The sequence below is a fragment of the Bufo gargarizans genome, chromosome 4 (assembly GCF_014858855.1).
Source record: "Bufo gargarizans isolate SCDJY-AF-19 chromosome 4, ASM1485885v1, whole genome shotgun sequence".
NCBI classification, from domain to species: Eukaryota; Metazoa; Chordata; class Amphibia; order Anura; family Bufonidae; genus Bufo; species Bufo gargarizans.
The window spans coordinates 317,784,394-317,856,482 of NC_058083.1; positions in this window are offsets into that span (position 1 = coordinate 317,784,394).

A 72,089-nucleotide genomic window follows, 5' to 3' on the forward strand; every position below is an offset into this window, starting at 1 on the left:
CACACACCCGCTACTGTGTATTTCCAAGTCTAATTCTGTCACTAAACCCATACCTGTCACCCAGCGCCTAAATACTAGGCCTCAAATTTAAATCCCTCTAAATCTCTCGTTACCGCTGTACTGTTGTTGCTGGGCAAGATATTTAGTGTCCGTCAAAGCACATTTTTTGTTCTGGGTTGAAGTACAATTCCCAATTTAGCAATTTCATAATTTAGTGGTTCCTGCTATATCAGAGCTATTTGGAATCTATCCCTAAAAGGGTATATAATATTGAAGGTGCACATTGGGTCATTCAGAATAACTTCACACACACCCGCTACTGTGTATTTCCAAGTCTAATTCTGTCACTAAACCCATACCTGTCACCCAGCGCCTAAATACTAGGCCTCAAATTTAAATCCCTCTAAATCTCTCGTTACCGCTGTACTGTTGTTGCTGGGCAAGATATTTAGTGTCCGTCAAAGCACATTTTTTGTTCTGGGTTGAAGTACAATTCCCAATTTAGCAATTTCATAATTTAGTGGTTCCTGCTATATCAGAGCTATTTGGAATCTATCCCTAAAAGGGTATATAATATTGAAGGTGCACATTGGGTCATTCAGAATAACTTCACACACACCCGCTACTGTGTATTTCCAAGTCTAATTCTGTCACTAAACCCATACCTGTCACCCAGCGCCTAAATACTAGGCCTCAAATTTAAATCCCTCTAAATCTCTCGTTACCGCTGTACTGTTGTTGCTGGGCAAGATATTTAGTGTCCGTCAAAGCACATTTTTTGTTCTGGGTTGAAGTACAATTCCCAATTTAGCAATTTCATAATTTAGTGGTTTCTGCTATATCAGAGCTATTTGAAATCTATCCCTAAAAGGGTATATAATATTGAAGGTGCACATAGGGTCATTCAGAATAACTTCACACACACGCTTCTGTGCATTTCCAAGTCTAATTCTGTCACTAAATCCATACCGGTGACCCAGCGCCTAAATACTAGGCCTCAAATTTATATCCCGCTAAATCTCTCGTTACCCGCTGTACTGTTGTTGCTGGGCAAGATATTTAGTGTCCGTCAAAGCACATTTTTTGTTCTGGGTTGAAGTACAATTCCCAATTTAGCAATTTCATAATTTAGTGGTTCCTGCTATATCAGAGCTATTTGAAATCTATCCCTAAAAGGGTATATAATATTGAAGGTGCACATTGGGTCATTCAGAATAACTTCACACACACCCGCTACTGTGTATTTCCAAGTCTAATTCTGTCACTAAACCCATACCTGTCACCCAGCGCCTAAATACTAGGCCTCAAATTTAAATCCCTCTAAATCTCTCGTTACCGCTGTACTGTTGTTGCTGGGCAAGATATTTAGTGTCCGTCAAAGCACATTTTTTGTTCTGGGTTGAAGTACAATTCCCAATTTAGCAATTTCATAATTTAGTGGTTTCTGCTATATCAGAGCTATTTGAAATCTATCCCTAAAAGGGTATATAATATTGAAGGTGCACATTGGGTCATTCAGAATAACTTCACACACACGCTTCTGTGCATTTCCAAGTCTAATTCTGTCACTAAATCCATACCGGTGACCCAGCGCCTAAATACTAGGCCTCAAATTTAAATCCCTCTAAATCTCTCGTTACCCACCGCTGTACTGTTGTTGCTGGGCAAGATATTTAGTGTCCGTCAAAGCACATTTTTTGTTCTGGGTTGAAGTACAATTCCCAATTTAGCAATTTCATAATTTAGTGGTTTCTGCTATATCAGAGCTATTTGAAATCTATCCCTAAAAGGGTATATAATATTGAAGGTGCACATAGGGTCATTCAGAATAACTTCACACACACGCTTCTGTGCATTTCCAAGTCTAATTCTGTCACTAAATCCATACCGGTGACCCAGCGCCTAAATACTAGGCCTCAAATTTAAATCCCTCTAAATCTCTCGTTACCCACCGCTGTACTGTTGTTGCTGGGCAAGATATTTAGTGTCCGTCAAAGCACATTTTTTGTTCTGGGTTGAAGTACAATTCCCAATTTAGCAATTTCATAATTTAGTGGTTTCTGCTATATCAGAGCTATTTGAAATCTATCCCTAAAAGGGTATATAATATTGAAGGTGCACATAGGGTCATTCAGAATAACTTCACACACACGCTTCTGTGCATTTCCAAGTCTAATTCTGTCACTAAATCCATACCGGTGACCCAGCGCCTAAATACTAGGCCTCAAATTTAAATCCCTCTAAATCTCTCGTTACCCACCGCTGTACTGTTGTTGCTGGGCAAGATATTTAGTGTCCGTCAAAGCACATTTTTTGTTCTGGGTTGAAGTACAATTCCCAATTTAGCAATTTCATAATTTAGTGGTTTCTGCTATATCAGAGCTATTTGAAATCTATCCCTAAAAGGGTATATAATATTGAAGGTGCACATAGGGTCATTCAGAATAACTTCACACACACGCTTCTGTGCATTTCCAAGTCTAATTCTGTCACTAAATCCATACCGGTGACCCAGCGCCTAAATACTAGGCCTCAAATTTATATCCCGCTAAATCTCTCGTTACCGCTGTACTGTTGTTGCTGGGCAAGATATTTAGTGTCCGTCAAAGCACATTTTTTGTTCTGGGTTGAAGTACAATTCCCAATTTAGCAATTTCATAATTTAGTGGTTCCTGCTATATCAGAGCTATTTGAAATCTATCCCAAAAAGGGTATATAATATTGAAGGTGCACATTGGGTCATTCAGAATAACTTCACACACACCCGCTACTGTGTATTTCCAAGTCTAATTCTGTCACTAAACCCATACCTGTCACCCAGCGCCTAAATACTAGGCCTCAAATTTAAATCCCTCTAAATCTCTCGTTACCGCTGTCCTGTTGTAGCTGGGAAAGTTATTTAGTGCCCGTCAAAGCACATTTTTTGTTCTGGGTTGAAGTACAATTCCCAATTTAGCAATTTCATAATTTAGTGGTTCCTGCTATATCAGAGCTATTTGAAATCTATCCCAAAAAGGGTATATAATATTCAAGGTGCACATTGGGTCATTCAGAATAACTTCACACACACGCTTCTGTGCATTTCCAAGTCTAATTCTGTCACTAAATCCATACCGGTCACCCAGCGCCTAAATACTAGGCCTCAAATTTATATCCCGCTGAATTTGAATACAATACATTGGGCCAAATAATATATTTGTTGTTGTGGTGAACCATAACAATGAGAAAAACATCTAGTAAGGGACGCGGACGTGGACATGGTCGTGGTGGTGTTAGTGGACCCTCTGGTGCTGGGAGAGGACGTGGCCGTTCTGCCACATCCACACGTCCTAGTGTACCAACTACCTCAGGTCCCAGTAGCCGCCAGAATTTACAGCGATATATGGTGGGGCCCAATGCCGTTCTAAGGATGGTAAGGCCTGAGCAGGTACAGGCATTAGTCAATTGGGTGGCCGACAGTGGATCCAGCACGTTCACATTATCTCCCACCCAGTCTTCTGCAGAAAGCGCACAGATGGCGCCTGAAAACCAACCCCATCAGTCTGTCACATCACCCCCATGCATACCAGGGAAACTGTCTCAGCCTCAAGTTATGCAGCAGTCTCTTATGCTGTTTGAAGACTCCGCTGGCAGGGTTTCCCAAGGGCATCCACCTAGCCCTTCCCCAGCGGTGAAAGACATAGAATGCACTGACGCACAACCACTTATGTTTCCTGATGATGAGGACATGGGAATACCACCTCAGCATGTCTCTGATGATGACGAAACACAGGTGCCAACTGCTGCGTCTTTCTGCAGTGTGCAGACTGAACAGGAGGTCAGGGATCAAGACTGGGTGGAAGACGATGCAGGGGACGATGAGGTCCTAGACCCCACATGGAATGAAGGTCGTGCCACTGACTTTCACAGTTCGGAGGAAGAGGCAGTGGTGAGACCGAGCCAACAGCGTAGCAAAAGAGGGAGCAGTGGGCAAAAGCAGAACACCCGCCGCCAAGAGACTCCGCCTGCTACTGACCGCCGCCATCTGGGACCGAGCACCCCAAAGGCAGCTTCAAGGAGTTCCCTGGCATGGCACTTCTTCAAACAATGTGCTGACGACAAGACCCGAGTGGTTTGCACGCTGTGCCATCAGAGCCTGAAGCGAGGCATTAACGTTCTGAACCTGAGCACAACCTGCATGACCAGGCACCTGCATGCAAAGCATGAACTGCAGTGGAGTAAACACCTTAAAACCAAGGAAGTCACTCAGGCTCCCCCTGCTACCTCTTCTGCTGCTGCCGCCTCGGCCTATTCTGCTGCTGCCGCCTCGGCCTCTTCCTCCGCCTCTGGAGGAACGTTGGCACCTGCCGCCCAGCAAACAGGGGATGTACCACCAACACCACCACCACCACCTCCGTCACCAAGCGTCTCAACCATGTCACACGCCAGCGTTCAGCTCTCCATCTCACAAACATTTGATAGAAAGCGTAAATTCCCACCTAGCCACCCTCGATCCCTGGCCCTGAATGCCAGCATTTCTAAACTACTGGCCTATGAAATGCTGTCATTTAGGCTGGTGGACACAGACAGCTTCAAACAGCTCATGTCGCTTGCTGTCCCACAGTATGTTGTTCCCAGCCGGCACTACTTCTCCAAGAGAGCCGTGCCTTCCCTGCACAACCAAGTATCCGATAAAATCAAGTGTGCACTGCGCAACGCCATCTGTAGCAAGGTCCACCTAACCACAGATACGTGGACCAGTAAGCACGGCCAGGGACGCTATATCTCCCTAACTGCACACTGGGTAAATGTAGTGGCAGCTGGGCCCCAGGCGGAGAGCTGTTTGGCGCACGTCCTGCCGCCGCCAAGGATCGCAGGGCAACATTCTTTGCCTCCTGTTGCCACCTCCTCCTTCTCGGCTTCCTCCTCCTCTTCTTCCACCTGCTCATCCAGTCAGCCACACACCTTCACCACCAACTTCAGCACAGCCCGGGGTAAACGTCAGCAGGCCATTCTGAAACTCATATGTTTGGGGGACAGGCCCCACACCGCACAGGAGTTGTGGCGGGGTATTGAACAACAGACCGACGAGTGGTTGCTGCCGGTGAGCCTCAAGCCCGGCCTGGTGGTGTGTGATAATGGGCGAAATCTCGTTGCAGCTCTGGGACTAGCCAATTTGACGCACATCCCTTGCTTGGCGCATGTGCTGAATTTGGTGGTGCAGAAGTTCATTCACAACTACCCCGACATGTCAGAGCTGCTGCATAAAGTGCGGGCCGTCTGTTCGCGCTTCCGGCGTTCACATCCTGCCGCTGCTCGCCTGTCTGCGCTACAGCGTAACTTCGGCCTTCCCGCTCACCGCCTCATATGCGACGTGCCCACCAGGTGGAACTCCACCTTGCACATGCTGGACAGACTGTGCGAGCAGCAGCAGGCCATAGTGGAGTTTCAGCTGCAGCACGCACGGGTCAGTCGCACTACAGAACAGCACCACTTCACCACCAATGACTGGGCCTCCATGCGAGACCTGTGTGCCCTGTTGCGCTGTTTCGAGTACTCCACCAACATGGCCAGTGGCGATGACACCGTTATCAGCGTTACAATACCACTTCTATGTCTCCTTGAGAAAACACTTAGGGCGATGATGGAACAGGAGGTGGCCCAGGAGGAGGAGGAGGAGGATGAGGAAGAGGGGTCATTTTTAGCACTTTCAGGCCAGTCTCTTCGAAGTGACTCAGAGGGAGGTTTTTTGCAACAGCAGAGGCCAGGTACAAATGTGGCCAGCCAGGGCCCACTACTGGAGGACGAGGAGGACGAGGATGAGGAGGAGGTGGAGGAGGATGAGGATGAAGCATGGTCACAGCGGGGTGGCACCCAACGCAGCTCGGGTCCATCACTGGTGCGTGGCTGGGGGGAAAGGCAGGACGATGACGATACGCCTCCCACAGAGGACAGCTTGTCCTTACCCCTGGGCAGCCTGGCACACATGAGCGACTACATGCTGCAGTGCCTGCGCAACGACAGCAGAGTTGCCCACATTTTAACCTGTGCGGACTACTGGGTTGCCACCCTGCTGGATCCACGCTACAAAGACAATGTGCCCACCTTACTTCCTGCACTGGAGCGTGATAGGAAGATGCGCGAGTACAAGCGCACGTTGGTAGACGCGCTACTGAGAGCATTCCCAAATGTCACAGGGGAACAAGTGGAAGCCCAAGGCCAAGGCAGAGGAGGAGCAAGAGGTCGCCAAGGCAGCTGTGTCACGGCCAGCTCCTCTGAGGGCAGGGTTAGCATGGCAGAGATGTGGAAAACTTTTGTCAACACGCCACAGCTAACTGCACCACCACCTGATACGCAACGTGTTAGCAGGAGGCAACATTTCACTAACATGGTGGAACAGTACGTGTGCACACCCCTCCACGTACTGACTGATGGTTCGGCCCCATTCAACTTCTGGGTCTCTAAATTGTCCACGTGGCCAGAGCTAGCCTTTTATGCCTTGGAGGTGCTGGCCTGCCCGGCAGCCAGCGTTTTGTCTGAACGTGTATTCAGCACGGCAGGGGGCGTCATTACAGACAAACGCAGCCGCCTGTCTACAGCCAATGTGGACAAGCTGACGTTCATAAAAATGAACCAGGCATGGATCCCACAGGACCTGTCCGTCCCTTGTCCAGATTAGACATTAACTACCTCCCCATAACCATATATTATTGGACTCCAGGGCACTTCCTCATTCAATCCTATTTTTATTTTCATTTTACCATTATATTGCGATGCTACCCAAAGTTGAATGAACCTCTCCTCTGCCTGTGTGCTAGGCCTAAATATATGCCAATGGACTGTTGCAGTGGTGGCTGACATGAAGCCTGATTCTCTGCTATGACATGCAGACTAATTCTCTGCTGACATGAAGCCAGATTGTCTGTTACGGGACCTCTCTCCTCTGCCTGGGTGCTGGGCCTAAATTTATGACAATGGACTGTTGCAGTGGTGGCTGACGTGAAGCCTGATTCTCTGCTATGACATGCAGACTGATTCTCTGCTGACATGAAGCCAGATCCTCTGTTACGGGACCTCTCTCCTCTGCCTGGGTGCTGGGCCTAAATTTATGACAATGGACTGTTGCAGTGGTGGCTGACGTGAAGCCTGATTCTCTGCTATGACATGCAGACTGATTCTCTGCTGACATGAAGCCAGATCCTCTTTTACGGGACCTCTCTCCTCTGCCTGGGTGCTGGGCCTAAATTTATGACAATGGACTGTTGCAGTGGTGGCTGACGTGAAGCCTGATTCTCTGCTATGACATGCAGACTGATTCTCTGCTGTCATGAAGCCAGATTGTCTGTTACGGGACCTTTCTCCTCTACCTGGGTTCTGGGCCTAAATTTATGAAAATTGACTCTTACAGTGGTGGGTGACGTGAAGCCTGATTCTCTGCTATGATATGAAGACTGATTCTCTGCTGACATGAAGCCAGATTGTCTGTTACGGGACCTTTCTCCTCTGCCTGGGTTCTGGGCCTAAATTTATGAAAATTGACTCTTACAGTGGTGGGTGACGTGAAGCCTGATTCTCTGCTATGATATGAAGACTGATTCTCTGCTGACATGAAGCCAGATTGTCTGTTACGGGACCTTTCTCCTCTGCCTGGGTTCTGGGCCTAAATTTATGAAAATTGACTCTTACAGTGGTGGGTGACGTGAAGCCTGATTCTCTGCTATGATATGAAGACTGATTCTCTGCTGACATGAAGCCAGATTGTCTGTTACGGGACCTTTCTCCTCTGCCTGGGTTCTGGGCCTAAATTTATGAAAATTGACTCTTACAGTGGTGGGTGACGTGAAGCCTGATTCTCTGCTATGATATGAAGACTGATTCTCTGCTGACATGAAGCCAGATTGTCTGTTACGGGACCTTTCTCCTCTGCCTGGGTTCTGGGCCTAAATTTATGAAAATTGACTCTTACAGTGGTGGGTGACGTGAAGCCTGATTCTCTGCTATGATATGAAGACTGATTCTCTGCTGACATGAAGCCAGATTGTCTGTTACGGGACCTTTCTCCTCTGCCTGGGTTCTGGGCCTAAATTTATGAAAATTGACTCTTACAGTGGTGGGTGACGTGAAGCCTGATTCTCTGCTATGATATGAAGACTGATTCTCTGCTGACATGAAGCCAGATTCTCTGTTACGGGACCTCTCTCCTCTGCCTGGGTGCTGGGCCTAAATTTATGACAATGGACTGTTGCAGTGGTGGCTGACGTGAAGCCTGATTCTCTGCTATGACATGCAGACTGATTCTCTGCTGACATGAAGCCAGATTCTCTGTTACGGGACCTCTCTCCTCTGCCTGTGTGTGTGCTGGGCCTAAATATATGCCAATGGACTGTTGCAGTGGTGGCTGACGTGAAGCCTCATTCTCTGCTATGACATGCAGACTAATTCTCTGCTGACATGAAGACAGATTCTCTGTTACGGGACCTCTCTCCTCTGCCTGGGTGCCGGGGCCTAAATATCTGAGAATGGACTGTTCCAGTGGTGGGTGACGGGAAGCCAGATTCTCTGCTATGGAACCTCTCTCCAATTGATTTTGGTTAATTTTTATTTATTTAATTTTTATTTTAATTCATTTCCCTATCCACATTTGTTTGCAGGGGATTTACCTACATGTTGCTGCCTTTTGCAGCCCTCTAGCTCTTTCCTGGGCTGTTTTACAGCCTTTTTAGTGCCGAAAAGTTCGGGTCCCCATTGACTTCAATGGGGTTCGGGTTCGGGACGAAGTTCGGATCGGGTTCGGATCCCGAACCCGAACATTTCCGGGATGTTCGGCCGAACTTCTCGAACCCGAACATCCAGGTGTTCGCTCAACTCTAGTTATCACCAATAGATGCGCAGTACTGGGGTATGCAACATCTACGTGGTCCAATATGAGCATTGACATTGTCAATCAATATTTACAGCAGTGGTTTGTGTTTCTATTTGCACTATAGTTCTGACTGGGCTTGCAAATAGACACCTAGAGGATTAGTTCACCTGACTCACACACATGCTAGTGGTGTGCATTAAACTGTGTGACACCCATGTAGTCACATGTGAACAATACACATACATACATACCTCTGGTTGACCTACAGTATGCAATGATTTTGGGTTATATACCCCCTTTTTAAAGAAAATAACCTATTCATTTTTTATTGTTTTCTTAGTTTTTAACGTCTTCGTACAATATTTGCTTTGGGTACTAATAATTTGGACGTATACCCTGATATACCTTTATTCTTCCATTAGTATGTTTAAATTCCTGAGGTCCCCAGAAATGAAAAACCCCAACAAGTGACCCCCATTTCAGAAAGAGCACCTCCGTACAAACATTTTAAATGGTAGAAAGGGTACTTTTTACCAAACAGGTGTCTCACAGAAGGCAGAAATACTAGAGAGAGGATTTCAAAGCACACATTTGTAAAAATGAAAAATTACTAGCAGACCCCAATTTAGCATTTTTACAAGAGGAATTAAAGGAGAAAATGCACCCCAGTATGTGTTCCCCATTTTCTCCCCTTCTTGCAAACACCCCATATGTGCTTGTAGTCTGCTGTATTGGTGCACAGCAGGTCTCTAGAGGCAAAGTGCAAAAACTGTTTTTTGCAGGCCTAAATAAGCAGACATGTATTTTAGGTGCCATGTCACATTAAATACATTTCCTGAGGTCCCCAGTAATGAAAAACCCCAAGAAGTGACCGCATTTTGGAAAGAGCACCCCCGTACGAATATTTTAAGTGGTGGAAAGGGTACTTTTCAGCAAACAAGTGTTTCACAGAAGGCAGAAATACTATAGAAAGGATTTCAAAGCACACATTTGTAAAAATGAAAAATAACTAGCAGACCACAATTTTTCACTTTCACAATGGGTTATAGGAGAAAATTCACCCCAGTATATGTTCCACCCCATATGTGCTTGTAGCTTGCTATATGGGCACACAGAAGAGCTCTAGAGGCAAACTGCAAAAATATGGATTTTGCAGGCCTGAATAACAGACATGAATTTTAGGTGCCATGTCACATAAAAAAAAAAATCCTGAGGTCTTCATAAATTAAAAACCCCAAGAAGTGACCCCATTTTGGAAAGTAGAGCCCCGTCCAAACATTTTAAGGGGTGGAAAGGGCACTTTTGACCTAACTGGTGTTTCACAGAAATGAATATGTAATGGTTGGTGAAAAGTGTATCTGTAAGCTATACGGACTAAATCAGAGGTATAAGGTGGTAAAATTACAGGGTATATCAAGAATGAAATTAATACTCCATGGATGTGTGGTAGATTTTAAAACACTCCTGCATGCACAGGCCAGGTTTTTCAGGGCAGGTTTCGCAGTGGTAAATGGTGTCTTTCCTTATCCCCCTTTTGGAACATACCCTACATATTTTTTAGGTCCTTCTCTTCCTTTCTGTCTAGGGGACTTGACCTGGAAAATGTTGCCCTGGTACAACACAGGCGCCATGACTCCCTGAAGTACTGTATCCTCCCCGGAATGGCTTTGAAAAATTAGGGCCTTGATAACCACCTCTTGGTACTGGAGGAAAGTTCCTGTGTGGCCTGCAGATTGAAATAGCATGTATGCATTGTACATTGCCACATGTACAATGTGTACGGGCAACTTTTTGTACCACACTTTTGTTTTTTGTGTGGCACTATAGGGCTTCAGAACTTGATCTGAAAGAGCAACCCCTCCCATGTGCTTATTGTAGTCCAGGATGCAAATAGGTTTGGGGACAGTGGTAGTGGTACCTCGCACATGAGAAGGGGAGCTAGTATTTGTGTGAATGGTGGTCAGTAAAAGGACATCCCTCTTGTCCTTGTACTTAACCGCCAGCCCTGCTTTCACCCATTCTCAGTGGTTGCCCTACCAGGCCTCTCTGATTTTTGCGCACTGTGCCACAAGCCACAGTACTTCTGGCAGTAAGGGACATAAATAGGAGTATGCTGGTATAATAGTTATCCACATAGAGGCGGTAACCCTTAGCCAGCAGTGGATGCAGCAAGTCACACACAATCTTTCCACTAGCTCCTAGGATGGGGCGGAATTCTGGGGGTACTATGTGGGAATTTTTCCCTTCATAAATTCGGAACTTGTGGGTGTACCAGGAGCTACTCTCACAAAGTTTGTAAATTTTGATGCCATACCTTGCCCGTTTGCTAGGCAGGTACTAGCGGAATCTAATCCTCCCTTTGAAAAGTAACAGGTCCCTATCTACACATACATTTTTATCAGGGGTGTACACCTCAGCAAACGTGGTGTTAAAGTGGTCAAGGACAGGCCTAACCTTGAACAGATGGTCAAATGTCGGGTCATTTTGGGATGGGCACTGTGTATTGTCGTTATAGTGTAGGAATTTCCGAATTGACAAAAAACGCTTCCGGGTCATTGTGTTACTGTAAATTGGAGTCTGGTAGAAAATGTCCGAACTCCAATATTGTTTAACGTTTGGCTTACTGGGGGTCTAGCATATGGCGAGGTAGGGTTCTGAGCTATAAATTGTTGGGCGTACAAATTGGTTTGGCTGCCATTAAATTTACAAAATATTCGGAGAAGAAGGTTTTGAAAAAAATCTAGTTCAGTGAAGCCCACACTGTCTATCTGTATTCTGGAGTTGACCACAAAATCCGGAATTTTGGGCTGATAATTATCAAGGGGTGGGATCCATATGGGGTCACTCTGGGGTGCTGACTCCACTGCTACCCTCGGGCGCCTTCTAGAGGGTCCCTCAACAGCGGATGATGATGATGAGGAGGTGGTAGAGGAAAGTGGCACCCTCTTCTCCCTCACTGGCCGACTCAGTACGTCTATGCCTCTTCAGCTGAGTAAACTCATTGGGACGGACGGGCCATTTTTATTTTATTGGGGTGTTTTCTGTGAAATGTGTAAAACTTTATTTAGTATGGGGTGTGTATTTAGTGTTTTCACACCTTAAGGGACTTGTTAAATATTTGAAATATAGAGAAAAGAGTAGAAAAAAAAAATTGTTGGATGCACGCACAAATTTACACTAACACTACTTAACTAAAATTGATTTCTATATATATGGATATGGATATGGATATATATATATATATATATATATATATATATAGACATAGATATATAGATATATAGATAAAACTAACTACATGGAAAAAAAAAAATGTGCACAGTAAACTGAGCAGACCGGTAAGAAAAATGTTTCAGACGGGCGTTGCGGGAAAATGTGCGGGTGCGTTGCGGGAACACCCGCGATTTTTCCGCGCAAGTGCAAAACATTGTAATGCGTTTTGCACACGCGTGAGAAAAATCGCGCATGTTTGGTACCCAAACCCGTACTTCTTCACAGAAGTTCGGCCTTTGGATCTGTGTTCTGTAGATTGTATTATTTACTATGCATTCTATATTCAGAATGCTATTATTTTCCCTTATAACCATGTTATAAGGGAAAATAATAATGATCGGGTCTCCATCCCGATCGTCTCCTAGCAACCGTGCGTGAAAATCGCACCGCATCCGGACTTGCTTGCGATTTTCACGCAACCCCATTAATTTGTATGGGGCCTGCATTACGTGAAAAACACACAAAATAGAGCATGCTGCGATTTTCACGCAACGCATAAGTGGATGCGTGAAAATCACCTGCACATGTGAACAGCCCCATAGAAATGAATGGGTTGGTATTCAGTGCAGGTGCACTGCGTTCAACTCATGCATCGCATCCGCGCGGAATCCTCGCCCGGGTGAAAGGGGCCATAATCCTCACCAACCCACTCCCTTTTGCGATGCATCTCCCAACCCCTAGAAACAAAAAAAGGGGGTAAAGAGGGAAAGAGGCAGGGAGAAATCAAAACTTCCATTCTCCCCAAATTATAACCCATTTTACCTCAGTATTTCTTTGCTTATGCAAAATATTTTCATATATCTTGATTTTATTGACAAGATTAAGCCAAATATTAATACTTTGAGCATTTTGCACAAACCAAGCCTGTGCTATCAAAAGTAACATAGTAACATAGTATATAAGGCCGAATTTTTTTTTCCATCCAGTTCGGCCTGTTAACCTGCAAGTTGATCCTGAGGAAGGCAAAAAAAAACCTGGTAGGTAGAAGCGAATTTTCCCTACTTAAGGGGGAAAAAATTCCTTTCCGACTCCAATCAGGCAATCAGAATAACTCCCTGATAGGGTTAAGCGAACCCGAACTTTAGGGTTTTTGGACCCCGGACCCGAACCCGAAAATTTCAGTAACAGTTCATGTTTGGGTTCGGTGTATGGCGCTTTCTTGACGCTTTTTGAAAGGCTGCAGAGCAGTCAATCAACAGGCGGTTAACTGTCTGACCTTAGAAGCCATCACAGCCATGCCTACTAAAGGCATGGCTGTGATTGGCCAGAGCAGCATGTGACCCAGGCTCTATAAAAGCTTGAGTCACATAGCGCTGCACGTCACTCTGCTGTTACAAGTGTGGGGAGAGGATGCTGCTGGACTTGTGATTTCAGGGAGAGAATAAGAGAGAATAATTTTTTGTGGTTTTCAAAAAACACTTTTTTGTCAAAAAAATGTATTTTCCTGATCTGAAAGTGTTAAATTCAAGCTTAATATATACAGCTTTCATATTATGTTACCCAAAAAACACGCATTTGAAATACGGCCATTTTTGGCAAAGAAATCTTTAATTTAGGCCTACACTGGTTAAGGCCCTGTTAGATACACCCTCTACATACAGGGGTTTAATTCAGGCATTTGAAATAAAGCCATTTAAAATACAGCCATTTTGGGCAAAGAAATCTTTAATTCAGGCCTACAGTGGTTCAGACCGTGTGAGTTACACCCTCTAGATACAGGGGTTTGATTCAGCTATTTAAAAAACAGCTATTTTGTGCAATGAAATCTTTAATTCAGGCCTACACTGGTTCAGGCCGTGTAAGATACACCCTCTACTTACAGGGGTTTTATTCAGGCATTTGAAATACAGCCATTTAGTGCAAATAAATCTTTTATTCAGGCCTACACTGGTTCAGGCCATGTGAGATACACCCTCTACATACAGAGGTTTGATTCAGGCATTTGAAATACAGGCATTTGAAATACAGCCATTTTGTGCAAATAAATATTTAATTCAGGCCTGCACTAATTCAGAACGTGTGAGATACATCCTCTACATACAGGGGTTTGATTCAGACTTTTGAAATACAGCCATTTTGGGCAAAATAATCTTTTAAATCTATAATTCAGGCCTACACTGGTTCAGGCCATGTGAGATACACCCTCTACATACAGTGGTTTGATTCAGGCATTTGAAATACAGCCATTTGAAATACAGCCATTTTGGGAAAAGAAATATTTAATTCAGGCCTACACTGGTTCAGACCGTGTAAGATACACCCTTTACATACAGGAGTTTGATTCAGGCATTTGAAATACAGCCATTCTGGGCAAAGAAACCTTTAATTCAGGCCTACACTGGTTGAGGCCGTGTGAGATACACCCTCTACATACAGGGGTTTGATTCAGGCATAAAGTCGTAGACAAAAGTTTTGAGAATGACACAAATATTACTTTTCACAAAGTTTCCTGCTAAACTGCTTTTAGATCTTTGTTTCAGTTATTTATGTGATATAGTGAAATATAATTACACGCACTTCATACGTTTCAAAGGCTTTTATCGTGGTGGAAAATGCATTGTTCTTCACCAAACTGTTGTTGGATTGTTGGAAGAAGTTGCTGTTGGAGGGTGTTTTGGTACCATTCTTTATTCATGGCTGTTTTTTGGTGGGCAAAATTGTGAGTGAGCCCACTCCGTTGGATGAAAAGCAACCCCACACATGAATGGTCTCAGGATGCTTTACTGTTGGCATGACAGAGGACTGATGGTAGCGCTCACCTTTTCTTCTCCGGACAAGCCTTTTTCCTGATGCCCCAAACAATCGGAAAGAGGCTTCATCGGAGAATATTACTTTGCCCCAGTCCTCAGCAGTCCATTCACCATATTTTCTGCAGAAGATCAATCTGTCCCTGATGTTTTTTTTTGGAGAGACGTGGCTTCTTTGCTGCCCTTCTTGACACCAGGCCATCTTCCAAAAGTCTTCGCCTCACTGTGCGTGCAGATGCGCTCACACCTGCCTGCTGCAATTCCTGAGCAAGCTCTGCACTGGTGGCACTCCGATCCCACAGCTGAATCCTCTTTAGGAGACGATCCTGGCGCTTGCTGGACTTTCTTGGACGCCCTGAAGCCTTCTTGAATTGAACCTCTTTCCTTGAAGTTCTTGATGATCCTATAAATTGTTGATTGAGGTTCAATCTAAGTAGCCACAATATCCTTGCCTGTGAAGCTATTTTTATGCAACGCAATGATGGCTACACGCGTTTATTTGCAGGTCACCATGGTTAACAATGGAAGAACAATTATTTCAAGCATCACCCTCCTTTTAACAGGTCAAGTCTGCCATTTTAACCCAATTAGCCTGACATAATGATCTCCAGCCTTGTGCTCGTCAACATTCTCACCTCAGTTAACAAGACGATTACTGAAATGATCTCAGCAGGTCCTTTAACGACCTGCTGAAATGCAGTGGGAAGTTTTTTTTGGGATTAAGTTAATTTTCATGGCAAAGAAGGACTATGCAATACATCTGATCAATCTTCATAACATTCTGGAGTATATGCAAATTGTTATTATAAAAACTAAAGCAGCAACTTTTTCAATTTCCAATACTTATGTAATTCTAAAAACTTTTGGCCACGATTGTACACTGGTTCAGACCATGTGAGAAACACCCTCTACATACAGGGGTTTAATTCAGGCATTTGAAATACAGCCATTTTTGGGCAAAGAAATATTTCAATTAGGCCTACACTGATTCAGACCGTGTGAGATACACTCTCTACATACTGGGGTTTTGATTCAGGCATTTGAAATACAGCCATTTTGTTTAAAGAAATCGTTAATTCAGGCCTACACAGGTTCAGACCGTGTGAGATACACCCTCTACATACAGGGGTTTGATTCAGGCATTTGAAATACAGCCATTTTGGGCAAAAAAAATCTGCAATTCAGGCCTACAGTGGTTCAGACCGTGTGAGATACACCCTCTACATGCAGGGGTTTGATTCAGGCATTTGAAATACAGCCATTTTTGGGCAAAGAAATATTTCAATTAGGCATACACTGATTCAGACCGTGTGAGATGCACTCTCTACATACTGGGGTTTTGATTCAGGCATTTGAAATACAGCCATTTTTTTAAAGAAATCGTTAATTCAGGCCTACACAGGTTCAGACCGTGTGAGAAACACCCTCTACATACAGGGGTTTGATTCAGGCATTTGAAATACAGCCATTTTGGGCAAAAAAAATCTGCAATTCAGGCCTACAGTGGTTCAGACCGTGTGAGATACACCCTCTACATGCAGGGGTTTGATTCAGGCATTTGAAATACAGCCATTTTGGGCAAATAAATCTTTAATTCAGGCCTACACTGGTTCAGACCGTGTGAGATACACCCTCTACATACAGAGGTTTGATACAGCCATTTGAAACACAGAAATTTTGTGCAAAGAAATTTTTAATCCAGGCCTACACTGTTTCAGGCCATGTGAGATACACCCTCTACATACATTGGTTTGATTCAGGCATTTGAAATACAGCAATTTGAAACGTAGCCATTTTGGGCAAAGAAATCTTTAATTCAGGCCTACACTGTTTCAGGCCATGTGAGATACACCCTCTACATACATTGGTTTGATTCAGGCATTTGAAATACAGCCATTTGAAACGTAGCCATTTTGGGCAAAGAAATATTTAATTCAGGTCTACACTGGTTCAGAATGTGTGAGATACACTCTCTACATACATGGGTTTGATTCAGCCATTTTTAATACAGCCATTTGAAATACAGCCATTTTGGGGAAATAAATATTTAATTCAGGCCTACACTAATTCAGACCGTGTGAGATACACCCTCTACATGCAAGGGTGTGATTCAGGCATTTGAAATACAGCCATTTGAAATACAGCCATTTTGGGCAAAGAAATCTTTAATTTAGGCCTACACTGGTTCAAACCATGTGAGATACACCCTCTACACACAGGGGTTTGATTTAGTCATTTGAAATACAGCAATTTTGGTCAAATAAATCTTTAATTCAGGCCTACACTGGTTCAGACCGTGGGAGATACACCCTCTACATACAGGGGTTTGATTCAGGCATTTGAAATACATCCATTTTAAGCATAGAAATAATTAATTCAGGCCTACACTGATTCAGACCATGTGAGATACATCCTCTTCATACAGGGGTTTGATTCAGGCATTTGAAATACAGCCATTTAAAATACAGCCAGTTTGGGCAAATAAATCTTTAATTTAGGCCTACACTGGTTCAGGCTATTCTAGATACACACTCTACATACAGGGGTTTGATTCAGGCATTTGAAATACAGCCATTTTGGGCAAAGAAATCTTTAATTTAGGCCTACACTGGTTCAGACCGCGTGAGATACACCGTTAACATATAGGGTTTTTTACTTCAGGCATTTGAAATACAGTTATTTTGAAATAAAGCCATTTTGGGCAAAAAAATCTTTAATTTAGGCCTACACTGATTTAAACCCTGTGATATTCACCCTCTACATACAGGGGTTTGATTCAGGTATTTGAAATACAGCCTTTTGAAATACAGCCATTTTGGGCAAAGCAATATTTAATTCAGACCTACACTGGTTCAGACCGTGTGAGATACACCCTCTAGATACAGGGGTTTGATTCAGGCATTTGAAATACAGCCATTTGAAATACAGCCATTTTGGGCAAAGAAATCTTTAATTCATGCCTACACTGGTTCAGACCGTGTGAGATACACCCTCTACACACAAGGGTTTGATTCAGCCATTTGAAACACAGCCATTTTGTTCAAAGAAATCTTTAATTCAGGCCTACACAGGTTCAGGCCTTGTGAGATACAACCTCTACATACATAGGTTTGATTCAGGCATTTGAAATACAGCCATTTGAAATATAACCATTTTGGGCAAAGAAATCTTTAATTCAGGCCTACACTGGTTCAGACCTTGTGAGATACACCCTCTACATGCAGGGGTTTGATTCAGGCATTTGAAACACAGCCATATTGTTCAAAGAAATCTTTAATTCAGGCCTACACTGGTTCAGACCGTGTGAGATACAACCTCTGCATACAGGGGTTTGATTCAGGTATTTAAAATACAGCCATTTGAAATACAGCCATTTTGGGCAAAGAAATCTTTAATTTTGGTCTACACTGATTCAGACCGCTTGCGATACATCGTCTACATATAGGGGTTTTTACTTCAGGCATTTGAAATACAGCTATTTTGAAATACAGCCATTTTGGGCAAATAAATCTTTAATTTAGGCCTACACTGATTTAAACCCTGTGAGATTCACCCTCTACATACAGGGGTTTGATTCAGGTATTTGAAATACAGCCTTTTGAAATACAGCCATTTTGGGCAAAGCTATATTTAATTCAGACCTACACTGGTTCAGATCATGTGAGATACACCCTCTACATACAGGGGTTTGATTCAGGCATTTTAAATACAGCCATTTGAAATACAGCCATTTTGAGCAAAGAAATCTTTAATTCAGGCCTACACTGGTTTAGACTGTGTGAGTTACACCATCTAAATACAGGGCTTTTGATTTAGTCATTTAAAATACATCTATTTTGTGCAAAGAAATCTTTAATTCTGGCATACACTGGTTTAGGCCTTATGAGATACAGCCTCTACATACAGGGGTTTGATTTAGGCATTTGAAATACAGCCATTTGAAATACAGCCATTTTGGGCAAAGAAATATTTAATTCAAGCCTCCACTGGTTCAGACCGCGTGAGATACACCCTCTACATACAGGGGTTTAAGTCAGGCATTTGAAATACAGCCATTTTGAAGTACAGCCATTTTGGCAATGAAATCTTTAATTTAGACCTACACTGATTCAGGCCCTGTGAGATACTCCCTCTACATACAGTGGTTTGATTCATGCATTTGAAATACAGCCATTTAAAATACAGCCATTTTGGGCAAAGACATCTTTAATTTTGTCCTACCGTGGTTCAGGCCCTGTGAGATACACCCTCTACATACAGGGGTTTGATTCAGGCATTTGAAATACAGCCATTTGAAATACAGCTATTTTGGGCAAAGCAATATTTAATTCTGACCGACACTGGTTCAGATCGTGTGAGATACACCCTCTACATACAGGGATTTGATTCAGGCATTTGAAATACAGCCATTGGAAATACAGCCATTTTAGGCAAAGAAATCTTTAATTCAGGCCTACAATGGTTCAGACTGTGTGAGTTACACCCTCTACATACAGTGGTTTGATGCAGCCATTTAAATTACAGCAATTTTGTGCAAAGAAATCTTTAATTCAGGCCTACACTGGTTTAGGCCGTGTGAGACAGCCTCTACATACAGGGGTTTTATTTAGGCATTTGAAATACAGCCATTTGAAATACAGCCATTTTGGGCAAAGAAATATTTAATTCAAGCCTACACTGGTTCAAACCACGTGAGACACACCCTCTACATACAATGGTTTAATTCAGGCATTTGAAATATAGCCATTTTGAAATGCCGCCATTTTGGGCAAAGAGATCTTTAATTTAGGCCTACACTGATTCAGGCCCTGTGATATACTCCCTCTACATACTGTGGTTTGATTCAGGCATTTAAAATACAGCCATTTAAAATATAGCCATTTCGGACAAAGATATCTTTAATTTCGTCCTACAGTGGTTCAGGCCCTGTGAGATACACCCTCTACATACAGGGGTTTGATTTAGGCATTTGAAATACAGCCATTTGAAATACAGCCATTTTGGGCAAAGAAATCTTTAAATCAGGCCTACACTGGTACAGACTGTGTGAGTTACAGCCTCTACATACAGGGGTTTAATTCAGCCATTTAAAATACAGCTATTTTGTGCGAAGAAATATTTAATTCAAGCCTACACTGGTTCAGACCGCGTGAGATACTCCCTCTACATACAGGGGTTTAATTCCGGCATTTGAAATACAGCAATTTTGAAATACAGCCATTTTGGGCAAATAAATCTTTAATTTAGGCCTACAACGTATTCAGGCTCTGTGAGAAACTCCCTCCACATACAGTGGTTTGATTCAGGCTTTTGAAATACAGCCATTTAAAATGCAGCCATTTTGGGCAAAGATTTCTTTAATTTTGTCCTTCAGTGGTTTAGGCCCTGTGAGATACACCCTCTACATACAGGGGTTTGATTCAGGCATTTGAAATACAGCCATTTAAAATACAGCCATTTTGGGCAAAGAAATCTTTAATTCAGGCCTACACTGGTTCAGACTGTGTGAGTTACACCCTCTACACACAGGGGTTTGATTCAGTCATTTAAAATACAGCTATTTTGTGCAAATAAATCTTTAATTCAGGCCTACACTGGTTTAGGCCGTGTGAGATACAGCCTCTACATACAGTGGTTTGATTCAGGCATTTGAAATACAGCCATTAAAAATACAGCCATTTTGGGCAAAGATATCTTTAATTTCGTCCTACAGTGGTTCATGCCCTGTGAGATACACCCTCTACATACGGGTGTTTGATTGAGGCATTTGAAATACAGTCATTTTGGGCAACGCAATATTTAATTCAGACCGACACTGGTTCAGATCGTGTGAGATACACCCTCTACATACAGGGGTTTGAGTCAGGCATTTTAAATACAGCCATTTGAAATACAGCCATTTTGTCCTGTCCCTGACTCATCTCATGTTACAGGACTCATCTCAGGTTAATTTGCATATGTATCAAATCGTTTTTTTGACACAATAAAAGCACACAGAGCTATGGGGACTGGATATTGCGGATGTGCTAGCGGCCATCTAGCAACCCATGTCCTCAGCTCTATACACAAAATCCCGGTGACAGGTTCCCTTTAATTCAGGCCTACACTGGTTCAGACTGTGTGAGTTACACCCTCTACATTCAGGGGTTTGATTCAGCCATTTAAAATACAGCTATTTTGTGCAAATAAATCTTTAATTCAGGCCTACACTGGTTTGGGCCGTGTGAGATACATCCTCTACATACAGGGGTTTGATTCAGGCATTTGAAATACAGCCATTTGAAATACAGCCATTTTGGGCAAAGAGATATTTATTTCAAGCCCACACTGGTTCAGACCGCGTGAGATACACCCTCTACATACAGGGGTTTAATTCAGGCTTTTGAAATACAGCCATTTTGGGTAAATACATATTTAATTTAGTCCTACAGTTATACAGGCCCTGTGAGATACACCCTCTACATAGAGGGGTTTGATTCAGGCATTTGAAATACAACCATTTTGAGCAAATAAATCTGGTTCAGACCGTGTGAGTTACACCCTCTACAGCAGCCCGAGGGTTCCAGAATCCAAAAGTTTTTTGGCTCGCATTCGACCGTTACAGGGCCTACAGAGATGCTAGATGGCAACCGGGAGAAATCTCCCCGCGGCGGATGGAATTACGAGCCAGCCTTCCTCAGACAGGGAACCCAGGAGTCCGGCATCAAGCGCCGCGGATGGGGACTGGGATATCCTTTCTTATTTGCAAGCGATGCCCACTAAGGATGACCTGGCGCCGTCGGTGCAGAGGTTGGAGCAGACTGACCGATGGAGACCCTCAAGGGGGAAATTAAGCACCTGGGCACCAGAGTGTAGGCCTCGGAGAAGGCACAGGAGGCCTTCCACGACCAGCTGGAGGACCAGCATAAGGTACTGTCAGCTCATTCACAGCAGATTTCAGCAGATCAGACAGGTGGACATATTTGAATTAGGGGGGTCTGCAGTTCAGATTCTACCGGACCTTTCCAGACGCACTCTTCAACTCAGGAGGGCGGTGAGGCCCTTACTCACCTTATTAAAAGAAAAGGAGATCTTATCTAGATGGGGATATCCGTTTCAACTGCATGCCAGGAAAGATGACAGATCGGCGGTGTTTAAAGATCCGGAGGACCTCCCCAAGTTTTTGGAGACTTTTTAGTTCCCGCGAGTCTCACTGCCGGAGTGGCCGACAGTCCCGGGGCCTGCGCCATTACCCCAGAGGGAGAGGTGGTCTGAGGTCTCCCCAAGGGCCTCCAAACAGAGGCGATCGCCTTGACTGCGGACTCGATAGTTTGGGGGTTATATAAATGTTTCAGGGGCCGATCAAATGGCCGCCGGTGAGAGTACCAGTGTTGTCCCATATAAATGTGGTTACATCCGATAGGCTGTCCTGTTATGTTCTCTCATGAATAGTTACTCTATGCCTAGGATTTTGTGGGGAACAAGTGTTATCTTTATTTGGGGGTAAGCTGTTTCCTTTTAAGTACTCGACAGGAGGGTAGTAGGGCCCAAAGGGTTAACTACTGTATATTAGAAGCAGGATGTATTTTTATATTCTTGTTATCTGAATAGCATATTCTTGAGTTTAATTTTAATATTTCACTTGGGGATGGCGGGGAGGGGCCGTCTTTGTCAAATAGGGCTTCCTCTTCTCCCTAAGTTCTGTGGGTAGTGGACAGACGTTATGGTTCACCGCCTAGTGTTACTTATAAGTAATATTGCTGCCTTGTATTACGAGGGCTTATTTGTTCCATGTGTTTGTTGTGTGTTTCCCCATGGTAATGTTCTTACCCTACAATCTATGGTATCCATATTATTATTTGAGTATTTCTACAAAGCGCTATGTCATCCATTAAGGTTTGCTCTTACCATGTCAAAGGCCTGAATGAACCGGTTAAGAGGAACCAGGTATTATATAACCTCCACAAGCAGAGAGTGGGAATAGTCTTCTTACAAGAGACCCACTTTAAAAAGGGCCATGTCCCCACTTGTAAAAATAGATACTTCCCCACATGGGCTCACAGTAATTATGCTGATTCTAAATCCAGGGGGGTGGCTATAGCCATTTTACAAAGATGTGCCATGCTCCATTCTAAATTCTTGCCATGATGACCAAGGCCGCTACCTGTTCTTGAAAGTTAATATTGGCTCTAGATTGCTGGTTCTTGCTAACATTTATTGTCCCAACACAGGTCAGAGGGGTTTTGCGGATGTGGCTTTTGCAGCGTTGGAGGACTTTGTGCACGGCGTGCCGATTATCTTTGGATGGGACATTAATCTCCCTCTGGATGCTAAATTGGACACGTCATCAGGTGGGTCTTCAATCTCCTCTGCGGTGACCCAGGGCTTCCAGAGACACCTACACTTGCTTCGTTCAGTAGATGTTTGGCGGATCCTTCATCCTACGGTGAAAGACTTCACGTTCTTCTCCATCGCTCACAACTCATACCACTGCCTAGACTATGTTTTCATTTCACATGAATTGTTGGATCTGCACTCGACATTGGGGATAGAGCCTATCCTTTTTTCTGACCATTCGCTGACGTGGGTTGTTTTGGGTTTGGGGGACCCCACCCGTACAAAGGGTTCTTGGAAGTTGAATGATAACGTGTTGAGGGATAGTGTGTGTGTGGCTGACATTAAAGCGGCTATTGAGGAGTTTGTGGAAGTTCATGAGGGGGATTCCTTTAGCTCTACAATTAAGTAGGAGGCTCTTAAATGTGTGTCTTTTTTTCACGCTTCCAGGCTAAAGAAGATGCGATCCATGCAGATTGTTGAGCTGTTACAGAAAATGGCCAAGTTAGAAGGGCGCCATAAGAAAAGCCTAGATTCGAAGGTCTATCAGGAACTTTGCGATGTCAGGAATGCCTTGCGGAAACTCACTGACCAGAAATATTTAGGGGCCAGAGACAAACTTAAGCGTTTGTTTTATGGCTTAGGGGACAAAAGTGGTAGGCTTCTGGCGAGGATGTTGCGCCCGCGGATGGCCTCTGGTTACATTCCATTTATCAACTGTAGAGTGGGTGGGAAGGTTCATGCTACCGGGGACATATTGAAGGTGTTTCAGGCCTACTATGAGAAGTTGTATAGCTTGAAAGGTAAATACACAGATCTGGCACCTGAACTTAAAGTTCAAAAGATAGACAATACTTGTCAGGGTAACATTGATGTTAAGATATACGCTAACATTTTGGCTAACAGACTGAAGGTTCATATTCCTTCCCTGGTTTACGCGGATCAAGTGGGGTTTGTACCTGGCAAGGAATCAATAGACAATACTAATAGATCCCTAGCACATATTGCAAGAGCTAATGTCACTAAAATGCCTCTTTGTCTACTCTCAGGAAACGCGGAAAAAGCATTTGACTGTGTAGATTGGGATTTCCTGAGAGAGACCTTAAAGGCATTTGGCCTTGGCCCTAACATGCTGCTTAGGATAATGGCTCTTTACAATAAACCAAGAGCCCAGGTGAGAGTGAATTGCGAGTTATCTTCCCCTTTCGAGATCCACAACGGGACCCGCCAGGGGAGTCCGCTATCTCTGCTTTATATTCTGGTCATGAAGTTTCTTGCAAGGGTACTTAGGGCTAATGCGTCCATATGAGGCCTATATTTTGGCGGTGGTCAGCTTACCGAATATTACAAAAGAGTTTTCTTTATTTGGGGATTTAAGTAACTTCAAAGTGAACTTCCATAAGTCAGAGATCTTGAATGTCACGGTTCCACACACCACTGTGCAATCCTTGAGACAGGCTTTTCCATTCCAATGGAGGACAGATTACATTTCATATCTAGGGGTGTCTATTCCATCCCGCTTAGAGGACCTATATCAGTTGAATTTTGCCACACTATTGTCAGAGATTAGGAAGGATCTTTTCACCTGGAAACATTTGCCTCTGTCGTGGTTTGGAAGGATAGACGCGTTGAAAATGAATGTTCTCCCTAGGACTTTGTACCTTCTTAGGACCACTCCCATCCCACTACCGCGTGTGTTCTTCAAAACTATGTGCTCTTTGTATCTTGATTTCATCTGGGCAGGGGCTTCACCTAGACTGGGGATTAAGTTCCTCATGAGACCTAAGGTTAGGGGTGGGGCGGGTGTCCCTGATATTACCTCATATCACAGAGCGGCAATCCTTGCTTACATATTAGATTGGTTCCATAGTGGGACTACTAAGCGGTGGGTCGGCTTGGAGAGGAACGAGGTTGGGGCACCTCCTCAGAATCTTCTCTGGATACCTAAAGCTTTACGCAGTAGTAGGCTCCCACTTCTCACAGCAGGTGTTCTTCAGGTGTGGGACAGGTGCGCTGTTTCATTGGGGTGTACGTCCTTCCCGGGTCCTATGACGCCCATTTTCGATAATCCAGGTTTCCCGCTGGGACTGGAGAGGGGGGATACATAAGATAGATAGATAAGATAAGATGCCTTTATTGTCACTGTACAATACAATGTAATACAATGTACAATGCAATGAAATGTTGTTTGGAGCAATCCTAGATGCCATGGACAGGGGAACAAGAACTGACATTTAAACTAAAGCATTACATTAGAAAAAAACTAAACATTGCACTAGAAGGCATTACTGTTCACAGTTCACAGCATATATATAGCAAGAGCAAAGTAGGAAGTGCTTGTGAGTATATGTACACACTGATTCAGACACCACTGCAGGGGAAATATTGGGTTTACGCAAGGTGGAAGATGTTAGAGTGCATCAGTTGGTCACAAGGACCTCAATTAGACCATTAGATTCTTTCCCAGGACAAGGCGAGAGGGGGGCGTGGATACTGTATAGTGGGGTGAAGAATTTCATTTTATCCTTGGGCCCGTTAGATGCTCTTTCTAGGGATTTAACACCCTTTGAGGCATTGTGCTTACAATCATCCCCGCCTACTTATTTGGTGTTTTTGGTGTACAGGCTGCTTCAGGAGAGTGTTAGACCTCCCTCTTACTTGCCTTATGTTCGGACATGGGAGAAAGAACTTGGTAAATAATTTTCTACTGAACAATGGGTGAAGGCATTTACGCTGTCTCACAAGTCCTCCATATGTTGTGGGGTGCAGGAAACCTGCTGTAGTATCTATTTCTTTCATTTTCTGTTACTAACCTGGGGCAACGTTTACACTTGTGTATTTATGTATTTAATTACATTTGCTGCTTCCCCTATATGTATTCGCATTTATTGGTCCCCTCCCGCCTGTGTTCCTCTTTTATACCTGTTTTACTCCATCCAATGATGTAAGACTCCATTATATGTGTTTTATTGTGTTGTTCTAATAAAGTATATATTTTTTGCTTACATATGGTGGCTTTTTCTTTGGTGATCTGGGTATGTGCACATAGTGTTATAGGTTGTGTGTTGTTACCTAAAGGGATACATTTTTTTGTGCAATTACTCTATGTGGATTTGAAGCTCTCCCATTTATTCTGAGTATTATTTTGTAACAGTAGCTGCTCCTAGTCTATGCCCTGAAATGCTGCCCTCAACCCAGGGAAATACGCCTTTTTGAAATTCAGTGTCTTTGCTCTGCCTGACAGAGTTTGCTTTTTATAGTTTAGGGGGAATATAATTATATTGTAGTCACTATTACCTAGTGTTTCTCGAACAGTAACATTTCAAACAAGCTCTGTATCATTAGAAATTACCAGATCCAACAGAGCATCACCCCTAGTGGGAGCTGCAACGTGCCAGTCCGCAGGAGTAAAACACGTGCGTTTCATGGTGGGCTGAAAGTGTACAACAGTTCATCGGTTACTCACAGTTTAGCAGATGCCTCCCTGGACCAGCAGTGCAGTGAAGGGGAGAACAGCACAGGATTCTCTGGGGCACACTCTATTACAGGGGACTCCGGCCAGGTGGTGATTGAGGTGCCCTTGATGGTGATTGGGTTTCTGAGTGCTTGTGTGGCAGGGCCCCTGAATTAAGTAATGTTGTGACACCAGCACCTTGATGGTGCAAAATGTTGAGAGTGAGTAGTATGGAGAAAGAAGAATGAGGCAGGTTTGAATCCAACTGAGAACTTTACTATAACCAGGTTCTTGATAACAATTTGCATCCCTGATACACATGCAAGTTGGATGTGATGAATCCCAGTAACAGGCTGTACTTGTAGTTATGTCTCAGGCTACAGTGATTAGTTATGTACTCAATGATATCCAGCTCTTTGCCTTACTTCAATCTCAGTAGAGGTGGTTCAAGTCTTTATCTTCTACACACAAGCAATGCAACAGAAATCTTATCTGTCCTGAAAATAACGGTGAGGCTGCCGGAAGCTAATAAATCCTTCACCTAGATACAAAGGCGCCTACAAATGGCTTTGTCTTTCTTTTATCTTTTCCACAATAACACTTGCTACTCCGGAAGAGTGAATGGTAGAATACAGACTTCACCTCTGCCTGTCTTCCTGGCTTGACTTTTAGATATAAATTGGCTCCTCTGCGCCGTGGAGCTCCATAAAGAGCTGAGAGCAGCGGGGATCTCTCCTTCCGCCTTGCTCCTCACTCCATCTCCTTTTTCGACTCCCAAACTCTGAACAACCCACTAACTTGGCCTGAACTGTGCTATATATACTGTGGTGATAACCCCATCTAGTGGTGGAATGTATGTAGTGCACCTGTCAGCCTGGCAAGGGATTTTAAAGAAGAATAAAATACATGATACAACATATGACTTTTGCAGTGCCCACGTACACTAGTGGGACGCTGCAGAGCTACCTACAAACTGACCCATAAAGTGGTCCTGCAACAAGTTGAGGAATTTTCTTCCCTTTGTGGCTGAGGCAGAACCATGATTCAAGTCAATATCTGGGAAGTTATTATTTGTTTATTCAGTTGCGTTTCTATCTCCTCTGTGATGTTAGGGGATCTATAGATTACACCAAGTATTATTTTTTCTGTGCTTTTATCCCTTTGAACTTCCACCCATCAGGTTTCCACATCCTCACCATCCTCACCCACAATTGCCTCTTTCACACTTGTCTTGAGATCATTCCTCACATACAGGCACACACCACCACCTTTTCTATTGACCCTAGCTTTCCTAAACTATGTAAAACCCTTAATATTTACAACCCAGTCATGTGAAGAATCCAACCATGTCTCAGCCACACCAACTAGATCTATGTGTTCTACTAGTACCATAGCCTCCAGCTCCCCCATTTTTCTAGCTAGACTTCTGGCATTTGTGAAAATAAATTTTAAATTACTATTACCTATAAAGTGAATATCTGGGATTTTTTAGTTACCTTGGTTGATTTTTGTAACAGGTGCTTGTTAATAGCAGTTCTATTTTTCATAAATTCCTAATTCTGCCAAGTCTTCTTCCAATTTTCCTCGCTAACCCCAGCCCACACAAAATCCCCACTGTCCCCTTCTATAACCCACTCTCTATCTACACTATATACCCACTTATTAGTTTGACCTTCCCCCCCAAAAAAAATCCTAGTTTAAAAGCTCCTCCAGCCGTCCAACCATTTTTTCCCTCAGGTCAGTTTTTCCCTCAGGACCCTCCCCATTAAGGTGCAGCCCGCACGTCCCTACTGTAACCGAGAAGTTGGCCCAGTTCTCCATGAACCCTAACCCTTCCTTCCTGCACCAGCTTCTTAGCCACTTATCTAACTCCTTAAGCTCCCGTTGTCTGGACTTGAGCTTCTCACCTAGTTAAAGACCTTCCATCTCCCACTGACTTTGTCATTGGTGCCAATGTGTACCATGACAGTCGGGTCTTCCCCAGCCCCACCCAGCAATCTGTCAATCCGATCTGCAACATGCCAAACCCGAGCACCCGAAAGACAACACACTGTTCGGCATTCACGGTTTCGGCGACAGATGACCCTGTCTGTCTGCCTAATAATATAGTCCCCTACCACCAGCATCTGACTGATCTTTGTGCACTCCTTTTGCCATCCTTCCTGCAGCGGTCGTCCTCCTGGTTGCTAGGAGAAACGCCCTGCTGCAGTGTTGTTGGCCCTGGGCTTTCATCCCTAATATCAGCCTAACAGGCATATTTACTAGGGCGTGCCAGCTCAGGACTAGCCTCCCTGGCACTTTTCCCTCTACCCTTTTTCCTACATTAACCCAACTGCTCACCTGATAATCCTGATCTTATCCTCCTCCTCCCACCTCCATTTCACTGACCCCAGTCAGTGCCTGCACAGTGAGGTCTAAGCCTCTCTCCAGGTCTGCAATGCCCCTAAGTATTTCAAGCTGCTTATTTAGATCCAAGATCCTGGCTTCCAAATATGCAACATGATTGCATCTAGTGCAATTGCATTCACCCTCGAAAAGCTCTTCAAGGCACGCATATATTGCACAGGACACACACTTAGTGGCATTGTCCATGGAGCACATGTTTAAATGGGTTGCGGTTGTAGTGAAAATCAGAGTGGCACGAAACAGAATGGATCCCTTTCGTGTCTTCTACTTGTCACCGGGGTACTTAGCAGGTATACATGCGGTATAAGCGCTGCCGGAGGTGCTCTGTCTAACATGTAACCAGGCAGTTACAGCTTCAATAATATTGCACATATTAGAGACAAAAGGACGGCACTCACCGATACACGCTGAAACTATTTCCTTTTCTGTTAGAGAGTGGACAATATAAATGCGTGCTCCAGCTGAGTTAGGCTACGACGGTTTCGCACCTCAGTGCTTTGTCTGGCCCATAATCAGGTGAAACAGTTCACCTGCTCTTAAGAGGCTCAAGCTGTGACGCGGTTCTCTTTGCGCCCCACAGGCAACACGCTCATGCGGCGCTTACCTGTGTGCGTCAGAGTGGAATGCGTCATAGTGAAAGACAATCCATAAAACACACATTTAAAACAGTACCATAACCTTCTAACTATTTGTGCAACATATTGCTGAGAGGAGAAGGGCACCTATAAGAATATACCCATGTCAATTTTGCTGTTTAGACCTAAAGATCCCATTGCGTCTGCACGTAGGATCCACCTACTTTCTCTCCTAAGGAGATCCTTATGTCTGTCTCCCCCTTGTGGTAGACTTTGTACTATCTCTATACCAGCAAAATTGAGGGTCAGATAGTTGCCTGCATGCTCCTTCCTCACATGTTCAATCAGCCGTAAACAGCCCTTTCCCATGCTAAGTGAATTTATATGTTCCCTGATTCTCTCCTGGAGACTCCTTATCGTTTTACCTATATAAAACCTGCCGCATATGCATTTTATAAGGTACACCACATATTTACTTTTGCAGGTGATGCGGGTATTCACTTTGTGTTGGATCCCTCCAAACCTTAAAAATGTGGATTTAGCCTGCAGCACGAACAATGTCCACACCTGCGGTTACCTTTAGGTCCCCAGTTCTCCAACCAGGTCATAGGTTTCTTCTCCTGAAATCTGCTGCGGACCAATTTATCCCTCAGGGTAAATGAAGGATAAATGAAGGCTATAATTGGTGCCACATTTTTGATCTCCTTTAAAGATTCGTCTCTTTCAAGTATTGACCAGTTATCCTTAATGACCTTTCTAATTTGGGAGGCCATTGGTCCGTACTTGAAAGAGAAGACAAAGGGGTGGGAGGTACTGTCATCCGTTACTTCTTCTATTTGATCACTGCCAGAAGATGTGGAGCACTTTTGGGGTTTTGTTAATGCAGCCTTCTTCATGGCCTGGTTCAGTAATTTTAAGGGGTACCCCCTGGCCAGGAGTCTGTTTTTTAATTCCAAGGCTTGTTGGTTATAATCAACCTCAAACCTGATAATGCGTTTAAGCCTGACGAACTGGCCATAGGGTACCGCCTTTTTGACACTTGGGGTGTGATAACTCGAGCAGTGTAAAAGCGAGTTGGTGGCCGTTGGCTTACGATAACCCTCGGTCACCAGCTCGCCGTCCCTCACTGTTATCTCAACGTCCAGAAAATCCAGACACTCGCCTCCAAACTTATGTGTGTTCATGTCGTTGACTGTATTGAGGTGCTGTGCAAAGTCGGCAAAGTCAGCCTCTGTCCCTATCCATACTATGAACACATCGTCAATATATCTTACATATGTGTGTATGCAGGAAAGATAGGGGTTAGAGAGCGCGTATATGTACAGTACAGACCAATAGTTTGGACACACTTTCTCATTCAAAGAGTTCTCTTTATTTTCATGACTATGAAAATTGTAGATTCACACTGAAGGGATCAAAACTATGAATTAACACATGTGGAATTTTATACATAACAAAAAAGTGTTAAACAACTGAAAATATGTCAAGAGGTAGTCACCTGAAATGGTCTTTCAACAGTCTTGAAGGAGTTCCCAGAGATGCTAGCACTTGTTGGCCCTTTTGCCTTCACTCTGCGGTCCAGCTCACCCCAAACCATCTTAATTGGGTTCAGGTCCAGTGACTGTGGAGGCCAGGTCATCTACTTCATGGTCAAATAGCCCTTACACAGCCTGGAGGTGTGTTTGGGGTCATTGTCCTGTTAAAAAAATAAATGATGGTCCAACTAAACGCAAAACGGATGGAATAGCATGCCGCTGCAAGATGCTGTGGTAGCCATGCTGGTTCAGTATGCCTTCAATTTTGAATAAATCCCCAACAGTGTCACCAGCAAAGCACCTCCACACCATCACACCTCCTCCTCCATGCTTCACAGTGGGAACCAGGCATGTAGAGTCCATCCGTTCACCTTTTCTGCATCGCACAGGGATACAAAAGAAAGCAGGTGTCCTGGAGAAGCTAGCTGACCAAGCACCCCCGAAGCATTCACATAGTCTGGTGATCAACCTGACCGGCTCCGTGCTTCCACCAGACTGTATGAGGGTCCTCAACTGGGGGTCAACTACAGCCTGGTGGAGCAGTTTGAACCGGTCGGGTTTGAGATTGATCTGTGCAAAGCAGTTAGAAAGCTAACATTGAACAAATTATTCAATAGAATCCCATCCACAAAAAAAGGAAGTAAGAGAGGGTGAGTCGCCAGCGCTTATAGGTCCTTTAGGGTTTAGTACCACGGCCAACTTTGACCCTATAGAGATAGCATGTTTGCAATGGATGAATGGGTTCATCACTTTACACCCCCACTCAACAATTGTAGGTAGAGGGGGGGATTTTTGGGGGGGACATCAGGTCCACATTTAACCCCTCCTTGTCTGCTGGCAGTTCGATTGACATTTTCCAACAGAAGGTCCTAGAAGGGGTGAAAGCCTTAGTATACCCCAAGGCCACCAAAAATTGGGATGTTGGAGAAGAAAAGGCCCTAAAGTGGCTGCAAACACGTGACGACATAGTCATAAAGCCAGCGGGCAAGGGGGGCAATGTGATCCTGATGACTAAAGAAAACTATGTGACAGAGGCGCATCAGCAGCTCCATAACAATGAGGTGTATGAAAGATTACAGACAGACCCTACATATCAGGTGCAGAGTCTGTTGCGGAGACTTCTCCATAAGCATTGTGAGCAAAATACCTTGTCACATAAGACGGCAGAGAAACTGCTGCCATCTATTCCCGCAAAACCCTCTTGGTACTTTGTACCCAAGGTCCACAAGTCACTGACCCAGCCTCCGGGCAGACCCATAGTGTCTGGGGTTGGGTCAGTGACTGAACCCTTGTTATGGTACATTGACTGGCTACTTAGACCCATGGTGATCTGTGCACCTTCTTATCTCAATGACACGTCGGATCTCCTCCGGTCGCTAAGGTCTTTACATTGGCAAGAGGGCTTCCAACTTGTGTCTCTAGATGTTGAGAGCCTGTACACGCGCATCCCCCAAGATAAAGGCATTGAGGTAGTCACTGCCATTTTGGCCAGCACTGGCAAAAGTGAGAAGTTCTCCAACTTTGTTCGAGATGCACTGGGGCTCATTCTCAAGAACAATGCCTTTAGATTCAGGGATGCGTGGTACAGGCAGAAGTTTGGCACCGCCATGGGGGTGCCAGTCTCATGCACCTTCGCGAATCAAAATTCGAGGACAGATACATATACGCGCTCTCTAACCCCTATCTTTCCTTCATACACACATATGTAAGATATATTGCCGATGTGTTCATAGTAAGGATAGGGACAGAGGCTGACTTTGCTGACTTTGCACAGCACCTCAATACAGTCAACGACATGAACATGTTGTTCACACACAAGTTTGGAGGCGAGTGTCTGGATTTTCTGGACATTGAGATATCAGTGAGGGACAGCGAGCTGGTGACCGAGGGTTATCGTAAGCCAACAGCCACCAACTCGCTTTTACACTACTCGAGTTATCACGCCCCAAGTGTCAAAAAGGCGGTACCCTTTGGCCAGTTCGTCAGGCTTAAACGCATTAACAGGTTTGAGGTTGATTATAACCAACAAGCCTTGGAATTAAAAAACAGACTCCTGGCCAGGGGGTACCCCTTAAAATTACTGAACCAGGCCATGAAGAAGGCCGCATTAACAAAACCCCAAAAGTGCTCCACATCTTCTGGCAGTGATCAAATAGAAGAAGTAACGGCTGACGGTAGCTCCCACCCCTTTGTCTTCTCTTTCAGGTACGGACCAATGGCCTCTCAAATTAGAAAGGTCATTAAGGATTACTGGTCCATACTTGAAAGAGACGAATCTTTAAAGGAGATCAAAAATGTGGCACCAATTATAGCCTTCAGGAAATTTCATACCCTGAAGGATAAATTGGTCCGCAGCAGATTTCAGGAGAAGAAACCTATGACCTGGTTGGAGAACTGGGGACCTAAAGGTAACCGCAGGTGTAAACATTGTTCGTGCTGCAGGCTCAACCCACAATGGAATATATTAAGGTTTGGAGGGATCCAACACAAAGTGAATACCCTCATCACCTACAAAAGTAAATACGTGGTGTACCTTATAAAATGCATATGCAGCAGGTTTTATATAGGGGCACGCAGGCAACTTTCTGACCCTCAGTTTTGCTGGTATAGAGATAGTACAAAGTCTACCACATGGGGGAGACAGACATAAGGATCTCCTTAGGAGAGAAAGCAGGTGGATCCTACGTGCAGACGCAATGGGACCTTTAGGTCTAAACAACAAAATTGACATGGGTATATTCTTATAGGTTGCCTTCTCCTCTCAGCAATATGTTGCACAAATAGTTAGAAGGTTATGGTTCTGTTTTAAATGTGTGTTTTATTGATTTTCTTTCACTATGATGCGTTCCATTCTGACACACACAGGTAAAGTGCCGCATTAGCGTGTTGCCTGTGGGGCGCAGAGAGAACCGCGTCACAGCTTGAGTCTCTTAAGAGCAGGTGAACTGTTTCACCTGATTATGGGCGAAACTGTTTCACCTGATTGAGGTGCGAAATGGCCGTCGCCTAACTCAGCTGGAGCACGCATATATGTTGTCCGCTCTCTACCAGGAACAAAGGAAATTGTTTCAGCGCATATCGGTAGAGTGACGTCCTTTTGTCTCTAATCTGTGCAACATGTTTAAATGGGGATGAACATTAAAGTAGAAAAACAGTAAATATGAGTTAGAATTAGACCCTGTCTGCTGTAGTTGGAGGACTAACTATAATTAAGCCAACAACACAGAAGGAAATTCTATTAAACCTTAGTTTCTTGCTCCTTCTCTTGAAGAGGACCTTTCACTGGAATAAAACATCTAAACTAACTATACAGACATGGAGAGCGGCGCCCAGGGATCTCCCTGCACTTACTGTTATACCTGGGCGCCACTCCGTTCTCCCGTTATAGCCTCCGGTATCTTCATAGTTAGACTCCACCCAGGGGAACCTGCCGGCGTCTCCTTCTCCCATACTGTAGCGCTGGCCAATTGCAGCGCTCAGCTCATAGCCTGAGAGAAAAAAAAGCCTGCGATTGGCCAGCGCTACAGCATGGGAGAATGAGACGCCGGCAAGTTCCTCTGGGTGGAGCCTAACTATGAACATACCGGAGGCTATAACGGGAGAACGGAGTGGCGCCCAGGTATAACAGTAAGTGCAGGGAGATCCCTGGGCGCCGCTCTCCATGTCTGTATAGTTAGTTTAGATGTTTTATTCTAGTGAAAGGTCCTCTTTAAAGTCTGGTTCTTTAAACTGCACTTAATCAGCAGACACTTGGTACAGAAAGCCTCATGTAGAGCAATTTTTACTCTAGTTCCCTCTGTTCTGTAAGCCCTCAAAGGCTCCAGGGCCTTGGAATGAATACAAGAATTGTTGCAACCCTGTAATCAAGGCTGTGGCAGACTGTAGCCTCTCTTGGTCCCACAGGGCATGGGACCGTTATGCTGTGTAATTCTGCAAACGAACGTAAGCATTTTCCCCAACAAAATATCATTTATAAAATGTGGCAGAGCCTCTTAAACACATATTATATTATCATCACTGATCATCGTCACTTTTTATGCTGATCCTCATTTTTTCTGTTCAGCTCAGACCACCATGATGACTTCTTTCAGCCATATCACATATCTGCAGTTTGTCACACAGACATCTTAGATTCTTCACATTTCCATTATGTTACCTTCTCAACACAAACTGCCCATCATGCTCCTATAGAGCCATACTGCTTTTACTCCCAATACTATACTTGTCATGCTCCCCAATGTCCAAATACTACACTGCAAAAATAATATTGTCAAACTAATAGTCCCCCTGAAAATACTAAAACCATACAAAACAAATGGTGTCAAGCACAGTGCCCTCAATAGCTTTAGTCCTTATTTTTAGTGCCCCAAATAGCACTTACCTCCTTCTTATGCTCCTTATTGCAACATATAAAGAGGGGAGCCATGATGTGACCACTTACTTGGTTTGAGGCTCTTTTCAGCGGCCCTTCAACTCCTGCTAGACTGATTTTGCAATTACACAATAGACTCACTTCCTCACACCCTCTTACCAAACCTGCATTTATTGGATATTGGAAAAAAGACTTATCCTGGGAGTTTACACTTTTGGAGCAAACCTCACTTGTAACGTGTAACGTGTAATTTTTTCATACATCCTCCAGTTGTGTTCGTATTCAAGAAAACAGCTATAAGCTTCTAACATGCTGATACAAAACCCCAGATACTGTAATACAGGTCATTACTCTGCCTCTACCTCGGACACATGCTGGAGGTGCCTATAGGAGCATCCATTTTAGTGGGATTGTCCCCTGCTGAAAACGTGGCGGGAGGAGATATTCCTCAAGTGCAAACAGATCTGTGGCACCAGGGTTCAGATACAGTATCTCCCTATTAAATAACTTTTATGCTACTTTGACTACATACACACCCTATCACATCTGAGATGGCAGGTAACAGACATGCGGCGCAGAGGGGAGGCAAGAGGAGTACCCTTCCACTAGGGAGAGTGAAGAGTGGTGACACCTAGCTCACCTGGCACTGGCACCTGGCTGCCTGACGTCCCTAGATGGGCTGCTAACCCGTAAGCCGATCACATGTCTTGTCCCTGGCTTACCCTGAAATAAGCCCTAGGTAGTGAATAGGGCGGTGGGAGCACTAGTCCTCACCACTGACACCTATGGCAACAACAGGGAAATGACAAACAACACAAATAAAATCAACAATCCCCCAAAGGGAGACAACAACAGGAGTGAACCGGAGATCCAACAGCTCCAGTTCCAATGGCTCCACAGCAACTGTTGTCCACCTGAGGTCAGAATAGAATATCTGCAAGGAAGGTCTATATCTGGCAACAAGGGAAGCCGAAAGGGAGAATATATAGTAGCTGGGAGTGGCTGACAGAGAACAGCTGAAAGGAAAAGCTGCAGATTCCTAAATGGGACAAAAGGATCACAAACCTAAGCAGAAAAACCTGGACTGGAATCCATTCTCACCATTTGGTCATGGTGTGATCCCTTGAGAAAACGAGCGTGTAACCACCCACTTCGACCTTCTGACCCCAGGCACAACAAGGTCAGCGATAGGTTGTGACACCCTCGTGACACACCCATTCACATTTTTATTTAAACAGCAGGTCATAGCAGCTCATCTTCTTATTCCAAAATACTGGCTATCTACAGAATTGCCCACCATGGAGTAGCGGAAGCAAAAGGTAGATCAATTATACCGCTTTGAGGGAATTTCCTCATGCTAATTTCCTTAAGCAATGGGAAGTCATTCCAGGACATAGAGCCTTCTCCATCCAGATAATTGAAATTACCTTCCACCGTCTCTCTACTCTCAAACTATTTCTATACTCCACTCTTCTTGAATTTGCTATACTTGTGTTTATCTTTGACATCTCTCTTGATCTCATTTTCTGTGTATTGTGGGTTATTCCACTTTTTGGAATGATTTAATGTAAATACTTTTAAGTACCATCATTTTCAACCTTTTATTGAGGATTGCATGACCTAGATTAATAATTATTTGTTAATTTGATGATTATTGCAAGGAAGTGGACTGGCTCCTTTCCTTTTCTTTTCTTCTTTTTTTTTTTTTTCCTTTCTGTTAATGCTTTATTTGTATTTGGGTCGGCTCAAGATAAGTATACCTACCTACTATGCTAAGCAGTAGGGGTATGCCAAGACTGCTGTATGGAGGGTAGGCTAAAGGGGCCCACCCCATTGAGTAGTTAGAATAAAAGGGGACTTGGGAGGGTGGGGCAGAAACGAGCCGCCGGTAAGGTGAGGAGGAGGCTGCGGCTTATAAGCAGTGTAGCCCCGCCTCCCCTCACACAAATGCGGCAAATATTCATTTGCCTATAACTTGTATTCGGGTCGGCTCAAGATAAGTACGCCTACCTACCTACTATGCTAAGCAGTAGGGGTATGCTGAGACTGCTGTACTGAAGGTAGGCTAAAGGGGCCAAAAATAACAAACACAGCTCAGGGCAATAGTGTTATTAACAAAATAACAATACCAGATTCCTGAAAGCATTAAACATTTCACACTGCAGATTTGATATACAGTACAGACCAAAAGTTTGGACACCTTCTCATTCAAAGAGTTTTCTTTATTTTCAAGATTATGAAAATTGTAGATTCACACTGAAGGCATCAAAACTATGAATTAACACATGTGGAATTTTATACATAACAAAAAAGTGTGAAACAACTGAAAATATGTCATATTCTAGATTCTTCAAAGTAGCCACCTTTTGCTTTGATTACTGCTTTGTACACTCTTGGCATTCTCTTGATGAGCTTCAAGAGGTAGTCACCTGAAATGGTTTTCACTTCAAAGGTGTGCCCTGTCAGGTTTAATAAGTGGGATTTCTTGCCTTATAAATGGGGTTGGGACCATCAGTTGCGTTGTGGAGAAGTCAGGTGGATACACAGCTGATAGTCCTACTGAATAGACTGTTAGAATTTGTATTATGGCAAGAAAAAAGCAGCTAAGTAAAGAAAAACGAGTGGCCATCATTACTTTAAGAAATTAAGGTCAGTTAGTCCGAAAAATTGGGAAAACTTTGAAAGTGTCCCCAAGTGCAGTCACAAAAACCATCAAACGCTACAAAAAAAACTGGCTCACATGCGGACCGCCCCAGGAAAGGAAGACCAAGAGTCACCTCTGCTGCGGAGGATAAGTTAATCTGAGTCACCAGCCTCAGAAATTGCAGGTTAACAGCAGCTCAGATTAGAGACCAGGTCAATGCCACACAGAGTTCTAGCAGCAGACACATCTCTAGAACAACAGTTAAGAGGAGACTGTGTGAATCAGGCCTTAATTGTAGAATATCTGCTAGGAAACCATTGCTAAGGACAGGCAACAAGCAGAAGAGACTTGTTTGGGCTAAAGAACACAAGGAATGGACATTAGACCAGTGGAAATCTGGGCTTTGGTCTGATGAGTCCAAATTTGAGATCTTTGGTTCCAAACACTGTGTCATTGTGCGATGCAGAAAAGGTGAACGGATGGACTCTACATGCCTGGTTCCCACTGTGAAGCATGGAGGAGGAGGTGTGATGGTGTGGGGGTGCTTTGCTGATGACACCGTTGGGGATTTATTCAAAATTTAAGGCATACTGAACCAGCATGGCTACCACAGCATCTTGCAGCGGCATGCTATTCCATCCGGTTTGCATTTAGTTGGACCATCATTTATTTTTCAACAGGACAATGACCCCAAACACACCTCCAGGCTGTGTAAGGGCTATTTGACCATGAAACAGAGTGATGGGGTGCTGCGCCAGATGACCTGGCCTCCACAGTCACCGGAGCTGAACCCAATTGAAATGGTTTGGGGTGAGCTGGACCGCAGAGTAAAGGCAAAAGGGCCAACAAGTGCTAAGCATCTCTGGGAACTCCTTTAAGACTGTTGGAAGACCATTTCAGATGACTACCTCTTGAAGCTCATCAAGAGAATGCCAAGAGTGTGCAAAGCAGTAATCAAAGCAAAAGGTGGCTACTTTTAACCACTTGGCACCGCGCTAACGCCGAAAGGCGTCATTGCGGCGGCTCTCCCAGGCTACGCTAATGCCAATTGGCGTCATCTCGCGTGAGCCGAGATTTCCTGTGAACGCGCGCACGCAGGCGCGCGCGCTCACAGGAACGGAAGGTAAGCGAATGGATCTCCAGCCTGCCAGCGGCGATCGTTCGCTGGCAGGCTGGAGATGTGATTTTTTTAACCCCCTAACAGGTATATTAGACGCTGTTTTGATAACAGCGTCTAATATACCTGCTACCTGGTCCTCTGGTGGTCCCTTTTGTTAGGATCGACCACCAGAGGACTCAGGTAGGTCAGTACAGTCGCACCAAACACCACACTACACTACACACCCCCCCCCCGTCACTTATTAACCCCTTATAAACCCCTGATCACCCATGATCACCCCATATAAACTCCCTGATCACCCCCCTGTCATTGATCACCGCCCTGTCATTGATCACCCCCCTGTCAGGCTCCGTTCAGACGTCCGTATGATTTTTACGGATCCACGGATACATGGATCGGATCCGCAAAACGCATACGGACGTCTAAATGGAGCCTTACGGGGGGGTGATCAATGACAGGCGGGTGATCACCCATATACACTCCCTGATCACCCCCTGTCATTGATCACCCCCCTGTCATTGATCACCCCCCTGTAAGGCTCCATTCAGACGTCCGCATGATTTTTACGGATCCATGGATACATGGATCGGATCCGCAAAACACATGCGGACGTCTGAATGGAGCCTTACAGGGGGTGATCAATGACAGGGGGTGATCACCCATATACACTCCCTGATCACCCCCCTGTCATTGATCACCCCCCTGTAAGGCTCCATTCAGATGTCCGTATGTGTTTTACGGATCCACGCATCTATGAATCGGATCCGCAAAACGCATACGGACGTCTGAATGGAGCCTTACAGAGGGGTGATCAGTGACAGGGGGGTGATCACCCCATATAGACTTCCTGATCACCATTCTGTCATTGATCACCCCCCTGTCATTGATCACCCCCCTGTAAGGCTCCATTCAGACGTCTGCATGTGTTTTACGGATCCATGCATCCATAGATCGGATCCGTAAAACGCATACGGACGTCTGAATGGAGCCTTACAGGGGGGTGATCAGGGAGTCTATATGGGATGATCACCCCCGTGTAAGGCTCCATTCAGACGTCTGCATGTGTTTTACGGATTCACGCATCCATGGATCGGATCCGAAAAAAACGCATACGGACGTCTGAATGGAGCCTTACAGGGGGGTGATCAGTGACAGGGGGGTGATCACCCCTGATCACCCCCTGTCATTGATCACCCCCCTGTCATTGATCACCCCCCTGTAAGGCTCCATTCAGACGTCTGCATGTGTTTTACGGATCCACAAAACGCATACAGACGTCTGAATGTGTTTTACGGATTCACGCATCCATGGATCGGATCCGCAAAACGCATACGGACGTCTGAATGGAGCCTTACAGGGGGGTGATCAGTGACAGGGGGGTGATCACCTCATATACACTCCCTGATCACCCCCTGTCATTGATCACCCCCATGTAAGGCTCCATTCAGACGTCCGTATGTGTTTTGCGGTCCCGATCTATGTATCCGTGGATCCGTAAAAAACATATGGACGTCTGAATGGAGCCTTACAGGGGGGTGATCAATGACAGAGGGGTGATCAGTGACAGGGGGGTGATCACCCCATATACACTCCCTGATCACCCCCCTGTCATTGATCGCCCCCCTGTAAGGCTCCATTCAGACATTTTTTTGGCCCAAGTTAGCGGAAATATATATATTTTTTTGTTTGTTTCTTCTTACAAAGTCTCATATTCCACTAACTTGTGTCAAAAAATAAAATCTCACATGAACTCGCCATACCCCTCACGGAATCCAAATGCGTAACATTTTTTAGACATTTATATTCCAGACTTCTTCTCACGCTTTAGGGCCCCTAAAAAGCCAGGGCAGTATAAATACCCCACATGTGACCCCATTTCGGAAAGAAGACACCCCAAGGTATTCCGTGAGGGGCATATTGAGTCCATAAAAGATTGACATTTTTGTCCCAAGTTAGCGGAAAGGGAGACTTTGAGAAAAAAAAATATATATATTTCCGCTAACTTGTGCCCAAAAAAAAAATTTAGATGAACTCGCCATGCCCCTCATTGAATACCTTGGGGTGTCTTCTTTCCAAAATGGGGTCACATGTGGGGTATTTATACTGCCCTGGCATTTTAGGGGCCTGAAACCGTGAGAAGAAGTCTGGGATCCAAATGTCTAAAAATGCCCTCCTAAAAGGAATTTGGGCCCCTTTGCGCATCTAGGCTGCAAAAAAGTGTCACACATCTGGTATCGCCGTACTCAGGAGAAGTTGGGGAATGTGTTTTGGGGTGTCATTTTACATATACCCATGCTGGGTGAGAGAAATATCTTGGTCAAATGCCAACTTTGTATAAAAAAATGGGAAAAGTTGTCTTTTGCCAAGATATTTCTCTCACCCAGCATGGGTATATGTAAAATGACCCCCCAAAACACATTCCCCAACTTCTCCTGAGTACGGCGATACCAGATGTGTGACACTTTTTTGCCGCCAAGGTGGGCAAAGGGGCGCATATTCCAAAGAGCACCTTTCGGATTTCACAGGTCATTTTTTACACATTTTGATTTCAAACTACTTTGCACACATTAGGGCCCCTAGAATGCCAGGGCAGTATAACTACGCCACAAGTGACCCCATTTTGGAAAGAAGACACCCCAAGGTATTCCGTGAGGGGCACGGCGAGTTTCTATAATTTTTTATTTTTTGTCACAAGTTAGCGGAAAATGATGATTTTTTTTTTTTGATTTTTTTTTCTTACAAAGTCTCATATTCCACTAACTTGTGACAAAAAATTAAAAATTCCAGGAACTCGCCATGCCTCTCACGGAATACCTTGGGGTGTCTTCTTTCCAAAATGGGGTCACTTGTGGGGTAGTTATACTGCCCTGGCAATTTAGGGGCCCTAATGTGTGCGAAGTAGTTTGAAATCAAAATCTGTAAAAAATGGCCGGTGAAATCCTAAAGGTGCATTTTGGAATATGTGCCCCTTTGCCCACCTAGGCTGCAAAAAAGTGTGACACATCTGGTATCGCCGTACTCAGGAGAAGTTGGGCAATGTGTTTTGGGGTGTCATTTTACATATACCCATGCTGGGTGAGATAAATATCTTGGTCAAATGCCAACTTTGTATAAAAAAATGGGAAAAGTTGTCTTTTGCCAAGATATTTCTCTCACCCAGCATGGTTATATGTAAAATGACACCCCAAAACACATTCCCCAACTTCTCCTGAGTACGGCGATACCAGATGTGTGTCACTTTTTTGCCGCCTAGGTGGGCAAAGGGGCACACATTCCAAAGTGCACCTTTCGGATTTCACAGGCCATTTTTTACACATTTTGATTGCAAAGTACTTCTCACACATTTGGGCCCCTAAATTGCCAGGGCAGTATAACTACCCCACAAGTGACCCCATTTTGGAAAGAAGACACCCCAAGGTATTTCGTGATGGGCATAGTGAGTTCATGGAAGTTTTTATTTTTTGTCACAAGTTAGTGGAATATGAGACTTTGTAAGAAAAAAAAAAAAAAAAAAAAAAATCATCATTTTCCGCTAACTTGTGACAAAAAATAAAAAGTTCTATGAACTCACTATGCCCATCAGTGAATACCTTGGGGTGTCTACTTTCCGAAATGGGGTCATTTGGGGGGGGTTTCTACTGTCTGGGCATTGTAGAACCTCAGGAAACATGACAGGTGCTCAGAAAGTCAGAGCTGCTTCAAAAAGCGGAAATTCACATTTTTGTACCATAGTTTGTAAACGCTATAACTTTTACCCAAACCATTTTTTTTTTTACCCAAACATTTTTTTTAAATCAAAGACATGTAGAACAATAAATTTTGCAAAAAAATTATATATGGATGTCGTTTTTTTTGCAAAATTTTACAACTGAAAGTGAAAAATGACATTTTTTTGCAAAAAAATCGTTAAATTTTGATTAATAACAAAAAAAGTAAAAATGTCAGCAGCAATGAAATACCACCAAATGAAAGCTCTATTAGTGAGAAGAAAAGGAGGTAAAATTAATTTGGGTGGTAAGTTGCATGACCGAGCAATAAACCGCTAAATTTGTGGAGTGCCGATTTGTAAAAAAGGGCCTGGTCACTAGGGGGGTATAAACCTGTGGTCCTTAAGTGGTTAAGAAACTAGAATATGACTTTTCATTTTTTCAGTTGTTTCACACCTTTTTGTTATGTATATAATTCCACATGTGTTAATTCATAGTTCTGATGCCTTCAGTGTTAATCTACAATTTTCATAGTCATGAAAATAAAGAAAACTCTTTGAATGAGAAGGTGTGTCCAAACTTTTGGTCTGTACTGTATATCGTGCATAACAAGCCGATTGCCATCTGCCCAACTTCTTAATAACATGCACTGAGATGTTGTGCTTGGAGGCGGCGAAGCCGCACCAGTGCGAAAGGAATGCCCTGTGATGGAACTGGTGGTGCAGGTGAACTAGCCTGGTCTGAGGAAGCCGTAGAAGGCTAGGTACATGGTTGTCTTGATCAATAAACTAGTGTGCTTACTGAAGGGGTTTTGTGTAGTTTATCTGAAAGCAATCTGAACATTGACCTGTAAATGGCTGTCGTGTAGGGCGGGCAACAGCGGACCCCTTCTGGGTACCCTTCAGTAGCATTCTAACTGGATGGGCTAAAACAAGGAAGGTTGATTAGGATGCCGTAGATACAAATGATGTTGAATCCCAGCCGGGTATAACTAAATAGTGCTAAATGACAGCTTGTGGTGAGATTGGCAAAAATACGGCAAAGACCAGTAGATGTTGCCCACTCCTGTCGAAGAATGGGTTCTCTTAAAATTACAGAACAAGGTCCATGCCTTTTTATAAATCCTCAGGGTGTTACAGGACAGGGCTTTAGTCATAAGGGACCTGGCGGTGGCAAGATGAACCGTTAGTCCATCACTAGCTGGTCAAGCCTGGGCACTGGAGATGGTACGCTGTCTGCTTGTGGAGAGACCTGAAAAAAGAGAAGAGCCAATAGCCCTGTATGGAAACCTGCAGAAAGACCATTGATAACATACTGTACCTAGTCTGCATGTGGATGGGACCCTAACAGGATAAGTTCCCAGGAGAGACCTCCGCGTCGTCAAGCAATAAACAAACAGAAATCAGGTACAGACACAACAGAGTTTATTGCACAAACAGAATCCAAGGAGGGAAACACAGGGAAATAGAGAGCTCTATGTATTGTCCGCACAGTGGGAGAAAAACCCCCACTGCGCCACTGTCAAGTAATACTCCAGAGGGGCGTGACTAAGCAACTCCTGGTATTCACTAGGGCCCCAGATGGTAGGGTTAGGCTTTGCCGCAGGGAGTTGCCAGGGTCCACTCTGGAGCGTGAACTAGACAGTGACAACAGGAGCAAACGGACAACAGGTACCAGAAGGTACCGACGGTACATAGGCAAACATAACAAACAGGCAAACACAAATAGCAACTAAAAACACAAGCAGAAGTTCATAGCAAGGGAACTGGAGTGACAATGAGCAGAGAAGGACTTGCTCCACCAGTAGTAAACTGCATGGCCTTGCCCATGGCACTCTGTTGCAAAGAAAGGTGCAGCAAGGGCTTGCTGAACAGAGACATATAAATACAAACTAGGTGACTAAAACATAACTGGCAGAACAGATAACAAAACACAGGAAAGAGGACGGGAATGAACAAGTAGGAAACCCACAGAGCACAGACGGACATGGATCCCATGGGTCAGCAGCATGGGAGAGTGAGTACAAACTAGGAGCAGGACAAAACAACACACACCAGGAGAGCTGACACAGAACTGAGGAAACCTCAGCCTTAGGCCTCATGCACACGACCGTTTTATTTTAAGGTCCGCAAAAACGGGTTCCGTAGGTCCGTGATCCGTGACCGTTTTTTCATCCGTGGGTCTTCCTTGTTTTTTGGAGGATCCACGGACATGAAAAATGAAAAAAAAATCTAAGTCAAGTTTGCCATTGAAATGATAGGAAAAAACGGACACGGATCACGGACACGGATCACGGACACGGATGTTCTGCTTCGCGTTATTGAACTGTTGTATAACACTAGTCAGACAGCTTACCAATAATTCAGAAGTCAAGAAACGTGAGACATCAGATCTGTATGTATTCTTTTTTCTGAATAACTTTGTAAAACTACAATATAAACATAAAGAAAACATATGTGTCAGCACATTAAACATTATACAGCAGCCTCACTCCATCAGTGAGAGTACTCACAGATAATTCCATCATTAGTTCAGGAATAGATCAAGAGCTCCTCTGCATGCAGTCTGCTAGATCCAGGAGCAGTCATGAAATGGAGGAAATACAGTTCCAGGTTAAAGGATACTGCCTCTGACTCTGAGAAAAATACACTTCCTGTAAAATTCTGGCAAGGTAGTAACTAACTTTGACCACTAGATGGCAGCAACGTCAAACTAACATTTCAGTATAATCATTACAGCACATTACATACATTTACTATGCACAGTATGGGCACAACAAGAAAACAGTGTCTGTACCGCAGATTCCAATAATCTGGGCCTAATATAGTGTTCATATTCTGTGTGTTTCTGTGACATATACTGTCCTTCATCCGAAAACTGATTCTTTAGGGCAAATTCCAATAATCTGGGCCTAATCTAGAGTCCATATTCTGTGTGTTTCTGTGACATATACTGTCCTGAAGACAATCTTAGTCCCTTTTAGAGAACCTCAGGATATAAATAGCAATTTATATACGGTCTGTAGGACCAACAATCCCTTTAGAGGTCCCTAACAAATAATATTAAAATCTTATCTTTAGTTGGTTTGTTTAAAACATACACACAACAAGAAAACCCATTGTTAAAATTTTCAGAGTACAATGAAATATAGAATAGGCTGTTCTTTGTTACTGGTTGCTGCCAGCAACCCTATATTTATTCATTAAAGCCTGTGAGGTGCATTACTTGGGGCATGCTACAGTCAGAGATGTCGTGAGTGTGTGGTTTGTATCACTCTGCGGGGCAACCTTGATCGGTTAATAAATTTGTCCTTTGTTTTGTTCTTTGTTTTTGTTACTCAAAAATAAAAATACAGCCACAAAATGGGATATCTTTAAAAACATCCTAAAATCTCATTGTGAGAGGTACATACCGTATGGTAATAAAAGGTTAAGGAACAAAAAGAAACCAATGTGGATAAATAGAACTGTAAAGAAAGCAATAAATGACAAAAAGAAAGCATATCATTCACTGAAACAGGAGGGGAGCACGGAAGCACTGAAAAACTATAAGGAAAAAAATAGAACATGTAAAAAACAAATAAAAGCGGCCAAACTAGAGACCGAGAGATTAATTGCCAAAGAGAGTAAAACTAACCCTAAAATGTTCTTCAATTATATAAATGTTAAAAAGTATAAATCTGAAGGTGTCGGCCCTTTAAAGAGTAATGAGGGGGAAGTCGCAGAGAGCGATGAGGAGAAAGCAAAGCTGTTAAATATTTTTTTCTCTAATGTATTCACTGAGGAAAATAAATTGTCAGATGACATGCAGAATGCAAAAATAAATTCCCCATTAAAAGTGACCTGTGTGACCCAGGAAGAAGTACATCAGCGACTTAAAAAGATTAAAATAGACAAATCGCCAGGACCGGATGACATACACCCCCGTATCCTAAAGGAATTAAGTAATGTCATAGCCAGACCCTTATTTCTGATATTTGCAGACTCTATACTGACAGGGAATGTCCCACAGGATTGGCGCATGGCATATGTGGTGCCAATATTCAAAAAGGGGCCAAAAACAGAGCCTGGAAACTATAGGCCGGTAAGTTTAACATCTGTTGTGGGTAAACTGTTTGAAGGTTTTCTGAGAGATGCTATATTAGAGCATCTCAACAGAAATAAGCAAATAACGCCATATCAGCATGGCTTCGTGAGGGATCGGTCATGTCAGACTAATTTAATCAGTTTCTATGAGGAGGTAAGTTCTAGACTTGACAGCGGCGAATCAATGGATGTCGTATATCTGGACTTCTCCAAAGCATTTGACACTGTACCACATAAAAGGTTAGTATATAAAATGAGAATGCTCGGACTGGGAGAAAACATCTGTATGTGGGTAAGTAACTGGCTCAGTGATAGAAAACAGAGGGTGGTTATTAACGGTACACACTCAGATTGGGTCACTGTCACTAGTGGGGTACCTCAGGGGTCAGTATTGGGCCCTATTCTCTTCAATATATTTATTAATGATCTTGTAGAAGGCTTGCATAGTAAAGTATCAATTTTCGCAGATGACACTAAACTGTGTAAAGTAATTTACACTGATGAGGACAGTATACTACTACAGAGGGATCTGGATAGATTGGAGGCTTGGGCAGATAAGTGGCAGATGGGGTTTAACACTGATAAATGTAAAGTTATGCACATGGGAAGGAAAAATGCAAGTCACCCGTACATACTAAATGGTAAAACACTCGGTAACACTGACATGGAAAAGGATCTAGGAATTTTAATAAACAGCAAACTAAGCTGCAAAAACCAGTGTCAGGCAGCTGCTGCCAAGGCCAACAAGATAATGGTTTGCATCAGAAGGGGCATAGATTCCCGTGATAAGAACATAGTCCTACCACTTTACAAATCGCTAGTCAGACCACACATGGAGTACTGTGTACAGTTCTGGGCTCCTGTAAACAAGGCAGACATAGCAGAGCTGGAGAAGGTCCAGAGGAGGGCATCTAAAGTAATAACTGGAATGGGGCAACTACAGTACCCTGAAAGATTATCAAAATTAGGGTTATTCCCTTTAGAAAAAAGACGACTGAGGGGAGATCTAATTAATATGTATAAATATATCAGGGGTCAGTACAGAGATCTATCCCATCAGCTATTTATCCCCAGGACTGTGACTGTGACGAGGGGACATCCTCTGCGTCTGGAGGAAAGAAGGTTTGTACACAAACATAGAAAAGGATTCTTTACGGTAAGAGCAGTGAGACTATGGAACTCTCTGCCTGAGGAGGTGGTGATGGTGAGTACAATAAAGGAATTCAAGAGGGGCCGGGACGTATTTCTGGAGCTTAATAATATTACAGGCTATAGCTACTAGAGAGGGGTCGTTGATCCAGGGAGTTATTCTGATTGCCTGATTGGAGTCGGGAAGGAAGTTTATATTCCCCTAAAGTGGAGAAAATTGGCTTCTACCTCACAGGGTTTTTTTTTTTTTTTTGCCTTCCTCTGGATCAACTTGCGGGATAACAGGCCGAACTGGATGGACAAATGTCTTTTTTCAGCCTTATGTACTATGTTACTATGTTACTATGTTACTATCTATCTACTGTGGAGCCCTATCACTAAGGTACCTCCACCATATATATCAGCCTGTGCGAGCATTAACTGTATCAATTTGTATCAATGCCTGGGAGAGGGTCCCTAATGTGGCAACAATTCACTATCTCCTCAGGTTCTAATGCTCTGCAGGCTGATAAATGACTCAGGTGCATACGTTAGTCATCTACTGGTTTCCACTTTTCCTTGGCAAGGATAGATGTGTAAACAATTTGGTATATACCGATCGCTTTGTCCCTCACTGCATTACTACCTATGACTGCTGCTCGTAATGCTCCTGAATTTCGTCACTGGTCTGTTTAAAACTAAAAAGCACTGAACTAATACACCCCTCCCGACATGTTTCGCCACATGCGTGGCTTCGTCAGGGGAAGTGGGGTATAGGCGCGCGCGCGCTCACTGTGACCTCTCTTTGTATGATGCAAAGTCACACCCATCACTCATTGCTCAATAGGTCAGTCACAGGTAGGTCTGTTGTTGTGGTTACCTCCCCTTTGGATGACATGCCATTAACTCGTTGCTGCCGGCTGTATGAGATGAGGCTCTGTAAAGTGGTTCTGTATCCACCTCCATGGGTAATTCTATGTTCACCTCCATACTCTTTTACTTTTTTTCATATAGGATAGATAATGTATCGATCTCCCATCATTGGGTGGCTTTGTATTTCCCAATACAATTGGTATGGGGATCCAGAACAAAATGGATCACATTACGTCAACAAGACCCAAAACAACGTCAGAAATGCCGAACACCCCAGAGATCAGCACCTACACAAGGAAGCACAAATATCACAAATGCCACAGTGCAAAAAATTCTCTTATTGTATACTTGCGTCTATCTGTTGGGTTTTTGAATTTCTTCACTCGGGGTACATATTTACAAAAAGTGCCATTTTTAATTTGTTAATCTCCTGAGACACCAAGTGTCTGAAGGCCTCTATATTTTTAAACTGTGAGAAGGAGGGGGTCCATTTTGATCTAGGCTTGAGGTCTGTCAGTGGAGGTATAATCTCTGAGCTAAAGCCCTCACTTTCCAAATGCAGGCTTTCCAAGGTCTGCAAAGCTTGTTGTTCTCTCTGAATAAGTTTGCTAGTATCTGTCCTCATACTGGCAAATTGTTTGTGCAGTGCTAGCTTACGTGCAAACAAATTAATATTCTTCACCCAATTAAATTTGTCAAAACGTGGTACTGGCGTGAATGTAAGTCCTTTTTTCAATAGTGTGATTTGTGCCTTTGTAAGGGACAGTGCTGACAGATTTATAATCTGGGTGGTCTCCAAATTTCCCATTGTTTGTCAGTTACTTCGTATTATAACCCCACTTGTCCCTATCTCTCAATTGGACATTGCTCTGTCCTAAAAAAAGAGGGGCTATAGGTGGTGTGGCAAAGAGGTTTGATTGTCCTGACATCACTTGGCCCTGATTCTGTTGCACTGTGGCATTTGTGATATTTGTGCTTCCTTGTGTAGGTGCTGATGATGCTGTCTCTGGGGTGTTCGGCATTTCTGACGTTGTTTTGGGTCTTGTTGACGTAATGTGATCCATTTTGTTCTGGATCCCCATACCAATTGTATTGGGAAATACAAAGCCACCCAATGATGGGAGATCGATACATTATCTATCCTATATGAAAAAAAGTAAAAGAGTATGGAGGTGAACATAGAATTACCCATGGAGGTGGATACAGAACCACTTTACAGAGCCTCATCTCATACAGCCGGCAGCAACGAGTTAATGGCATGTCATCCAAAGGGGAGGTAACCACAACACCAGACCTACCTGTGACGGACCTATTGAGCAAGGAGCGCATAACATACACGCAAAAAGACACGCTTCTGCCTGATAGGATCTGCAACATGCCAGTAAGAGGGAGCGGAGCACTCATTGGCTACAATGGAGTGATGGGTGTGACTTTGCATCATACAAAGAGAGGTCTCCGTGAGCGAGCGCACGCCTATACCCCACTTCCCCTGACGAAGCCACGCATGTGGCGAAACATGTTGGGAGGGGTGTATTAGTGTAGCGCTTTTTAGTTTTAGACAGACCAGTGATGAAATTCAGGAGCATTACGAGCAGCAGTCATAGGTAGTAATGCAGTGAGGGACAAAGCGATCGGTATATACCAAATTGTTTACACATCTATCCTTGCCAAAGAAAACAATAGTGGAAGCCAGTAGATGACTAACGTATGCACCTGAGTCATTTATCAGCCTGCAGAGCATTAGAACCTTAGGAGATAGTGAATTGTTGCCACATTAGGAACCCTCTCCCAGGCATTGATACGAATTGATACAGTGAATGCTCGCACAGGCTGATATACACTCGCCTAAAGAATTATTAGGAACATCATACTAATACGATATTGGACCCCCTTTTGCCTTCAGAACTGCCTTAATTCTACGTGGCATTGATTCAACAAGGTGCTGATAGCATTTGTTAGAAATGTTGGCCAATATTTATAGGATAGCATCTTGCAGTTGATGGAGATTTGAGGGATGCACATCCAGGGCACGAAGCTCCCGTTCCACCACATCCCAAAGATGCTCTATTGGGTTGATATCTGGTGACTGTGAGGGCCATTTTAGTACAGTGAACTCATGTCATGTTCAAGAAACCAATTTGAAATGATTCGAGCTTTGTGACATGGTGCATTATCCTGCTGGAAGTAGCCATCAGAGGATGGGTACATGGTGGTCATGAAGGGATGGACATGGTCAGAAACAATGCTCAGGTAGCCCATGGCATTTTTTTTATTTTTTATTTTTTATTTAATAGACTTTATTGGAAATAAAAGGTATTACATATGTCAGAGCGTGACGAAAAACATACTGATGTCTATTTAAATACATATGTATATAAACAATGTTCAAACAGTAGAACAGGTTCCATCTTACACAAATTCCGAGGGTTGTGCCGTACATCGGAAATTACAGATCTTATTAGAAGTTTACATATCAATAAGGGTTCACTCTCCACTATTATTCGCAGATGTAGGTGGGAAATCATTGCATATGACATTAATGTTTCTATATAAAAACCATTCTTTCCATTGAGTCCTATGTGAAAGTATCCTACGACTTTCCCACGCTGCTAACTCCTCAAACCTGCATAACTGATCTATTTTCCCTAGCCATTGAGAAATAGAGGGTAAATCTTCGGAAAGCCAAAATTTTGGTATTAAGAGGCGTGCAGCACTTAACAGTGTATGAAATAGCCTAGTTGAGGATTTGTTTGTCACAGCAGGACCGTAACTGAGTAGAGCAGACTGGGGAGAAGTCGGTAGATTTGTTCCACAAATCTTATTGGCGTAGGTGAAAATATCCTTCCACCATTTCTGAAGAGGGGGGCATTCCCACCATATATGAAAGTATGAACCTCTATCATTTTTGCACCGCCAGCATGTATCCAAATTATCCGCATTATAGAGGCAGGTAACATCTGGGGTCCTATACCACCTCGTCATTATTTTGTACCCATTTTCTTGAATGCGGACGCATCTAGAAATTTTATGAGGAGTAAGTAGAAGTTTTGGTAAGTCCTCTTGTGAAAAGGTAATTCCCATGTCTCTCTCCCACAACCCTATGAATGCTGGTTTGGTCAGAGGGACTGGTGAGAGTATTTTCTTATAGATTTGCGAGACTAGCTTAGTATGTTTGGTTTGGTCTGATAAGAAGGTCTCGAACCAGGTCAGAGGACGTGACAAGTCCTTCAGCCTGATATTTTTTCCTATGAAAGTGCATAAGAAAGACAGCAAATGAGGGATTTTCCTACTGTCTGGAAATATTTCTAACAGAGAATCCTGTTTCAGGACTTCACCCTTCTCATCGAAAAGAGATTTGATAAACAATGCGGAGTTCCTGACTGGGTTTGGGAGACATTCTCTCAGGTTATGCGGGGCATAGGATAGGACATCTTTCACTTGTATCAATGGCGAGGGTAATGGGATTGCGTGTTGAGATTGTTGGAACCATCTCCATGTTTCCAGTGTTGATTTTACAACTGGATTAATAGGCCTGTCTTGGAATGGGAAATTCTTCACCCCTACCAGTAGGCCTGAGGGGAAAGAACCGAGTTCACTCTGTTCCATGGAGACCCAGGGCTTCCGGTTTGGGCGCTTGAACCAGTCTATCAATATTGACATCAAAACTGCTCTCCCATATAACTCTGGGTCAGGCAACCCTATACCTCCATTCATCTTCGTTCTACATAGCATAGAGCGAGCTAACCGAGCTCTTCTCCCGGCCCAAATAAATGAGCTAATTTGACTTTTCACTTTAGCATAAAACGTCTTTGGGACTGGGATCGGTAATACTTGTTGTAGGTAGGTTAGTCTCGGAAGAACTAGTGATGTAGCTATATTTTTTCTGCCGAACCATGATAACATCGGATATTTTAAGCCAACGAGCTGATCAGAAATCGATTGAAGGAGAGGGATGTAATTAAGTCTGAATAGAGAGGATGGGTCAGGGCCAATTTTAACTCCCAAGTATGTAATATATGGGGTATCCCAATTAAAGGGGGAGTTCGCTTTCAGTATATTCCTAGTTGAGGAAGGGAGGTCAATGCTGATAATATGGGATTTGCCCATGTTAACTTTGAAATTAGAGTAGATGCTGAATTGCTCTAGTATCTCATAAATTAATGGAAGGGCTTTGGCTGGGTTAGTAATCATAATTAGTAAATCATCAGCAAAGGCAGCTACTTTGTGTTCTCTTTGGTCTATCTTGATGCCTACTATTCCCTTCTCCAGCCTAATAGCCTGTAGAAGTGTCTCCATTACCAAAACAAATAATAAGGGTGACAATGGGCATCCCTGCCTGGTGCCATTCCTGATGCCGAAGGAGGGGGACAAAGTATCGTTGATAATGATAGATGCTGAAGCACGTGTATATAGGGAAAAGATGGCATTAACGAATGGGTCAGGGAATTTGAGTGTTTTAAGAACTTCTTTCATATAATCCCAATTGACCCTATCGAAGGCTTTTTCAGCGTCCGTGCTAAGGAGGACTAGAGGCCGTCTATATCTTTTTGCAAAATATATGGCATTAAGTACTTTGGCGGTATTATCCCTGCCCTCCCTACCACGGACAAAGCCAACCTGGTCTTCTTTAATCAGGGATGGAAGAAAAGAGGATAAGCGTGTGGCCAGCATTTTGGCTAGAAGCTTCAAGTCTAGATTTAGAAGAGATATTGGACGATAATTGGAGCATTGGGAGCTGTCTTTTCCCTCCTTCGGAATCAGAGTGATATGTGCCCTTGTCATATCTGAGGATAATGGGACACCAGACAGGGAGCAATTAAATAAAGAAAGAAGGTAGGGCCCCAACGTTTTATAAAAGTTGCGATAGTACAGGGCTGGATAGCCATCAGGCCCAGGGCTCTTCCCATTAGGAAGTTGTTTAATCGCACATTCAAGTTCTTCTAACGTAAAAGGGGCTATTAAAGTTTGGGCTTGGAAATCTGTCAGCGCCGGTAACGCTAATGAATTTAAAAAGGAGGCTACTGACTCTTTAGGAGTGCGTATAGGGGAGACATCACTTGATCTATCTTCCTCTTTAAGGTTGTAAAGTGAGTGGTAGAACCTTTGGAATTGTTTGGCGATTTCTGAGGTAGTAGAGACTTCTTCTCCGTTGGAGGTTTTAATCCTATGTATGTAGTTATGGGATTTCCTCTGTTTAATACGCTGCATCATAAATTTAGAAGCCTTATCCGCATGCGCATAATATTTGTATTGCGCATGGAGATAATACTTCGCTGAGGCCGCACCAAGCAGGGTTTTTAAAGCATTTTTTAGTTCTGTAAGCTCTTTCAAATGAGATTCCAGTAAGGAGCTCTTATGAACAGCTTCCAATCTATGAATCTGGGTTAAGAGGTCATCAACTTTTCTTTTCCTCTCCTTTTTGAGTCTTGACCCCCTGCTGATAAATTGCCCTCTCATGTAGGCCTTATGTGTGTCCCACAGGATACTGGGAGATATGTCAGGGGAGGCATTGATAGAGAAGAACTCCTCTATAATTTCTTGAGTATGTTTTTTATTTACTTTAGAGGATATTAATTGTTCGTTAATAGAGTTGAGCGAACACCTGGATGTTCGGGTTCGAGAAGTTCGGCCGAACTTCCCGAAAATGTTCGGGTTCGGGATCCGAACCCGATCCGAACTTCGTCCCGAACCCGAACCCCATTGAAGTCAATGGGGACCCGAACTTTTCGGCACTAAAACGGCTGTAAAACAGCCCAGGAAAGGGCTAGAGGGCTGCAAAAGGCAGCAACATGTAGGTAAATCCCCTGCAAACAAATGTGGATAGGGAAATGAATTAAAATAAAAATTAAATAAATAAAAATTAACCAAAATCAATTGGAGAGAGGTCCCATAGCAGAGAATCTGGCTTCCCGTCACCCACCACTGGAACAGTCCATTCTCAGATATTTAGGCCCAGCACACAGGCAGAGGAGAGAGGTCCCGTAACAGAGAATCTGGCTTCATGTCAGCAGAGAATCAGTCTTCATATCATAGCAGAGAATCATGCTTCACGTCACCCAACACTGGAACAGTCCATTGTCAGATATTTAGGCCCAGGCAACCAGGCAGAGGAGAGAGGTCCCGTAACAGAGAATCTGGCTTCATGTCAGCAGAGAATCAGTCTTCATATCATAGCAGAGAATCATGCTTCACGTCACCCAATACTGGAACAGTCCATTGTCAGATATTTAGGCCCAGGCACCCAGGCAGAGGAGAGAGGTCCCGTAACAGAGAACCTGGCTTCATGTCAGCAGAGAATCAGTCTTCATATCATAGCAGAGAATCATACTTCACGTCACCCACCACTGTAACAGTCCATTGTCATATATTTAGGCCCAGGCACCCAGGCAGAGGAGAAAGGTCCCGTAACAGAGAATCTGGCTTCATGTCAGCAGAGAATCAGTCTTCATGTCATAGCATAGAATCATGCTTCACGTCACCCACCACTGTAACAGTCCATTGTCATAAATTTAGGCACCAGCACCCAGGCAGAGGAGAGAGGGCCCGTAACAGACAATCTGGCTTCATGTCAGCAGAGAATCAGTCTTCATATCATAGCAGAGAATCAGGCTTCACGTCACCCACCACTGCAACAGTCCATTTTCATAAATTTAGGCCCAGCACCCAGGCAGAGGAGAGAGGTCCCGTAACAGAGGATCTGGCTTCATGTCAGCAGAGAATCAGTCTGCATGTCATAGCAGAGAATCAGGCTTCACGTCAGCCACCACTGCAACAGTCCATTGTCATAAATTTAGGCCCAGCACCCAGGCAGAGGAGAGAGGTCCCGTAACAGACAATCTGGCTTCATGTCAGCAGAGAATTAGTCTGCATGTCATAGCAGAGAATCAGGCTTCACGTCAGCCACCAATGCAACAGTCCATTGTCAGATATTTAGGCCCAGCACCCAGGCAGAGGAGAGAGGTCCCGTAACAGACAATCTGGCTTCATGTCAGCAGAGAATGAGTCTTCATGTCATAGCAGAGAATCAGGCTTCACGTCACCCACCACTGTAAGAGTCCATTTTCATAAATTTAGGCCCAGCACCCAGGCAGAGGAGAGAGGTCCCGTAACAGACAATCTGGCTTCATGTCAGCAGAGAATCAGTCTTCATGTCATAGCAGAGAATCAGGCTTCACGTCACCCACCACTGTAAGAGTCCATTTTCATAAATTTAGGCCCAGCACCCAGGCAGAGGAGAGAGGTCCCGTAACAGACAATCTGGCTTCATGTAAGCAGAGAATTAGTCTGCATGTCATAGCAGAGAATGAGGCTTCACGTCAGCCACCACTGCAACAGTCCATTGGCATATATTTAGGCCCAGCACACAGGCAGAGGAGAGAGGTCCCGTAACAGAGGATCTGGCTTCATGTCAGCAGAGAATCAGTCTGCATGTCATAGCAGAAAATCAGGCTTCACGTCAGCCACCACTGCAACAGTCCATTGTCAGATATTTAGGCCCAGCACCGAGGCAGAGGAGAGAGGTCCCGTAACAGAGAATCTGTCTTCATGTCAGCAGAAAAATAGTCTGCATGTCATAGCAGAGAATCAGGCTTCACGTCACCCAACATTGGAACAGTCCATTGGCATATATTTAGGCCCCGGCACCCAGGCAGAGGAGAGAGGTCCCGTAACAGAGGATCTGGCTTCATGTCAGCAGAGAATTAGTCTGCATGTCATAGCAGAGAATCAGGCTTCACGTCAGCCACCAATGCAACAGTCCATTGTCAGATATTTAGGCCCAGCACCCAGGCAGAGGAGAGAGGTCCCGTAACAGACAATCTGGCTTCATGTCAGCAGAGAATCAGTCTTCATGTCATAGCAGAGAATCAGGCTTCACGTCACCCACCACTGTAAGAGTCCATTGTCATAAATTTAGGCCCAGCACCTAGGCAGAGGAGAGAGGTCCCGTAACAGACAATCTGGCTTCATGTCAGCAGAGAATTAGTCTGCATGTCATAGCAGAGAATCAGGCTTCACGTCAGCCACCAATGCAACAGTCCATTGTCAGATATTTAGGCCCAGCACCCAGGCAGAGGAGAGAGGTCCCGTAACAGACAATCTGGCTTCATGTCAGCAGAGAATCAGTCTTCATGTCATAGCAGAGAATCAGGCTTCACGTCACCCACCACTGTAAGAGTCCATTTTCATAAATTTAGGCCCAGCACCCAGGCAGAGGAGAGAGGTCCCGTAACAGACAATCTGGCTTCATGTCAGCAGAGAATAAGTCTTCATGTCATAGCAGAGAATCAGGCTTCACGTCACCCACCACTGTAAGAGTCCATTTTCATAAATTTAGGCCCAGCACCCAGGCAGAGGAGAGAGGTCCCGTAACAGACAATCTGGCTTCATGTCAGCAGAGAATTAATCTGCATGTCATAGCAGAGAATGAGGCTTCACGTCAGCCACCACTGCAACAGTCCATTGGCATATATTTAGGCCCAGCACACAGGCAGAGGAGAGAGGTCCCGTAACAGAGGATCTGGCTTCATGTCAGCAGAGAATCAGTCTGCATGTCATAGCAGAAAATCAGGCTTCACGTCAGCCACCACTGCAACAGTCCATTGTCAGATATTTAGGCCCAGCACCGAGGCAGAGGAGAGAGGTCCCGTAACAGAGAATCTGTCTTCATGTCAGCAGAAAATTAGTCTGCATGTCATAGCAGAGAATCAGGCTTCACGTCACCCAACATTGGAACAGTCCATTGGCATATATTTAGGCCCCGGCACCCAGGCAGAGGAGAGAGGTCCCGTAACAGAGGATCTGGCTTCATGTCAGCAGAGAATCAGTCTGCATGTCATAGCAGAGAATCAGGCTTCACGTCAGCCACCACTGCAACAGTCCATTGTCATAAATTTAGGCCCAGCACCCAGGCAGAGGAGAGAGGTCCCGTAACAGACAATCTGGCTTCATGTCAGCAGAGAATTAGTCTGCATGTCATAGCAGAGAATCAGGCTTCACGTCAGCCACCAATGCAACAGTCCATTGTCAGATATTTAGGCCCAGCACCCAGGCAGAGGAGAGAGGTCCCGTAACAGACAATCTGGCTTCATGTCAGCAGAGAATCAGTCTTCATGTCATAGCAGAGAATCAGGCTTCACGTCACCCACCACTGTAAGAGTCCATTTTCATAAATTTAGGCCCAGCACCCAGGCAGAGGAGAGAGGTCCCGTAACAGACAATCTGGCTTCATGTCAGCAGAGAATCAGTCTTCATGTCATAGCAGAGAATCAGGCTTCACGTCACCCACCACTGTAAGAGTCCATTTTCATAAATTTAGGCCCAGCACCCAGGCAGAGGAGAGAGGTCCCGTAACAGACAATCTGGCTTCATGTCAGCAGAGAATTAGTCTGCATGTCATAGCAGAGAATGAGGCTTCACGTCAGCCACCAATGCAACAGTCCATTGGCATATATTTAGGCCCAGCACACAGGCAGAGGAGAGAGGTCCCGTAACAGAGGATCTGGCTTCATGTCAGCAGAGAATCAGTCTGCATGTCATAGCAGAAAATCAGGCTTCACGTCAGCCACCACTGCAACAGTCCATTGTCAGATATTTAGGCCCAGCACCGAGGCAGAGGAGAGAGGTCCCGTAACAGAGAATCTGTCTTCATGTCAGCAGAAAATTAGTCTGCATGTCATAGTAGAGAATCAGGCTTCACGTCACCCAACATTGGAACAGTCCATTGGCATATATTTAGGCCCCGGCACCCCGACAGAGGACAGGTTCATTCAACTTTGGGTAGCCTCGCAATATAATGGTAAAATGAAAATAAAAATAGGATTGAATGAGGAAGTGCCCTGGAGTCCAATAATATATGGTTAAGGGGAGGTAGTTAATGTCTAATCTGGACAAGGGACGGACAGGTCCTGTGGGATCCATGCCTGGTTCATTTTTATGAACGTCAGCTTGTCCACATTGGCTGTAGACAGGCGGCTGCGTTTGTCTGTAATGACGCCCCCTGCCGTGCTGAATACACGTTCAGACAAAACGCTGGCCGCCGGGCAGGCCAGCACCTCCAAGGCATAAAAGGCCAGCTCTGGCCACGTGGACAATTTAGAGACCCAGAAGTTGAATGGGGCCGAACCATCAGCCAGTACGTGGAGGGGTGTGCACACGTACTGTTCCACCATGTTAGTGAAATGTTGCCTCCTGCTAACACGTTGCGTATCAGGTGGTGGTGCAGTTAGCTGTGGCGTGTTGACAAAAGTTTTCCACATCTCTGCCATGCTAACCCTGCCCTCAGAGGAGCTGGACGTGACACAGCTGCCTTGGCGACCTCTTGCTCCTCCTCTGCCTTGGCCTTGGGCTTCCACTTGTTCCCCTGTGACATTTGGGAATGCTCTCAGTAGCACGTCTACCAACGTGCGCTTGTACTCGCACATCTTCCTATCACGCTCCAGTGCAGGAAGTAAGGTGGGCACATTGTCTTTGTAGCGTGGATCCAGCAGGGTGGCAACCCAGTAGTCCGCACAGGTTAAAATGTGGGCAACTCTGCTGTCGTTGCGCAGGCACTGCAGCATGTAGTCGCTCATGTGTGCCAGGCTGCCCAGGGGTAAGGACAAGCTGTCCTCTGTGGGAGGCGTATCGTCATTGTCCTGCCTTTCCCCCCAGCCACGCACCAGTGATGGACCCGAGCTGCGTTGGGTGCCACCCCGCTGTGACCATGCTTCATCCTCATCCTCCTCCACCTCCTCCTCATCCTCGTCCTCCTCGTCCTCCATTAGTAGGCCCTGGCTGGCCACATTTGTACCTGGTCTCTGCTGTTGCCAAAAACCTCCCTCTGAGTCACTTCGAAGAGACTGGCCTGAAAGTGCTAAAAATGACCCCTCTTCCTCCTCCTCCTCCTCCTCCTCCTCCTGGGCCACCTCCTCTTCCATCATCGCCCTAAGTGTTTTCTCAAGGAGACATAGAAGTGGTATTGTAACGCTGATAACGGCGTCATCGCCACTGGCCATGTTGGTGGAGTACTCGAAACAGCGCAACAGGGCACACAGGTCTCGCATGGAGGCCCAGTCATTGGTGGTGAAGTGGTGCTGTTCTGTAGTGCGACTGACCCGTGCGTGCTGCAGCTGAAACTCCACTATGGCCTGCTGCTGCTCGCACAGTCTGTCCAGCATGTGCAAGGTGGAGATCCACCTGGTGGGCACGTCGCATATGAGGCGGTGAGCGGGAAGGCCGAAGTTACGCTGTAGCGCAGACAGGCGAGCAGCAGCAGGATGTGAACGCCGGAAGCGCGAACAGACGGCCCGCACTTTATGCAGCAGCTCTGACATGTTGGGGTAGTTGTGAATGAACTTCTGCACCACCAAATTCAGCACATGCGCCAAGCAAGGGATGTGCGTCAAATTGGCTAGTCCCAGAGCTGCAACGAGATTTCGCCCATTATCGCACACCACCAGGCCGGGCTTGAGGCTCACCGGCAGCAACCACTCGTCGGTCTGTTGTTCTATACCACGCCACAACTCCTGTGCGGTGTGGGGCCTGTCCCCCAAACATATGAGTTTCAGAATGGCCTGCTGACGTTTACCCCGGGCTGTGCTGAAGTTGGTGGTGAAGGTGTGTGGCTGACTGGATGAGCAGGTGGAAGAAGAGGAGGAGGAAGCCGAGAAGGAGGAGGTGGCAACAGGAGGCAAAGAATGTTGCCCTGCGATCCTTGGCGGCGGAAGGACGTGCGCTAAACAGCTCTCCGCCTGGGGCCCAGCTGCCACTACATTTACCCAGTGTGCAGTTAGGGAGATATAGCGTCCTGGCCGTGCTTACTGGTCCACGTATCTGTGGTTAGGTGGACCTTGCTACAGATGGCGTTGCGCAGTGCACACTTGATTTTATCGGATACTTGGTTGTGCAGGGAAGGCACGGCTCTCTTGGAGAAGTAGTGCCGGCTGGGAACAACATACTGTGGGACAGCAAGCGACATGAGCTGTTTGAAGCTGTCTGTCCACCAGCCTAAATGACAGCATTTCATAGGCCAGTAGTTTAGAAATGCTGGCATTCAGGGCCAGGGATCGAGGGTGGCTAGGTGGGAATTTACGCTTTCTCTCAAATGTTTGTGAGATGGAGAGCTGAACGCTGCCGTGTGACATGGTTGAGACGCTTGGTGACGGAGGTGGTGGTGGTGTTGGTGGTACATCCCCTGTTTGCTGGGCGGCAGGTGCCAACGTTCCTCCAGAGGCAGAGGAAGAGGCCGAGGCGGCAGCAGCAGAAGAGGTAGCAGGGGGAGCCTGAGTGACTTCCTTAGGTTTTAAGGTGTTTACTCCACTGCAGTTCATGCTTTGCATGCAGGTGCCTGGTCATGCAGGTTGTGCTCAGGTTCAGAACGTTAATGCCTCGCTTCAGGCTCTGATGGCACAGCGTGCAAACCACTCGGGTCTTGTCGTCAGCACATTGTTTGAAGAAGTGCCATGCCAGGGAACTCCTTGAAGCTGCCTTTGGGGTGCTCGGTCCCAGATGGCGGCGGTCAGTAGCAGGCGGAGTCTCTTGGCGGCGGGTGTTCTGCTTTTGCCCACTGCTCCCTCTTTTGCTACGCTGTTGGCTCGGTCTCACCACTGCCTCTTCCTCCGAACTGTGAAAGTCAGTGGCACGACCTTCATTCCATGTGGGGTCTAGGACCTCATCGTCCCCTGCATCGTCTTCCACCCAGTCTTGATCCCTGACCTCCTGTTCAGTCTGCACACTGCAGAAAGACGCAGCAGTTGGCACCTGTGTTTCGTCATCATCAGAGACATGCTGAGGTGGTATTCCCATGTCCTCATCATCAGGAAACATAAGTGGTTGTGCGTCAGTGCATTCTATGTCTTTCACCGCTGGGGAAGGGCTAGGTGGATGCCCTTGGGAAACCCTGCCAGCGGAGTCTTCAAACAGCATAAGAGACTGCTGCATAACTTGAGGCTGAGACAGTTTCCCTGGTATGCATGGGGGTGATGTGACAGACTGATGGGGTTGGTTTTCAGGCGCCATCTGTGCGCTTTCTGCAGAAGACTGGGTGGGAGATAATGTGAACGTGCTGGATCCACTGTCGGCCACCCAATTGACTAATGCCTGTACCTGCTCAGGCCTTACCATCCTTAGAACGGCATTGGGCCCCACCATATATCGCTGTAAATTCTGGCGGCTACTGGGACCTGAGGTAGTTGGTACACTAGGACGTGTGGATGTGGCAGAACGGCCACGTCCTCTCCCAGCACCAGAGGGTCCACTAACACCACCACGACCATGTCCACGTCCGCGTCCCTTACTAGATGTTTTCCTCATTGTTATGGTTCACCACAACAACAAAAATATTATTTGGCCCAATGTATTGTATTCAAATTCAGCGGGATATAAATTTGAGGCCTAGTATTTAGGCGCTGGGTGACCGGTATGGATTTAGTGACAGAATTAGACTTGGAAATGCACAGTAGCGTGTGTGAAGTTATTCTGAATGACCCTATGTGCACCTTGAATATTATATACCCTTTTAGGGATAGATTTCAAATAGCTCTGATATAGCAGAAACCACTAAATTATGAAATTGCTAAATTGGGAATTGTATTTCAACCCAGAGCAAAAAATGTGCTTTGACGGACACTAAATAACTTGCCCAGCCACAACAGGACAGCGGTAACGACAGATGTAGCGGGATATAAATTTGAGGCCTAGTATTTAGGCGCTGGGTGACCGGTATGGATTTACTAACAGAATTAGACTTGGAAATGCACAGTAGCGTGTGTGTGAAGTTATTCTGAATGACCCTATGTGCACCTTGAATATTATATACCCTTTTAGGGATAGATTTCAAATAGCTCTGATATAGCAGAAACCACTAAATTATGAAATTGCTAAATTGGGAATTGTATTTCAACCCAGAACAAAAAATGTGCTTTGGCGGACACTAAATAACTTGCCCATCCACAACAGGACAGCGGTAACGACAGATTTAGCGGGATATAAATTTGAGGCCTAGTATTTAGGCGCTGGGTGACCGGTATGGATTTACTAACAGAATTAGACTTGGAAATGCACAGTAGCGTGTGTGTGAAGTTATTCTGAATGACCCTATGTGCACCTTGAATATTATATACCCTTTTAGGGATAGATTTCAAATAGCTCTGATATAGCAGAAACCACTAAATTATGAAATTGCTAAATTGGGAATTGTATTTCAACCCTGAACAAAAAATGTGCTTTGACGGACACTAAATAACTTGCCCATCCACAACAGTACAGCGGTAACGACAGATTTAGCGGGATATAAATTTGAGGCCTACTATTTAGGCGCTGGGTGACCGGTATGGATTTAGTGACAGAATTAGACTTGGAAATGCACAGTAGCGTGTGTGTGAAGTTATTCTGAATGACCCTATGTGCACCTTGAATATTATATACCCTTTTAGGGATAGATTTCAAATAGCTCTGATATAGCAGAAACCACTAAATTATGAAATTGCTAAATTGGGAATTGTATTTCAACCCTGAACAAAAAATGTGCTTTGACGGACACTAAATAACTTGCCCAGCCACAACAGTACAGCGGTAACGACAGATTTAGCGGGATATAAATTTGAGGCCTAGTATTTAGGCGCTGGGTGACCGGTATGGATTTAGTGACAGAATTAGACTGGGATATGGCCAAAAAATAACCACACTATTGCTGGTTAAATGCACTTGGTGTGACAGCTTGACCAACCACACTACTGAGGGTTAAATGCACTTGGTGACGGGCGCAGCTTGCCCCTGATGTAGTATATGGCCAAAAAATGAACAGACTATTGCTGGTTAAATGCACTTGGTGTGACAGCTTCACCCTGATGTAGGCTTTAGCCAAAAAACAACCACACCATTGAGGGTTAAATGCACTTGGTGACAGGCGCAGCTTGCCCCTGATGTAGTATATGGCCAAAAAATGAACAGACTATTGCTGGTTAAATGCACTTGGTGTGACAGCTTGACCAACCACACTACTGAGGGTTAAATGCACTTGGTGACGGGCGCAGCTTGCCCCTGATGTAGTATATGGCCAAAAAATGAGCAGACTATTGCTGGTTAAATGCACTTGGTGTGACAGCTTGACCAACCACACTACTGATGGTTAAATGCACTTGGTGACGGGCGCAGCTTGCCCCTGATGTAGTATATGGCCAAAAAATGAACAGACTATTGCTGGTTAAATGCACTTGGTGTGACAGCTTGACCAACCACACTACTGAGGGTTAAATGCACTTGGTGACGGGCGCAGCTTGCCCCTGATGTAGTATATGGCCAAAAAATGAACAGACTATTGCTGGTTAAATGCACTTGGTGACGGGCGCAGCTTGCCCCTGATTTAGTATATGGCCAAAAAATGAACAGACTATTGCTGGTTAAATGCACTTGGTGTGACAGCTTCACCCTGATGTAGGCTTTAGCCAAAAAACAACCACACCATTGAGGGTTAAATGCACTTGGTGACAGGCGCAGCTTGCCCCTGATGTAGTATATGGCCAAAAAATAAACAGACTATTGCTGGTTAAATGCACTTGGTGTGACAGCTTCACCCTGATGTAGGCTTTAGCCAAAAAACAACCACACCATTGAGGGTTAAATGCACTTGGTCGCAGCTTGGATGCACTTGGTCGCAGCACCGCACAAGACACAAAATGGCCGCCGATCACCCCAGAAAAAAGTGACTGACAAACGGTCTGGGCAGCCTAAAAACAGTGAGCATTTGAATTTCAGCAGCTCAATGATGCACAGCTGCCGATCGATCGATTAATCAAGTCCTTTGGAGGCGTTAATCTGCCTAATCTCGCCCTACTGTCGCAGCCGCAACCTCTCCCTACGCTAATCAGAGCAGAGTGACGGGCGGCGCTATGTGACTCCAGCTTAAATAGAGGCTGGGTCACATGGTGCTCTGGCCAATCACAGCCATGCCAATAGTAGGCATGGCTGTGACGGCCTCTTGGGGCAAGTAGTATGACGCTTGTTGATTGGCTGCTTTGCAGCCTTTCAAAAAGCGCCAAGAAAGCGTCACAAAAGCGCCAAGAAAGCGACGAACACCGAACCCGAACCCGGACTTTTACGAAAATGTCCGGGTTTGGGTCCGTGTCACGGACACCCCAAAATTCGGTACGAACCCGAACTATACAGTTTGAGTTCGCTCATCCCTATTCGTTAAGTCTCCATCTGAAGGCTCTGGGTTCTAGTGAAGGGGATTTGATTTTAATAAACACTGGTGCGTGGTCAGATAAGAGTATATTGCCTATGTAGGCGTGGGTACATAATTGTAAATGCTCTTTTGACAGAATTAAATAATCGAGCCTTTGATACGAATTATGGGGGTGGGAGAAAAAGGTATAATCCTGCTTTGAGGGATTACATAAACGCCAGACATCATAAAGAGCACTTAGATAAAGCTTATTTTTAAGGTGTCCGAGTGCTTTAGTAGAAATTGCAGATTTGTGGGAAGAAGAGTCTAGAGCCCATGGCATTTAAACGATGGCCAATTGGCACTAAGGGGCCTAAAGTGTGCCCAGAAAACATCCCCCATACCATTACACCACCACCACCAGCCTGCACAGTGGTAACAAGGCATGATGGATACATGTTCTCATTCTGTTTACGCCAAATTCTGACTCTACCATTTGAATGTCTCAACAAAAATCGAGACTCATCAGACCAGGCAACATTTTTCCAGTCTTCAACAGTCCAATTTTGGTTAGCTCGTGCAAATTGTAGCCTCTTTTTCCTATTTGTAGTGGAGATGAGTGGTACCCGGTGGGGTCTTCTGCTGTTGTAGCCCATCCGCCTCAAGGTTGTGCGTGTTGTGGCTTCACAAATGCTTTGCTGCATACCTCGGTTGTAACGAGTGATTATTTCAGTAAACGTTGCTCTTCTATCAGCTTGAATCAGTCGGCCCATTTTCCTCTGACCTCTAGCATCAACAAGGCATTTTCGCCCACAGGCCTGCCGCATACTGGATGTTTTTCCCTTTTCACACCATTCTTTGTAAACCCTAGAAATGGTTGTGCGTGAAAATCCCAGTAACTGAGCAGATTGTGAAATACTCAGACCGGCCCGTCTGGCACCAACAACCATGCCACGCTCAAAATTGCTTAAATCACCTTTCTTTCCCATTCTAACATTCAGTTTGGAGTTCAGGAGATTGTCTTGACCAGGACCACAACCCTAAATGCATTGAAGCAACTGCCATGTGATTGGTTGACTAGATAATCGCATTAATGAGAAATAGAACAGGTGTTTCTAATAATTCTTTAGGTGAGTGTATATGGTGGAGGTGCCTTAGTGATAGGGCTCCACGGTAGATAGATAGTAACAAAGTTGACCAAAAAAACAAAGGACAAATTTATTAACCAATCAAGGTTGCCCCGCAGAGTGATACAAACCACACACTTACGACATCTCTGACTGTAGCATGCCCCAAGTAATGCACCTGACAGGCATTAATGAATAAATATAGGGTTGCTGGCAGCAACCAGTAACAAAGAACAGCCTATTCTATATTTCACTGTACTCTGAAAATTTTAGCAATGGGTTTTCTTGTTGTTTGTACGTTTTAAACGAACCAAATAAATATAAGATTCTAATATACTGTCCTGCATCCGAAAACTGTTTCTTTAGGGCAAATTCCAATAATCTGGGCATAATATAGTGTCTATATTCTGTGTGTTTCTGTGACATATACTGTCCTGCATCAGAAAACTGTGTCTTTAGCAGACTGTAAAAAAATCTGCACCACATCTAGTGACGAAACCATTAATATGAAGAAGGCGAGCACTAAGGGACGGGGAAGTGAGCGTAATGCTGATGGTGCACGCAGAGGCGGTTGTTACTGGGTGCAATGAAACTGTGCCTGCTGCCAGTGCACCTGAATTTTTTTTTTATAATCCACCGTACCCAGATTCATGTTCAACTTAGCTGGGCGGTGCAGGACAACACTGTCAAAGTCAGACCAGTGCGAACAGTTGGCCGGTTGGATTGCTGAAGATAATGCTTCCAGTCGGTTAAGCACCACTCTCTCTTCCACCAAGTCCAGTCTCTGTAGCCAAGAGTCTGGTCAACCAAATCCTCACTCTGATCAATCTTCCTCCCACCATGGAGAGGCTTGCCAAACGAGTGATCCCACACTCGGATATTCCGAGAAGCTCTTTCCAGCGCCAATAATACATATTACAAGAGGGACCTGAGATATTGTGCCCTGATTCCCAACCTCTTGAGCCTTTACAGTCTCAAGAAGATGACAGTGTTAAACGGCAATCATTCAGTCACAAGGTGAATGATGATGAGACACAGTTGTCAATCAGTGAGGTTGTAGTTAGATCAAGTCAGGAGGATGAGCAGAGTGAGGAAGTGGAAGAGGAGGTGGTTGACGATGAGGTCACTGACCCAACATGGGAAGGTGAAAAGCCGAGCGAGGACAGCAATACAGTGGGGGAGGGAGCCACAGCACCGCAACAGACTGGAAGAGGCAGTGGGGTTGAAAAAGGGAGAAGTCGGCCCACACCAAATGGGCCCGCAACCAAGCACCCCCATGCGTAAACCTTGCCAAGGGTTAGGAGTTCCGCAGTATGGTGCTTTTTTGAGGAAAGTGCAGACGACAAAAGAGTGGTAGTTTGCAACCTGTGCCATACCAAAATGATCCGGGGCTTGAACACTAGCAACCTCACCACCACCAGCATGATCCGCCACATGGCATCCAAGCACCCTAACAAGTGAGCCGAATGCCTGGGTCTACAATCTGGGTCTGCGGGTCACGCCACTGCCTCCTCTTCCCCTGTGTTACGCACTGCTGGCCAATCCCGTGTCGAAGAAATAGGCCCGGATGCCCCTCGCCCTACACCTGGACCTTCGCATGAACCATCAGCAACAACATCCACTTCCTGTCCCAGCAAGGCATCCAAATGTCCATAACACGGTCATTTGAACGCAAGCGCAAATACCCACCCACAGGCCATAGGACTAAATGTGCAACTTTCCAAATTACTGGCCCTTGAAATGTTGCCATTTAGGCTTGTGGACACTGAGGCCTTCCGCAGCCTGATGTCGGTGGCCGTCCCTCGGTACGTAGTCCCCAGCCGCCACTATTTTTCACTGTGTGTCCCAGAACATCACTCATAACCTGACCAACGCAGTTACTGGGAAGGTCCACGTAACCACGGACACACGGACATGTGCTGGTGGCCAGGGACGCTCCATTTCCCTGACAGCACACTGGGTAAATGTTGTGGAGGCTGGGAGTGAGTTGTACCCTGGGATGGCCCAGGTGCTACCCACGTCCAGGATTGCGGGCCCTACGTCCATCAGGGTCTCCGCCAGCAGCTATGTTACTGGCTCCAACCCCCACTTCTCCTCCTCCGCCGCCTCCTCCTCCACTTCCACCTCCAGCAGCAGTCAGCCATCAGTCGCTAGCTGGAAGCAGTGTAGCACTGCTGTGGGTAAGCGTCAACAGGTTGTGCTGAAGCTAATCTGTTTAGGGGACAAACAGCACACCGCCGCAGACCAGACCGAGCTGTGTCTCTTGCCACTCAACCTACAACCAGGCATGGTTGTGTCTGACAATGACCGTAACCTGGTGGCGGCTTTGGAGCTTGGCAACCTGACCCACATCCCATGCCTAGCCCACGTCTTAAACTTAGTGGTTCCAAGGTTTATCAAAACCTACCCCAATTTGCCAGAGCTACTAGTGAAGGCGCTCTATGTGTGTACCCATTTCCGCAAGTCGTCCACAGCTTCAGCTGGTCTGTCAATGCTGCAGCAGCACTTACGGCTTTCAGCTCACCGACTGTTGTGCGATGTGAGCACGCGTTGGAACTCTTCGTTCCACATGTTGGCCAGGCTTTGTGAGCAGCAGAGGGCAGTTGTGGAATACCAGCTGCAAAATGGTTGTCGCCTTTTGAGTCAACTGCCACTATTCACAAGCGAGGAGTGGGCATTGATGTCAGACCTCTGTGAGGTTTTAATAAACTTTGATGAATCCACACAGATGGTTAGTGGCGATAACGCTTTTATCAGCGTAACCATTCCACTGCTGTGTCTACTGAAACAATCGCTGCACACAATTAAGGACGATGCTCTGAATGTGGCAGACGAGGAAATGGAGGAGGATATTGCACAGGGTGATAGCCAGCCCACCCTCAGTTCGTCTTCTCAGCGTGAATTGGACCATGAAGAGGGGGAGGAGCCGGAGACAGTTGCCTCTGCTGCAGAGGGTAGTACCCATGGAACTTTAATTCCATCTGTTCAGAATGGATGGACAGAAGAGGAGATGGAGAGCACACATGGCTGACTTCATGTTAAGCTGCCTTTCCAGCGACCCTCGCATTATACGCATTTTAGATAACATGGATTACTGGGTGTTCACCCTTCTCTACCCCCGCTACCTAAGAGAACTTCTCATCTCTCATTCCTCTGGTGCAGAGGACGAGCAAAATGGTGCAATACCAGAAAATCCTTGTTGGAAAATTGCTCCAAAATGTTCCATCTGATAACACTGGCGGCAGTCAACCGAGGAGGGGAGGCCAGCACCTCCAAAGTGTAGAGTGTAGGAGGGGAGACAAGGGGAACACACAGCAGTTCTAACAAAGGCAGGGCAACACTCTCCAAAGCCTGGGACAGTTTCATGACACCCCACCAGTACCCTCACCCTGATGTGCAGCCTACTGCCACAAGGAGAGAAATTTTTTGGAAGATGGTGATGGCGTACATAGCAGACCGTGTCAGCGTCCTCAATGATCACTCAGTGCCTTACAACTACTGGGTGTCCAAGCTGGACTCGTGGCACGAACTGGCGCTCTACTCTTTGGAGGTGCTGGCCTGCCCATGTGCAGGGTTTTATCTGAGTATGTATTTAGTGCTGCTGGTGGCATATCCGCCTGTCAACTGAAAATGCTGACAGGTTGACTCATATAAAAATGAACAAGGCCTGAAATGACCATGACTTCTCGACTCCAACAGAGGAAGCAAACAGCAAACTGCGGATCCGCAAAACACGGACAGCCTTTAATATAATTGCCTATTCTTGTCCGCAAAGCGTGGACAAGAATAGTGCATGTTATATTTTTTTGCGGACCACGGAACGGAGCAACGGATGTGGACAGCACACGGAGTGCTGTCTGCAATTTATTGCAGCCCCATTGAAGTGAATGGGTCCACACCCGAGTCACCAAAACTGCTGCTCGGTGCGGACCAAAACAACGGCCCTGTGCATGAGGCCGAATGCTGATGAACATAAAGGCACTTTACATGTGTTGTTTATAATATAGTTAATAGACTGTATTCCCATGCACCCCTTCCACCACAAACAAAGGTATATGGTTGAATCTTCCTTTTCTCAGCCTCCCCCTCCTCTTCCGTCATATCAACATGCATTGCTTATTTGTCACATATAATGCCCTCGCATCAATGGCCTTCGAATATAATTTTTTAGAGGGTCCACTCACCAGCAGGCCCTCACATCTAATTTTTTAGAGGGTCCGTTCACCAGCAGACCTTCACATCTAATTTTTTACAGGGTACGCTCACCTGCAGGCCCACAACTCAATTCTTTTACAGGGTCAGCTCACCTGCAGACCCAAAACTAAAATCTTTTACAGGGTCAGCTCACCTGCAGGCCTACAACTCAATGTGAATAATACCGCAGTGACCATCCCTGTAATTTTTTATTACTCATTCCAATAACAGGGCATCTTAAGGGAGAGAGTCCTGTATTGTTATTTATCGTCACTACCTCCCCGAGTTGGGAGTGGGTTATTGCCGCGCGCCTGCTGCCTTCCTTGGATGTTTCTGCTTTAATAACGTGACCCACCCTCTCTGGGTGGTTCACAATTAGGGAAAAAAAGGGGAAAGGCAACAACAGCCAATCATATTTCAGCCATTGACCCCTCTTGGATGTGGTATCCCTTTCTTGAGCTCCCTCTCTGGCATCAAACCCTGATTCCCCGTCACCCGTGATCACCATGGTAGATTCAGAAAAGAACATCGAAAGTTGATAGGGCAGACATCCAAATGGATCGTCGTTGTCAAGGGGATGTGCAATCGCCAAGAGGTAATCTAGAGTCACCAATGCGAGAGCAGGCCCTTGCCCCTAAGGTTTTAGATGGTCAAATCAGCAGGCCCTTGCTCCAAATGTTTTTGAGGGACATCAATCATAATTTTCAAGGGTGTGTATGATGCCCTCCTTTCAGTGTAACAAAGGGTGTTTTGGAGTGCCGGTTCCTTGTAATGTTTGGCAGCCCTTTCACTTAGTGCATAGGCTTTATGAGTGTAGGAGTCCCACGACCTGTACAATTGTACCACAATGTCAATGAGGCCCTCCTTTATGTGATATACAGGCTGTTTCAGAGTGCCTCTTGCTTGTAATTTTTTGCAGCACTTGCACTTTATATACAATTGAATATACAGGAAAGAATGTTTCCTAACAATTTTTCCTGTAAAATTGTTTTTTTTTGGGGGGGGGGGGTTTGTGCGTATTTTTATTTTTGTCATTCTGTGAAAGTGGCGTACAACTCGGACAACATGGTTCCCAGCAGCGGCCTGGGAGTCCAAGATGCATCCAGACATCATCCCCATGGTGTTTCTGATCCATTTCAGTGGTGTTGTGGTGTTTCTGTCACTTTCTGACCTTTTACAATGGACCAGGCACCCTCCCCTCTTCAGGGCAGGGGGCGCCTGGTTGTCTCCCATTGACTTACATTATACTCAGGTGCTCGGCCGAGCACACAAATATAGCAATATGTTCGGGCCGAACATCCGAATACTGTGGTGCCCGATCATCACTATATCTCAATGAAAATAAGCATATAACACCATATCAGCATGACCCCGAGGGAACGGTTCTGTCAAACAAATGTAATCAGTTTCCATAAGGAGTTCTATACATAACTGGGGTGAGTCAATGGATGTCATATATCTTGACTTCTCCAAAGCATTTGCTATTTTGCCATATAAAAGGTCAGTAAATAAAGTGAGAATAAGTAAACTAGGGCAAAATGTGTGTATGTAGG